Source organism: Bufo gargarizans, chromosome 4 (assembly GCF_014858855.1).
Source record: "Bufo gargarizans isolate SCDJY-AF-19 chromosome 4, ASM1485885v1, whole genome shotgun sequence".
Classification (NCBI taxonomy): Eukaryota; Metazoa; Chordata; class Amphibia; order Anura; family Bufonidae; genus Bufo; species Bufo gargarizans.
In genome coordinates this window covers 325,815,769-325,887,857 of record NC_058083.1, presented here as the reverse complement: position 1 = coordinate 325,887,857, position 72,089 = coordinate 325,815,769, and the positions used below count along the sequence as shown (strand labels likewise).

Here is a 72,089-nt window from a genome sequence, read left to right as displayed (position 1 = left end):
GGAAAAAAGAATTGCATTTATTGGGGAACTAATAGAACACATGGTGAACTCATTTTCATCTTTTTAAGTTGCAGATCTGCTAATTTTCGGGCTCCTTTTCTGCTATCCAAGATGGTAGGACCACTTCTCGGACTCCCTGATGCATACTGTGGATCAGTTGTCCAAGTCACTTCCTCTTTGCCCGACCCTGCTGTTGGATTGGCCAGCACTGTTCACGTGAGCAGTGCTGGTCAATTCAAAGGCATCCCGAAGTGTTTGAGCTATCAAATGAACAGTATGCATCAGGCAGTCTGAGAAGCTGTGTGGCCATTTTGTATGGCAGAAGAGGAGATAAGGAATTGATGGACCTGAAGCTAAAAAGATGTAAAGGAGGACATCATGTTCTACTGGTTCCCAAATGAATGTGAATTTTTTCTTCGACCAGAGGGACGACTTAACCCCAGACCAGTTTTAAAAAATTCCTTAGGGCATCTGTCAGCAGATTTGGACCTATGAAACTGTCTGACCTGTTACATGTGCACTTGGCAGCTGAAGGCATCTGTGTTGGTCCCAGGTTCATATGTGCCCTCATTGCTGAGAAAAATGATGTTTTAATATTTGCAAATTAACCTCTAGGGGCAATGGGGCGTTATGACGTTTTCACTGCCTGGCCCTGTTAATTAAAGTGGAGAGGATGTGGTAGTTGCAGAGAGAGCAGAGCCTCTAGGTCCATGATGGCTAACCTCTAGCACTCCAGCACTACAACTCCCAACATGCACACTTGCTTGGCTGTTTCTCAGAACTCTATAGAAATTAATAGAGCATGCTGGGATTCGTAGTTTCACCACAGCTGGAGTGCCGGAGGTTAGCCATCACTGCTCTAGGTGGTTATAACAGCTATGCCCCCATTGCTCCTAGAGGCTCATTTGCATGTATTAAAACATAATTTTTCTCAGCAATTTGGGCACATATGAACATGGGACCAACACAGATTCATTCAGCTGTTATGCTATGATTCATGTAAAAACTTAAAATCAGACATCATATAGTACATGACAATCTAAGGGTACATGCACACAACTGTTGTGTGTTTTGCGGTCCGCAAATCGCGGATCCGCAAAGCACGCATGGCGTCCGTGTGTGTTCCGCAATTTGCGGAACGGCACGGCCTTTAATATAACTGCCTATTCTTGTCCACAAAGCGCCACAGAACGGGGAAACGGATGCGGACAGCACACATTGAAGTGAATGGGTCCGCATCCGAGCCGCCAAAACTGCGGCTCGGATGCGGACTAAATCAACGGCCGTGTGCGTGAGGCCTAACAAAGCTAGAACCAGCCCTGTAAGGCTACTTTCACACCTGCGTTCGATCGGATCCGTTCTGAACGGATCCGCTCATATTAATGCAGACGGTGGCTCCGTTCAGAACGGATCCGTCTGCATTAGAACTTAGAAAAAATTTCTAAGTGTGAAAGTAGCCTGAGCGGATCCGTTCAGACTTTACATTGAAAGTCAATGGGGGACGGATCCGCTTGAAGATTGAGCCATATGGTGTCATCTTCAAGCGGATCCGTCCCCATTGACTTCCATTATAAGTCGGAACGGATCCGCACGCCTCCGCACGGCCAGGTGGACACCCGAACGCTGCTTGCAGCGTTCAGGTGTCCGCTCACTGAGCGGAGGCTGAGCGCTGGCAGACGGATGCATTCTCAGTGGATCCGCCTCCACTGAGAATGCATTAGGGCCAGACGGCTGCGTTCAGGGCCGCTCGTGAGCCCCTTCAAACGGAGCTCACGAGCGGACACCTGAACGCAGGTGTGAAAGGAGCCTAACTTACATGGAACCAGAGATCTGCCCATTCATTGTCCCAGTTAGGCCTCATGCACACAACAGTTTTTTTTCACGGTCCGCAAAAACGGGGTCCGTGGGTCCATGACCGTTTTTTCGTCCGTGGGTCTTCCTTGATTTTTGGAGGATCCACGGACATGAAAAAAAAGTCGTTTTGGTGTCCGCCTGGCCGTGCGGAGCCAAACAGATCCGTCCTGAATTACAATGCAAGTCAATGGGGACGGATCCGTTTGATGTTGACACAATATGGTGCCATTTCAAACGGATCCGTCCCCATTGACTTTCAATGTAAAGTCTGGAGTTCTTTTATACCATCGGATTGGAGTTTTCTCCAATCCGATGGTATATTTTAACTTGAAGCGTCCCCATCACCATGGGAACGCCTCTATGTTAGAATATACTGTCGGATATGAGCTACTTCGTGAACCTCAGATCCGACAGTATATTCTAACACAGAGGCGTTCCCATGGTGATGGGGACGCTTCAGGTTAGAATACACTACAAACTTTGTACAAGACTGCCCCCTGCTGCCTGGCAGCACCCGATCTCTTACAAGGGGATATGATAGCACAATTAACCCCTTCAGGTGCGGCACCTAAAGGGGTTAATTGTACTATCATATTCCCCTGTAAGAGATCAGGGCTGCCAGGCAGCAGGGGGCAGACCCCCCCCTCCCCAGTTTGAATATCGTTGGTGGCACAGTGTGCGCCCCCCATCGGGCCCCCCCTTCCTCCCTCTAATGTTAGAAATCGTTGGTGGCACAGTGTGCGCCCACCATCGCCCCCCCCATCCCTCCCTCTATTGTATTAAATCGTTGGTGGCACAGTGTGCCAACCACCATCGGCCCCCCCCCTCTATAGCAGTAACAACATTGGTGGCAGTGTGTGGCCTCCCATTCCCCCCCCCCCATCATTGGTGGCGGCGGAGTTCCGATCGGAGTCCCAGTTTAATCGCTGGGGCTCCGATCGGTAACCATGGCAACCAGGACGCTACTGCAGTCCTGGTTGCCATGGTTACTTAGCAATAGTACAACAGCTTGCTGCTGCGATGTCTGTGAACGGCCGGGAGCTCCTCCTACTGGTAAGTGAAAGGTCTGTGCGGCGCATTGCTAAAGAACTGTCACTTACCAGTAGGAGGAGCTCCCGGCCGTTCACAGACATCGCAGCAGCAAGCAGGTAAGTATGAATCTTATACTGTTGTACTATTGCTAAGTAACCATGGCAACCAGGGCTGCAGTAGCTTCCTGGTTGCCATGGTTACCGATCGGAGCCCCAGCGATTAAACTGGGACTCCGATTGGAACTCCGCTGCCACCAATGATGGGGGGGGGGGGAATGGGAGGCCGCACACTGCCACCAATGTTGTTACTGCTATAGAGGGAGGGGGGGGCCGATGGTGGTTGGCACACTGTGCCACCAACGATTTATTACAATAGAGGGAGGGAGGGGGGGGCGATAGTGGGGGCACACTGTGCCACCAACGATTTATTACAATAAAGGGAGGGAGGGGGGGGGCGATGGTGGACGCACACTGTGCCACCAACGATTTCTAACATTAGAGGGAGGAAGGGGGGGCCCGATGGGGGCGCACACTGTGCCACCAACGATATTCAAACTGGGGAGGGGGGGGGGTCTGCCCCCTGCTGCCTGGCAGCCCTGATCTCTTACAGGGGAATATGATAGTACAATTAACCCCTTTAGGTGCCGCACCTGAAGGGGTTAATTGTGCTATCATATCCCCCTGTAAGAGATCGGGTGCTGCCAGGCAGCAGGGGGCAGTCTTGTACAAAGTTTGCAGTGTATTCTAACTAGAAGCGTCCCCATCACCATGGGAACGCTTCTGTGTTAGAATATACTGTCGGATATGAGTTTTCACGAAGTGAAAACTTAGATCAGAAAAAGCTTTTATGCAGACGGATCTTCGGATCCGTCTGTATGAAAGCAACCTACGACCACGGATCACGGACACGGATGCCAATCTTGTGTGCATCCGTGTTCTTTCACGGACAGGTCATATTTTTTTGACGGACAGGATACACGGATCACGGCCTCGGCTGCAAAACGGTGCATTTTCCGATTTTTCCACGGACCCATTGAAAGTCAATGGGTCCGCGAAAAAAAACGGAAAACGGCACAACGGCCACGGATGCACACAACGGTCGTGTGCATGAGGCCTTAAATTTATTTTAGGCTGGCAGCTCAGGGTGCGTGTCTTTTCTGCTGTAACTCTTTCCCTGTAACTTCTACTACTTCTAACAGATATGGCTGGTGGCAATTGAAGATTTAAACTGAGCGCATGCAAGCGACTACCTCACTGAAGTGGACAGAGAAATAAGGAAAAGAACAAACAGCAGGTGGCTCTATATAGGTACATTTAATTGAACAGCCCAGTCAGTGGCTATACCAATTTTTTATTACATGCAATTACAAAAGTATTCAGATTCAGGTGCTGGTTTGAAAATCTAGAATATTCTTTGAGGCACACGCACTTTAAGATGGTTTCTCTTGTATTCCTAGTGCTTTACAGATTTTCTGAGGACCTTGGATGACCATAATATTTGATAGGCTGCTGAAAAAACATTCATCATGAACCGATAAGAACATCCTGGGTTTGAAATGTGATTTCAAATTTGAATAAATGTTATTTTTTTAATATGCTATATAAGCTGTGTATTTTTTTTAATATAATTTTCATTTAAACTGGAATCCATGAGCCCTAATAAAGAGATCTTCATCCTCCTTCAAGGTTTATATGCCTTTCTGAATATACAGTTGCAATAAAAAGTATGTGAACCAGGGGCTGACTGGCAACTTTTGGCCCAGGGGGCAAGTAACACCCAGAGGCCCACTGAGCCCCCCTCCTGCTTTCCCCTGCCTCCTCCTGACCCCCCCCCCCCCCTTGCCACTTTCGTCAGCCATGTAAATTCCAACACAGGAAAACAAAATAAACTAGGAATGCTCCGATATATCGGTCGCCGAAACATATCAGCCGAAAATGGAATTTTTGGTATAATGCCGAAAGTGTCATTTTCTGGCTGATACAGTGTTGCATCCGTGTATTCTCTCCTCCCCGCTGGGCGCTGCTCTGTGTCCCCCCCGCCATGACACTTGATGACTTTTGCAGGAGAAACTGTATATTGTGGGGCACAGTGTAGGCTATATGTGTATAACAAACATATTTCATATGAAAACTTACAATTCCCTTACGTCCTACCAGCAGCACAGATGGGGGTTAACTGCCCCCCGTGGACTGGTAGGACCGGCGGAATTTTTAATGAGCCCAAAGACTTAAACCAATAAAAGAACTCCGGCTCCCTTAAAGGGAGGGGTTCATCCCCCAGCCCACCGTGTTTTTTTCTGTCCTTTGGACAGGTGGACTGGCGAGTCTTCTCCCTAGTTTATTTATTTTAGACAGGGGGTTTGGGACGTTAGCGTGTGACCTGAGAAGGTCTCCTTTAGTCCCTTATTCAGATGCGCTTATTTTTGCGCCCCATTGCAGTGTGGTTTCCATGCTCACATGTCCTCCCTCCGTCTTCTCCCCTGCGATAGCCGGCAGCGCTCCGCTGAGAAAGTTTGCCTGGGTGCCGCCATGACCGGAAGTGACGCGGCCCTAGCCGCGACGTCACTTCCGATTTTCCCGGCGTCTGCCGAACGGTTTTTCGGCCGTTTTTTTCTAATGCGCAGGGGGGAATAGGTGATGTGGGGGACACTCTCACTTAGGCTTAGGCCTTCTTTCCCCTTTTTTTTTTTAACAAGGGAAGGCTGTCTTGTATAGCTGTTTTCAGGGGGAGGTTTATCCCTGAGCTTCACCACTCCCCTGGGCGGAGCTATTCTATTTAAGCTCCCTGATTCCCTCAGTCGGTCTCTGGTTGCGCTGCTTTAACAAGCTAGCTCCAGAGTCTCCTGTCATTTGTGAGACATTGCCTTCAGACCGGTCTTTTTTGCTTTAACAGCTATCTTTGTTCTCTCCTCTGGTTCGTGCTAAAATCTGGAGGTTTTTTTTCTTTATTTCCATTTTTATGATGTTTAAATTCCTCTCCTTTTGTTTCCTTGTAGCTATGGCCTCTCCTGCAGAGCCCGATCAGCCACGGAAATCAGCCACCAAGAGGAGACACCTGGCTTGCTATGACTGCAATACGCCTCTTGAGGACAGCTGCCCATTTTCCAGATGTAACAGCTGTCGTTCCGCCACTGCTACAGAGCCTTCAATGCAGGATATGTACCAGTGGGCTAAGACTTATGTCGACGACTCCATCAAGGGGGTCGTAAGTCTCCTTAACGAGAGACTACCCGTTCCTTCCCATATACCTATGGAGGTGCCCGCCCCCACCGATAGGCCTATGCCCCTTTCTGTGGGGTCATCTTCCTCGGATGAGGAAGAAGCGACTTCTGGCTTCTTTCCACCGGAAAAGACCCAGAAGCTTCTAAGGTCCATCAGGTCGGGGGACCATGATGTTGACGTAGGGGAGTCTTCCGATCCCGCCTGCCGGACCCAGCGGGTCTTTAGGGCAGATGAGATCCTTCTCTCTGTGATGCGCACGGAGTGGAAAAAGCCAGAAAAAGGCCCAGTCCTTACCAGGAAGTTTAAACTAATGTTTCCTATGGCTATACCCTTAGTGGAATCATGGGGTTCCATTCCTAAGGTGGACATGGCGATTGCCAAGTTGTCCAGGCGCACTCTGGTCCCTGCAGACGATGGGTCTAGCCTGCAGGACCCCCTAGATAGGAGGGCAGAGTGCACCCTCAGAAGAGGTTACTCGGCGGCCGCAGCCTCGGCCTCGACTTCTATTGCTGCCACAGAGGTCTCCTCCTTCCTCAGAACCAAGCTGAACCAGATCCAGACGGATGTTGACCAGAGTGTCTCTCGTGACGATATCCTCGCTGCCTTTAAGTCCGTCAACCTAGCCATGGATTTTCTCTGTGACACAGCCCAACTCCAATTAAAGTTGGCGGCCAAGACTATGGCTTTAGTGTCTGCCGCCAGGAGACCTCTGTGGCTCAAGCCTTGGAACGCGGATAACGCGTCCAAATACAACCTCTGTGGGCTCCCCTTTGAACCGAACCGTCTATTCGGATCTGAGCTAGACACCATTATGGAGGGTCTATCAGACAAAAAGGGGAAGAGCCTTCCCCAACAGCCCTTTCGAGGCAGGGGAAGACAAGCCCGCGGAGGCCGACCAGGACAGCAGGGACGTAAGGATTGGGGGGGGGCCGCCTAGAAAGTTTTCTAGGCGTTCCCGCAAACCCACCAGGGAGGCAAAGCCCTCCTGACTATGGGCCTCTCAGAGGCTCTTGGATAAACCCTGCTATCCCTGCCGTTACGCCTCTGGATTTTCCCGTACCCCTCCCCCACCTTTCTGTGGGGGGGCGTCTTCTCTTCTTCAGCCACGTATGGGCCCAGGAAATCCGGGACCCCTGGGTCCAAAATATAGTAGCCGTCGGCTATCTAATAGACCTTATTTCATCCCCCCCCCCCAGGAAGATTCATTGCCACACGCAGTTTTCTGCCAACCAGGCAAAGGGTCTTGGAAGCCTATATCCAAGACTACCTTTCCAAGGGAGCCCTGGAGGAGGTACCGGCAGGGGAGAAGGGTCTAGGGATTTATTCTCCAGTTTTCCTGGTACCCAAAAAGACAGGAGATCTTCGGATGATTATAGATTTGAGATTTCTCAATCGTTTCATAAGGAGGACCAGGTTCCGCATGGAAACCATAAGGTCAGTCAGCCACCTCCTCAACCCTGGGGATGTGATGGCTACTCTGGACCTCAAAGATGCTTACCTCCACATCCCGATCCATCCTTCCTCCCAGAAGTTTCTCAGGATCGCGGTCCAGATATCAGGAGTGTGCAAACATTTCCCTTCGGAATCTCGTCTGCCCCCCTGATCTTCACCAAGGTGGTAGTATCGGTTGTGGCAGCATTGAGACTCCAAGGTCTGACCATTGTCCCTTACCTGGACGACTGGCTTCTTCTAGCCCCTTCAGTCCCTCTACTTTCCCACCATCTTCATGTCGCAATTTCTTTTCTGCTCCGCCTAGGCTGGATGGTCAACTGGTCGAAGTCGAACGTGAGCCCTTCGACTTCTATCCATTATCTGGGATTCATAATCGACTCTCTGCAGATGTCCCTCCAGTTGACACCGGAAAGAAGAATGCGGATTCAGGACCTAGCAAGGTTCCTTTACGTACCACGACGAGTCTCCATACGGACCCTCATGAAGATGGTGGGGCTCATGTCAGCGGCTGCGGATGCAGTCCCTTGGGCTTTATGGCACCTCCGACCTCTTCAATCGGAGGTCTTAAGCAAATGGAACGGCAGCCCCAAGGGGCTAGATTCCCTGTGCTCCCTATCCAACCAATCCCGGAATTCCCTCAGATGGTGGTTCCATCTACCAGAAGGGAAGTCTATGACCCAACCAGTTTGGCTCATATTGACCACGGACGCGTCCCTTGTAGACTGGGGCGCTCATCTAGACGGGTCCCCAGTTCGGGGATCCTGGTCTCCTCAGGAGCGGCATCTTTCTTCAAACCTCCGCGAGATGCGGACAATATGACTGCCGTGCTTTATATAAACAAGCAGGGAGGCACAAGATCCGTACCCCTTCTTTTAGAGATTGGGGTAATTCTTCGGTGGGCAGAGCTGAACTTATCCCATCTATCCGCCACTCACATCAGAGGCTCCCTCAATGTCATCGCGGACCGCCTAAGTCGCGGCCTACCGACCATGGAATGGTCATTACATCCGGAGATCTTCAAACAATTAGTCCTCAGGTGGGGGATGCCAGAGGTGGATCTCATGGCAACCAAGTTCAACGCCAAGGTACAGAGGTTCTGTTCCCTTTACAGGGAGGACAACCCCCTGGCGATAGATGCTCTGACAATACCGTGGAGGTTCAGGCTGGCGTACATCTTCCCTCCCTTTTCCATGATCCCGAGGGTATTGATGAAAATCCGTCAGGATCAGGCCTCGGTAATAGCCATCATACCGTTTTGGCCCAGGAGATCCTGGTTTACCCAGCTCATTCAGATGAGTCGGGGACAATATTGGAGACTCCCCCCGGAGCAGACCCTGGTGTCGTGGGACACTCATCTCTGCCCAGATCTGCACAGATTCAACCTAACAGCCTGGAGGTTGACCAGTCCCTTCCCAGAGTAGAAGGGCTCTCTGAGTCGGTCCTGAGAACATTATCGCATTCCAGAGCAGAGTCTACCAGAAAGGCCTACTCCCGGATTATGAGGATCTTCACCTCTTGGTGTAGCTCCAATCAGGTGGCGTTTGCAGATCCGCCCCTCGCAGCGATCCTACAGTTCCTTCAGGATGGGGTAGACAGAGGTCTCTCCCCTTCTACCCTGAAGGTCCAAGTGTTTGCCATCTCGGCCTGTCTTAACAGACCATATTCTCGGGACCCGCTCATCAAGCGCTTCCTTAAAGGAGCGGAAAGATTGAAGCCTACAATACTGAGACCCGTTCCTCAATGGGATTTATCAGTTGTTCTTAGGGGGCTAGCATCTCCCCCCTTTGAACCCTTGGAGGAGGCAAGTTTTAAACTCTTAACACTTAAGATGGTTTTTCTTCTGGCCATAACTTCGGCCAAAAGAGTTTCGGAGCTTCAAGCTTTCTCCGCGTTATACCCTTATACCATGTTTTTACAAGATAGGGTCCTTTTGAAATTTCTACCTTACTTTAGACCTAAGGTTTCTACCTTTCAAAATATTAATCAGGTAGTCTCTCTTCCTGTATTACTCTCTGCCTCCTCCCCGGATGCTCCAGTTCGACATCCACTGGACATAGCTAGATGCCTTCAGATCTATGTGGATAGATCCAAAGAGTTCAGGATGGATGAAAATCTCTTTATCCTGTTTGCCGGTAAGTCAAAAGGCCGTAAAGCGTCTAAGACGACCATTAGTCGCTGGGTTAAGGAAGCCATTAGGGAAGCCTTCATTTCCCAAGCCTTAGATCCTCCGGAGTTTGTGAGGGCCCATTCTACAAGGGCCGTAGCTACCTCTGTTGCGGAGAGAAATCTTCTCCCCCTAGAGTTGATCTGTAAGGCAGCTTCCTGGAGCTCGGAGTCTACCTTCATCTCCCATTATAGGATCGATGCTAGGATATCTGAGTTCTCGGCCTTTGGGCAGACAGTCCTTACTTCTGCCGAGCATGAGGACCCTCCCTAGGGGATTCTTCTTGCTATCTCCCCATCTGTGCTGCTGGTAGGACGTAAGGGAATCGTTAATTTCTAACGATAATTTGTTTTCCCTTAGTCCTAACAGCAGCACACAAATTTCCCGCCCTAAAGTACTTTTTTTCTTGTCACATACACGGTGGGCTGGGGGATGAACCCCTCCCTTTAAGGGAGCCGGAGTTCTTTTATTGGTTTAAGTCTTTGGGCTCATTAAAAATTCCGCCGGTCCTACCAGTCCACGGGGGGCAGTTAACCCCCATCTGTGCTGCTGTTAGGACTAAGGGAAAACAAATTATCGTTAGAAATTAACGATTACTTGGCTTGGCCCTTGGGATCTCAGACACCTCCACACTTTGGCCGGGGATTCGGCGGAGCTGATGTGTTTTATCCTAATGAGAAAAATTTCATAATAAGGATTTGGAGAAGAGGCAGAGGGATAGCAGAGCAGAGAGAGGATGGTGCGGCTACTAGGGGACTCAGACCATGGGGGAGTAATAAAGCCCACCATAATGCCCCCCCCCCCCAGTAGAAATAATTCTCCTTATAATAGTGCAAAAAATACCACCTTGTAATGTCCCCAATTGAGCTAATGTCCCCATAGTGCCCCCTATAATGTGCCAGTAGCCAATAGCCCCCCTATAATGTGCCAGTAGCCATAGGCCCAGCACTATAATGTGCCAGTAGCCAGATAGTGCCCCCCTATAATGTGCCAGTAGCCAGATAGTGCCCCCCTATAATGTGCCAGTAGCCAGATAGTGCCCCCCTATAATGTGCCAGTAGCCATAGGCCCCCCATAATGTGCCAGTAGCCATAGGCCCCCCTATAATGTGCCAGTAGCCATAGCCCACCATATAATGTGCCAGTAGCCAGATAGTGCCCCCCTATAATCTGCCAGTAGCCATAGCCCCCCCCCTATAATCTGCCAGTAGCCATAGGTCCCCCATAATGTGCCAGTAGCCATAGGTCCCCCATAATGTGCCAGTAGCCATAGGCCCCCCTATAATCTGCCAGTAGCCATAGCCCCCCCTATAATCTGCCAGTAGCCATAGCCCCCCCTATAATCTGCCAGTAGCCATAGGTCCCCCATAATGTGCCAGTAGCCATAGGTCCCCCATAATGTGCCATAATGTACCAGTAGCCACTAGCCAGATTGTGCCCCCCTGCCCCCCACCCCCCTCATAAAGTGCCAGCCCAGTAGCCAGATAGGGGGGGGCCCCCCTATAATGTGCCAGGAGTAGCCACTAGCCAGATTGTGCCCCTGTGCCCCCCTGCCCCCACCCCCCTCATAAAGTGCCAGCCCAGTAGTAGCCAGATTAGGGGGGGGCCCTATAATGTGCCAGGAGTAGCCACTAGCCAGATTGTGCCCCCCACCCCCCTCATAAAGTGCCAGCCCAGTAGTAGCCAGATAGGGACAGAAATAAAGAAAAAAAAAGAAAAAATGTCAGTCAGACTTATACTTACCTCTCTGCTTCTCTGGAATACTCCGGTCCCGCCTCCAGCCAGCACAGATGCAATCACTTTACGGCAGCGCAGTGGCTCAGTTAGGCCGCAGGACCGGCGCAGGTGGCGCGATGACGTCATCGCGCCGATGACATCATCGCGCCGCCTGCGCCGGTCCGGCGGCCTGTCTGATAGGCTGCCGGCAACACGCCTCCCCTGCTCCCCGTCTCCCTGGCATAAAGTGGCTGTTTATTCCGGCCCGGCCGGCCGGGACAGCAAGCCAGGGAGGCCCGGGGGGCAATTGCCCCCCTGCACCCCGGCCCAGTCCGCCCCTGATGTGAACCCTTTGGAATGATTTGGATTTCTGTACAAATTGGTCATAAAATGTGATCTGATCTTCATCTAAGTCACAACAATAGACAATCACAGTCTGCTTAAACTAATAACACTCAAAGAATTAAATGTTGCCATGTTTTTATTGAACACACCATGTAAACATTCACAGTGCAGGTGGAAAAAGTATGTGAACCCCTAGACTAATGACATCTCCAAGAGCTAATTGAAGTGAGGTGTCAGCCAACTGGAGTCCAATTAATGAGATGAGATTGGAGGTGTTGGTTACATAAAGCTGGAAAGGGTTATAAAAGTATCTCCAAAAGCCTTGCTGTTCATCAGTCCACGGTAAGACAAATTGTCTATAAATGGAGAAAGTTCAGCACTGCTGCTACACTCCCTAGGAGTGGCCGTCCTGTAAAGATGACTGCAAGAGCACAGCGCAGACTGCTCAATGAGGTGAAGAAGAATCCTAGAGTGTCAGCTAAAGACTTACAAAGGGCTCTGGCATATGCTAACATCCCTGTTAGCGAATCTACGATACGTAAAACACTAAACAAGAATTGATTTCATGGGAGGATACCACAGAGGAAGCCACTGCTGACCAAAAAAAACATTGCTGCACATTTCCAGTTTGCACAAGAGCACCTGGATGTTCCACAGCAGTACTGGCAAAATATTCTGTGGACAGTTGAAACCAAAGTTGAGTTGTTTGGAAGAAACACACAACACTATGTGTGGAGAAAAAGAGGCACAGCACACCAACATCAAAACCTCATCCCAACTGTGAAGTGTGGTGGTGGGGGCATCATGGTTTGGGGCTGCTTTGCTGCGTCAGGGCCTGGACGGATTGCTATTATCGAAGGAAAAATGAATTCCCAAGTTTATCAAGACATTTTGCAGGAGAACTTAAGGCCATCTGTCCACCAGCAGAAGCTCAACAGAAGATGGGTGTTGCAACAGAACAAAGACCCAAAGCATAGAATAAATCAACAACAGAATGGCTTAAACAGAAGAAAATACGCCTTCTGGAGTGGCCCAGTCAGAGTCCTGACCTCAACCCGATTGAGATGCTGTGGCATGACCTCAACAAAGCAATTCACACCAGACATCCCAAGAATATTGCTGAACTGAAACAGTTCTGTAAAGAGGAATGGTCAAGAATTACTCCTGACCTTTGTGCACGTCTGATCTGCAACTACAGGAAACGTTTGGTTGAAGTTATTGCTGCCAAAGGAGGTTCAACCAGTTATTAAATCAAGGGGTTCACATACTTTTTCCACCTGCACTGTAAATGTTTACATGGTGTGTTCAATAAAAACATGGTAACATTTAATTCTTTGTGTGTTATTAGTTTAAGCAGACTGTGATTGTCTATTGTTGTGACTTAGGCTACTTTCACACCTGCGTTCAGGTGTCCGCTCGTGAGCTCCGTTTGAAGGGGCTCACGAGCGGCCCTGAACGCAGCCGTCTGGCCCTAATGCATTCTCAGTGGAGGCGGATCCACTGAGAATGCATCCGCCTGCCAGCGCTCAGCCTCCGCTCTGCTCAGTGAGCGGACACCTGAACGCTGCAAGCAGCGTTCGGGTGTCCGCCTGGCCGTACGGAGGCGAGCGGATCCGTTCCGACTTACAATGTAAGTCAATGGGGACGGATCCGCTTGAAGATGACACCATATGGCTCAATCTTCAAGCGGATCCGTCCCCCATTGTCTTTCAATGTAAAGTCTGAACGGATCCGCTCAGGCTACTTTCACACTTAGAAAATTTTTCTAAGTTATAATGCAGACGGATCCGTTCTGAACGGAGCCACCGTCTGCATTAATATGAGCGGATCCGTTCAGAACGGATCCGATCGAACGCTAGTGTGAAAGTAGCCTTAGATGAAGATCAGATCACATTTTATGACCAATTTGTGCAGAAATCCATATCATTCCAAAGGGTTCACATACTTTTTCTTGCAACTGTATATCAAAGGCCATGATTTTTTTTTTTTTTATGATTGCATTTTACTCATTTGGGGCTAAAGATCATATTTTTAATTAGTCTTTATCCCCGTTCTGTCACAAAGGGTTAACTGTTTTTCTAGCTGTGTGCATCCTACTTTCACTTTCAGTTTGTGCTGGCTATCTAATAAACCTTATCTCTAAACTACTAAGAGGTCATAAACACTTATATAAGGCTACTTTCACATTTGCGTTCGGGGCTCCGCTTGTGAGTTCCGTTTAAAGGCTCTCCCAAGCGGCCCCGAACGGATCCGTTCAGCCCTAATGCATTCTGAGTGGATGCGGATCCGCTCAGAATGCATCAGTCTGGCACCGTTTGTCCTCCGCTCCGCTCAGCAGGCGGACACCTGAACGCTGCTTGCAGCGTTCGGGTGTCCGCCTGGCTGTGCGGAGGCAAATGGATCCGTCCAGAGTTACAATGTAAGTCAATAGGGACGGATCAGTTTAAATTTGACACAATATGGCTCAATTTTCAAACGGATCCGTCCCCCATTGACTTTCAATGTAAAGTCTGGACGGATCCGTCTGCGGCTACTTTCACACTTAGAATTTTTTATACAATATAATGCATAACGTTCTGAACGGATCCATCGTCTGCATTATTTGAGTGGATCCGTCTCAGACGGATCCTCTCTGAACGCAAATGTGAAAGTAGCCTTAGCCACATTCTTATCAGTAAAAAATATGCCCCCAAAGGTGTACATAGTCTTTAAATACTTATGGGGACATTCAAATTTCGTTTTTTCTTCTGGGGTTTCTAGGCAGCTTTCTACTGTATCTGAGGTATCGATAGAAGCAGAGACAGAGCTTAAAGGGGTTCTGCGGAATTAAGAAAATTAAAATACTTAAATATTACTTTATAATAAATATATGCCCAAATACCTTTCATTAGTTAGGGTAGTTTCACACTAGAGTTAGAAAAATCCAGCAGGTAGTTCCGTTGCCGGAACTGCCTGCCGGATCCGGAAATCCGTATGCAAACAGATATCTTTTTTTTTCCGGATCCATTAGACTTATGCATTGAAATACCGGATCCGTCTTTCCGGTATCATCCCGAATAACGGATCCGATATTAAATATTTTCACAGCTAGAAAGAACTGCTCATGCGCAAACCGGAGAACCGGATCCGGCAATTTCCTGAACACTTGGTACCGGATCCGGCATTAATACATTTCAATGGAAATTAATGCCGGATCTGGCAAGTGCGATAGTGGTCCAGGATTTTGGCCGGAAAAATACTGTACAAAGGACGAAACGGAAAACATCCTGATGCATACTGAACGGATTGCTTTCCATTCAGAATGCATTGGGACAAAACTGATGTGTTTTTTTTCCGGTATTGAGACCCTTTACTGGATTTCAATACCACTGGATTTGAATACCGTAAAAGAATAAAGCTAGTGTAAAAGTACTCTTAGGCCTCTTTCAGATGGGCGTTGCGGGAAAAGGGTGCGGGTGCGTTGCGGGAACATGCACGATTTTTCCGCGCGAGTGCAAAACATTGTAATGCATTTTGCACGCGTGTGAGAATCGGCATTGTATGGCATGGTACCCAAACCTTGGGATCGGTGTTCTGTAGATTGTATTATTTTCCCTTATAACATGGTTATGAGAGAAAATAATAGCATCCATGTTATAAGGGAAAATAATAATGATCGGGTCTCCATCCCGATCGTCTCCTAGCAACCGTGCGTGAAAATTGCCCTGCATCCGCACTTGCTTGCGGATGCTTGCGATTTTCACGCAGCCCCATTCACTTCTATGGGGCCTGCGTTGCGTGAAAAACGCACAAAATAGAGCTTGCTGCTTTTTTTTCCGTCCGTTTTTTTTCCTATCCTTTGCATGGCAAACTAAACTTAGATTATTTTTTACTTTCCTTCATGTTTGGAGATCCTCCAAAAATAAAGGAAGACACACGGAAACAAAAACGGACACGGATCACGGAACAATGGGGCCTGCGTTGCATGCTATTCTAACATTGACCAGCAGGCTGCGCCTCTCTGCTGGAAATGACTGAAGGCTAGTCTGGGGCCTACATCAGACCCCAGGCAGCCTTCACACACATTGGCACCCCGGGATCACATTTGCGGGGTGCCGATGGGAGACAGGGAGTCCGCTCCCTCTGTTAGCACTTGCCCGCGGCATGTAAAGTGTTAAACAGCCCGGATTGGCACTCCTGCCAGTCCGGGCTGTAAGAGCAGGGCCGCGGCTCTCACGTGAAAGCCGGGTCCCCACTCCCCGCTGCGCAGGGGACTCGTGCAGCGCTTCCACTGCGCTGCCGTAAAAACAGCGGCGGCCCAGCCTAAGGACCCTTAGTGACCGCCGTAAAAACGCGTATGGTGGTCACTAAGGGGTTAATGGACCACATTTACTACTGTGAGTGCCTTTTGGCATAATTTGTTTCTGTGTCTAGTTTGAAAAAGGGTTGAGGCTTACTGGGAAAAGGACGTGGCTTCAGAGGCCTAAGATTGAGTCAAAATTATGGCACAATTCTGATGTCAAATTCTGTTTTGAAGTAAGCTAACCAATAGTTGGAATAAATTGTGACAGTGTGAAGTATCTATCCAGGTACCAAATACAGCATATCATCTAGATCCACTGTGATAAATCTAGTGCAGGTCTAGACGTTTCGTCCATCTATAGGATTTTCCTTTATTATTTGTGCATACATATGTCTATCGTACATAACTACCCGTCAAGAAGTAATGAAAGACCTCTGCAGGACATTTACACTTAATTTTTTGCTGTTTTCCACTGTGGTAGCACTTGTGACTGACAGCTGATCTGGGGTCTACCAACATTTGAATTTCTCCATCTTGATTTGACCTCAGCAAATTGCAAACAACTACTGACATCTAAGGATACGACCACCACTAATTAGGATCTCGCCATTTGGTCAATCTATATTGTTAAAGGCCGCGCAGCACCCGCAAATACTGAGTGACCATTGACATTACGGATTGACTAAACTGCGTCCTATTTAGGGTGGGTTCACATCACGTTTTATGCCTCCGTTTGACGTATACGTTGGAGAAAAAAAAGGATACAAAAACGCAGCACACTACGTTCTTGTATCCTGCACAGTCCAGTAAAAAGTATACTTTTTTTTTTTTTTTTACCATGGAACTCTATGGTGAACGGTCGCCACTGTATGGCATCAGTCTGAGGCATCCGTTTAAAGTATAGGTTTTTTGTATGCATTAAACGGATGGGAAAAAACGTAATGTGAACCCAGACTTAGCTTGATTAGAGTCCACTGCGGCTTGCACAGCCATGCAGTACTCAACCACAGTCTGGCTGCGTCGCAACCGTGACATGACCACTCCATGTGGTCGTACACAAACAATGGAACTCCTGCTCCTTAGGTCATTTAGGGGCGTCACAAAAAGAAGTAAGTGCAATCTTATCTGGGAGTGTGGAAATGTTTAGAATGTCAACTCTGCCTAGCTCCCATCCTTGGTTTAGACTTCTTACTTCCCCAGTGGGTCAGGATGCCATAGCAACTTACATTCACCTAAAGAATTATTAGGAACACCATACTAATACGGTGTTGGACCCTCTTTTGCCTTCAGAACTGCCTTAATTCTACGTGGCATTGATTCAACAAGGTGCTGATAGCATTCTTTAGAAATGGTGGCCCATATTGATAGGATAGCATCTTGCAGTTGATGGAGATTTGAGGAATGCACATCCAGGGCATGAAGCTCCCGTTCCACCACATCCCAAAGATGCTCTATTGGGTTGAGATCTGGTGACTGTGGGGGCCATTTTAGTACAGTGAACTCATTGTCATGTTCAAGAAACCAATTTGAAATGATTCGAGCTTTGTGACATGGTGCATTATCCTGCTGGAAGTAGCCATCAGAGGATGGGTACATGGTGGTCATGAAGGGATGGACATGGTCAGAAACAATGCTCAGGTAGTCCGTGGCATTTAAACGATGGCCAATTGGCACTAAGGGGCCTAAAGTGTGCCCAGAAAACATCCCCCACACCATTACACCACCAGCCTGCACAGTGGTAACAAGGCATGATGGATACATGTTCTCATTCTGTTTACGCCAAATTCGGACTCTACCATTTGAATGTCTCAACAGAAATCGAGACTCATCAGACCAGGCAACATTTTTCCAGTCTTCAACAGTCAAATTTTGGTGAGCTCGTGCAAATTGTAGCCTCTTTTTCCTATTTGTAGTGGAGATGAGTGGTACCCGGTGGGGTCTTCTGCTGTTGTAGCCCACCTTTCTTTCCCATTCTGACATTTAGTTTGGAGTTCAGGAGATTGTCTTCACCAGGACCACAACCCTACATGCATTGAAGCAACTGCCATGTGATTTGTTGACTAGATAATCGCATTAATGAGAAATAGAACAGGTGTTCCTAATAATTCTTTAGGTGAGTGTAGAAGGAAGTGATGATGTCAGCTGGGTTATGTAAACCTGGTCCAGGTAAAAGATAATGCCCAACTATTCAGATGGTATATGGCATCCCCGCTGCATGTTCAACTCACAGCCACTACAGCTCTGCTACACTAGAGTGTTCTTCAGCTCTCCTTAAATCACTACACTTCTACAGCTCAGCATCAGTGCAGCACAACAACAATTCTGCTACATCAAGTGGTCTTCAACTCTGCTTCATCACTGCAATTTCACAGCCTGTCATGAGTGTACCATTGCCACAGCCCTACTACATAATTTACACCTTCACTGCTCCAGCTCTGCTGCATCAGTTCAGCTCCACTACTTCAGCTCTGCTGCATTAGTATTACGGCTCCACTACTCCAGCTAAGCTATACCAGTTTATAACTCCACTACTGCAGCTCTGCAAAGTTGATTTATGGCTCTACTCCAGGTTTGTTACTTCAGCTATCAAGCTCCACTAGTCTACTAGTCTGCAACTGCTTCTACACTGATATTCCCCCAAATCTGCAACATTTTCAGCACTTCTGTACATATGACTATACATTATCTACCGGTACTTCGCTGTATCTACAGTCCTGCTACGTCACCACCTCAACTACATCTGAAGTTCTGCCACACCACTGTTCTGCTGAACCAACACCACCTGTCTGTGCTGGAAAAGACCTGCTCAACCAGTTCAAAGGCTTGATAGGTGAGACATAACATGCGACCTTTAACATGCAAAATTACCTTGTCTTCCAGTATTGTGGTGAAACAACTGAAACGTCCTGTGATTCACGAATACTTTGAGCAGAGGTTAACACTATCAAAAGGATGGTTTTGAAGGTCAAAATTAATAGGCCTGGATACAAATGAAGCCTTGATGAAGTAATCTATTCATGGAGTCACACAAGCCTGTGACCCTAAGTTCACACCTGAGCGTTTTACAGCGCGTTCAAACGCGCTGTAAAACGCTCAACACATGAAAACCAATGCTTCCCTATGGGAATGGTTCTCACCTGGGCGTTTTACAGCGCGTACGATCGCGCTGTAAAACGCCCGACGCATAATCAAGTACTTGAGCTTCTTTGGAGCGTTTTGACGCGCGTTTGTGGCCATAGGACACTGCAGTCAATCACACAAACGCGCGTCAAACGCGCGTTTGAGAAACGCTCAGGTGTGAAAGCAGGGTTAGGGCTATAATTCTGCACTTAGAGTGGATCATTTATGATGAGAAGTACGCCAGTTTTTGGTGCACTTTTGTCGCAGATTCATTCGCAAAGGGGATTTGTGGCAGAATCTGCAACTTTTCCCCAATCACGCCACTTCTCTGAAGTGGCGGAAAATGGGGGTGTGGGCAGGGAAGGGGTGGCCGGCCAGCCCATCTCTTTTACTGTATCATTTTCTATACCTGTATTTTGGTGTGGAAGATGACTTAAATCTACACCAGCAAGGGAGCGGGCGTAGATTTAAGCAAGTCACACGGCCAGTGCCCAAGTTATGTAGAGGCTGGCGCCTCTATATAACTTAGGCACATCAAGCGTCAGCGCAGGGTTATTAAGTTTGGCGTCTAAAACGCCGGTTTTAAATAATGACCCCAAGAGAGTATTGGTCTATGCGGGCTATCCTTTGAGGGTGGAAGCATTTGTACTATTGAGATACTATCTAACGTAAAAGGACCTATCCTAGACAAACTAAATCTAAATGACACATTTATTAAGACTGGCGTTTTAGACGTCGGTCTTAATAAAGGCCCATAGCTGGCGGAGGATCTGCCAGAGTTATGTAAAGGCGCAGGCCTCTCCATAACTTCGGTGCATCCAGTGCCAGTTCTAAATGTAAGACAGCTTCTGAGTGGTCTTACATTTAGACCATTTTCTATGCGTAAAACAGGCGTAGAAAATAATGAAAGACGGGCCTGCCGTCCCATCCACTTGCCCGCCCACAATTTTAGACCTGACACGAGCAGGGAAAAGTCAAAGATAGTGGCGCAACTAACCTTTGCTCCCCCATCTACATCTGAAATACGCCTAATTAACATCTAAATCTTTTCCAAACTCTGGTATAAATTTTTAAGCAGGATAAAACCTTTTAACGGATACATATTCCAGACTGAAAAGTGAAGGTTGGACACTTAGGAGCAGAAAAGAGCTCCAAGAAGGTAGTTCTGGGATTGCCTGAATCATCCATGATTGGTCACAGACATGATCCTCATCCAGGTCAATCAAGCCATTTTGAGGCAAATTGGTGTTTTCAACACTCTATTCCAGTGTTTCCCAACCAGTGTGCCTCCAGCTGTTGCAAAACTACAACTCCCAGCATGCCTGCACAACCAAAGGCTGTCCAGGCATGCTGGGAGTTGTAGTTTTGCAACAGCTGGAGGCACACTGGTTGGGAAACACTGCTCTATTCTACCCTTAGTAGTAATGGGGGAGAATCAGGTTCCACATCTAAAGAAGGGTGTCCAATCCATTTGGGGATTCCCAGGGGTTTAAAGAAAAGAAAGCTTTACATTTTTGGTTCTTCCTTGATGCAAATAAGTCTACGGAAGGCCTGCCTCACACATTCACAATTTTCTTGAAAATATCCCAATTTAGGCACCATTCACTATGGGCCGCAATTGGCAGGAAATGGACGATGCAACACTGTAAGCCAATTAATCGGTGGTATAAACGCAGACCATGTAAACAAGCCTCAAATTTTAAACTAAAGCTGTCTGAATGAGGCCTTACTCCCTGGGACCAGGAATGGGCACCACTTTTGTTAATACTAGAATTTCTGGAGGAATTTTCCTGGATTATGAGATAGGTATTCCAACTTTTGACCAAAATTCATATGCTTCCTGATCTGGAGCTTGGCATCAATGATCTCTTAGATGAATCGTCACAAATTAGTGCCTAGAGCCTATTTTACATGAGCAATCTGGAAGGTGTCAGGGTCTGTTCAGGGAAACACTGATGGTTTTGCAGGCAGGGTTAATCAGTTTTGTCTGTGATTGCATTCAGTGTTTGTTTTTTTAGATCTGGAGCTCACAGAACAGATAAGGAGGGGGGATTACACTTACAGACACACAGGACCTCCTGTGATCTCCAAAGGCTGTGTAGAAGCAGTTGTTCTATCAGGCTCAGGATCTCAGCTAGCTCTGACACAGCCATTTCCTGAGAGCCATCTTCTGAGTCTCCGTTACCAGGGATAGATCTTGCCTGACAACAGGCAATGGACTGCAAATTAGGTGGTCAGTGATTACACTAACCAATAATGGTCCAAATAATCAGTAACGACTGTTCCTGCAAACAGTCATTCCCAACAATCCGCCCATCTAAATGTGCTGCCGATCCGAGCAAAACGCTCGTTCATCTGGTGATCCTGTAGTTCGTGCAGGCAGCACCAATCGTTTCTGAGCAGCAGATCGTGCTGTCTAAACAGTAATCTGTTGCCCAAAAACAATGATTCTGTATGGGGATGAGGGATCCCTATAGCAAATTCTCATCTTTATACTGTAAAGGAAATCGCTGCATGTAAATACAGTGGTCTCCTTTAGTACGTGAGCAGCTGACTGTCCGGAAGGAACAATTTCTCTGCGACAATCAGCCGCTTCAACGGTTAATTTAAACCAGTCTTAAGGCCTAACAGGAACTCCTGTCTTGGTCCACCTATGGCTTGGATATGCTACACGTCTTCAACTTTTTGAGCACCTTCATGTCCTATTCTTGTCTGCATTATGGACAAGAATAGGACAGTTCTATTATGCACAGAATGCACACGGCCGGTATCAGTGTTTTACGGATCCACAATTTGCTACTGCCGTGTGCATGAGTCCTAACACTGAGGAGCTCAACCTTGTTCCCTAAAGTTTTTGCAGCTGCAATGGAAGAGAGCTCACTGTAGACTGCTTCTGAAAATAGCCTTGTCATTCAGGTAAAATGAATGATAGAATAAATATGAATACGATGCAAAGCATCTTGCCCTTTACTCAGTGCCCTGCAGGTCTCTCTCCAAGTGCAGGGAGAGGCCCTACCTATTTTTCTGTAGGTTTCTTATATTTGAAGGCAGATCCTCTCTCTCGGTGCGGTTATTGTTGATGGGAAAAATATCTTTCTTAGAGAATTTTCTTATTTGCATTGGTGAGCTTTATGGAAAAAATGTCTGCTGACAGTGCAGATGGACAGAAGTGGATATTGCCATGGTCATGTTCTTCATTGCAAGAAAAAAGGAAATCATTAATATTTTAGCATATAAATAATTTATTAGATTAAAGTGAATGTCCAATATACAATTATGTGCAAATATAAAATTACCATAATGTGAGTAAATAAATAATCTCATAATGACACATTAAAAGAAACCCGAAAGCAAAAACTAAACTTGCTGAATTTACAGAGTCTCTCACAGAATGTCAATTAATAAGGTATTAGAGGCTTAACCCCTGCATAGCCCTTACATTATACAGCAGCTTCCCCTACTTGCTGATAGCTGTGATGTGACTTATATATTACACTGCTGACCAGCATTGATGGTGACTGGTCGAAGTCCACAATGAACAAATGTACAAGGTCCAGGGTTTAGACAAAAAAAAAAAAAAAAAAGGAAACCCATTAGAATAAATTACAGCTAATTACAATTTCTTATCATCAATGGGGTGCTAAAAAGTTACAATATCATTAAATTCAATACCCTGTATAAAATTCATTATATACTAAAAGGTGGAACGCTCATTCCTGATAATCTGCACCGTATAAAGGCGTCACAGATCACGTTCATTGGGCAAAATGATCATTGGTGCTGACACCTCATTTATCACTTCTTGGCAGCAGACTGTGCTGTGTGAACAGTAATCTGCAGTATCCATCACTTGTCCCCACACAGTGGAGGAGATCACTGCATGTAAATGCAGTGCTTCACCTCCACTGATAAGCAGGCAATTATTGCGAAGGAACTCTTCCTTCCTGATAATTGTCTCCACAGCTTGTGTAAATGAGCCTTAACACTGATTATAAGTGGTCTTTAAATTCAGACTAAATCTCCATGCCACAAGCACTCTGGAGGATCAGTGTCAATCTTGTGGGGTGGTGACATGGCTACGACAGTGCTGTAAGGGTGTTCTCTGCAGCCAGTTCTCTTTGTGCCAAAGTGGCTCAATATTAAAGAGGTAAATCATTTTTTTGTATATTTTTTTTATTTTAATGCACTCCCTGTGCTTTGAAAAAAATAAATAAAAATCCCTAGGCAATCCCTTTAAACATCATTCCTCTCAGTTATGTGACCCAACAGCTGAGCTTTACTGGGTAACTATCATTTTAGTTCACACAAAGCACTGCTCCCTTGAAACCGTAATATGTAAATTTATATTTTTTAAAATTATTAAGTGTTTCTAGAGAAGTAAAGCAAGTGATTTATAAAGTTGCTCAAATTTTGATACTATCTTATGGTGCGGGTATTACCAACAAGTTATCTATACTCTACAGATGGTTACAGTTTGCCAGTAACATGAATGCTAATGCACAGGGCTCAGTCTGCAGCAACTCCAGTGCCTTCTGTTATGTTTTGCACCCGTACCTTTTCCTAACCTGCATCTGTGTTTTTGACTTGGTGACTGCATGGATTTTATACTGATGGAATAATAAAGGCTATTTTATTTTTATTACGGAAGCTGGATTGACATTTTCCTTTTTCCTGTGGACTTCGGCTTGCTCCTGGCAGTATCCGTGCTTCCATAAATGGTGCAGATGAGCTTGGCCATTTTATTCTCTTTTACTTATCACAATGTAGAATGATACTTTTATCTTCTGGAAGATATGATCTGCTCGTAGCCTTGTGTTGTCTCAGAATCACAAAACATGCCGTTCCCACGGCTCTTTTCTAAAGACAGTGATTTCCACTATCAAGATAGTGAAGCTGGATAATACTCCTCAATGAAGCAAACTAGAGTAATATGAGGGGAGCATAAAACACACAATAATTATAGTCCTCTATAAAAATTCCCAGCTACACTACCTTTCCGATTTAGACAGCAAAAAAAAAGGAATTTATCGGAATTTTTTTTCAGATTATTAAAAATGTTATGGCCAAAAATCTTACTAACAGATTTGTCTATGGATGCTTTACAGTTTACACATCAGTGTAATTACATAAAAGTCTGAGCAACTTTACAAATACCACATCTTGTTTTAGTTATCTTGTTAATACCAATTGTGCAAGCGTTCCAGCATTTCTGAATGCGGGGGTCTTCATAAGTCTTGCCCTTGTGAATAACCGTATGGGAAGTGTAGCCTGTGCACAGCAACTCCCAGAATGAAATGCGGTAGCACATTATAGAGGCTAACAACTGCTGCCAGGAAACAACCAGACAGTATGAGAAAGAGCGATGGCACTAGCGATCACTCCTCCCCATACTCATAGACGGATCCGTTCAGATAATACAACCATCTGCATCCGTTCAGAACTGATCCGTTTGTATTATCTGTAACATAGCCAAGACGGATCCGTCTTGAACACCATTGAAAGTCAATGGAGGACGGATCCGTTTTCTATTGTGCCAGAGAAAACTGATCCGTCCCCATTGACTTACATTGTGTGCCAGGACGGATCCGTTTGGCTCAGTTTCATCAGACGGACACCAAAACACTGCAAGCAGCGTTTTGGTGTCCGTCTCCAAAGCGGAATGGAGACTGAACTGATGCAAACTTATGCATTCTGAGCGGAACCTTTTCCATTCAGAATGCATTAGAATGCAAACTGATCCATTTTGGACCACTTCTGAGAACCCTGGATGGATCTCACAAACGGAAAGCCAAAACACGAGTGTGAAAGTAGACTAAACCCCAGCTGCGTAACGGCACAATCCCAAAGCTAGTGATAGGTTCCCTTTAAGCACTATAATCATTAGGCCTCATGCACACGGACGTTTTTTTTCACGGTCCGCAAAACGGGGTTCCGTTGGTCCGTGATCCGTGACCATTTTTCCGTCCGTGGGTCTTCCTTGATTTTTGGAGGATCCACGGACATGAAAAAAAAGTCATTTTGGTGTCCGCCTGGCCCTGCGGAGCCAAACGGATCCGTCCTGAATTACAATGCAAGTCAATGGGGACGGATCCGTTTGATGTTGACACAATATGGTGCCATTTCAAACGGATCCGTCCCCATTGACTTTCAATGTAAAGTCTGGAGTTCTGTTATACCATCGGATTGGAGTTTTCTCCAATCCGATGGTATATTTTAACTTGTAGCGTCCCCATCACCATGGGAACGCCTCTATGTTAGAATATACTGTCGGATATGAGCTACATCGTGAAACTCATTTCCGACAGTATATTCTAACACAGAGGCGTTCCCATGGTGATGGAGACGCTTCAGGTTAGAATATACAAAAAAACTGTGTACATGACTGCCCCCTGCTGCCTGGCAGGTGCTGCCAGGCAGCAGGGGGCAGACCCCCCCCCCCTGTTTTTAACTCATTGGTGGCCAGTGGGCCCCCCCTCCCCTGTTGTTAACTCGTTGGTGGCCAGTGTGCGCACCCCCCTCCCTCCCTCCCTCTATTGTTTTAATACATTGGGGCCAGTGTGCGCGCGCCCCCCAACCCCCCCTCCCTCCCTCTCTTGTTTTAATACATTGGGGCCAGTGTGCGCGCGCCCCCCCAACCCCCCTCCCTCCCTCTATTGTTTTAATACATTGGGGCCAGTGTGCGCGCGCCCCCCCAACCCCCCCTCCCTCCCTCTATTGTTTTAATATATTGGGGCCAGTGTGCGCACCCCCCCACCCCCCTCCCTCCCCCCATTGTAATCATCATCGGTGGCAGCGGAGTAGAAGATTTTCATACTTACCTGCTTGCTGCTGCGATGTCTGCGTCCGGCCGGGAGCTCCTCCTACTGGTAAGTGACAGCAATGCGCCGCACAGACCTGTCACTTACCAGTAGGAGGAGCTCCCGGCCGGACGCAGACATCGCAGCAGCCAGCAGCCAGGTAAGTATGAAAATCTTCTACTCCGCTGCCACCGATGATGATTACAATAGAGGGAGGGGGGGGGGGGGTTGGGGGGGGTGCGCACACTGGCCCCAATGTATTAAAACAATAGAGGGAGGGAGGGCGCGCGCACACTGGCCCCAATGTATTAAAACAATAGAGGGAGGGAGGGGGGGTTGGGGGGGCGCGCGCACACTGGCCCCAATGTATTAAAACAATAGAGGGAGGGAGGGGGGGTTGGGGGGCGCGCGCACACTGGCCCCAATGTATTAAAACAATAGAGGGAGGGAGGGAGGGGGGTGCGCACACTGTGCCACCAACAGTTAACAACAGGGGAGGGGGGGGGCCGCACAATGATATTCAAACTGGGGAGGGGGGGGGGTCTGCCCCCTGCTGCCTGGCAGCCCTGATCTCTTACAGGGGGATATGATGGGGTTAATTGTACTATCATATCCCCCTGTAAGAGATCGGGTGCTGCCAAGCAGCAGGGGGCAGTCTTGTACACAGTTTGTAGTGTATTCTAACTAGAAGCGTCCCATCACCATGGGAACGCCTCTGTGTTAGAATATACTGTCGGATCTGAGTTTTCACGAAGTGAAAACTCAGCTCTGAAAAAGCTTTTATGCAGACGGATCTTCGGATCCGTCTGTATGAAACTAACCTACGGCCACGGATCACGGACACGGATGCCAATCTTGTGTGCATCCGTGTTCTTTCACGGACCCATTGACTTGAATGGGTCCGTGAACCGTTGGCCGTGAAAAAAATAGGACAGGTCATATTTTTTTCACGGCCAGGAAACACGGCTCACGGATGCGGCTGCCAAACGGTGCATTTTCCGATTTTTCCACGGACCCATTGAAAGTCAATGGGTCCGTGAAAAAAAACGGAAAACGGCACAACGGCCACGGATGCACACAACGGTCGTGTGCATGAGGCCTTATATGGCAGAAAAAGATCATATACTTTATACACAGTACGTACCATAACATCAACTGTCATTGGTGTAATCTGATTGTTATCTATTATCATTTACTACAATATTACAGAAGCATAAATATCCCAACAACACGTAACCAACCACTCTTACAAATGCATAAAAATAAATCTTTTAAAGAAACAGTAATGTTAAACATTGTTTGCAGCATAAGAACATTGATTTCACATGTTTATTTACATAGACGATAGTACTGAGATATATACAAAAGGAAATACCTTAAAAGCACACCTAAACTTTTAGTTTTCATAATTCAATAGCATTGGTGATAACAGTGAACTTTGTAATATATTTTATTTTAAAAAAGTGCCTGTTTCTACACATATTTCCCTTCCCCTGACCTGATCATTGTCTCTGAAATGACTGAGCAAATCCACACAGGGAAGTGTGTACACAGACGACTGAAGTCTATTGGGAGTGGGGAGGAGGATGACTGAGATGCAGCGACTACTGGTGATTTATGTCTCCCCAGAGCTGGATCATTGGGTGAAAAGCTCTGGGGTGAAAAAAATCTCTCACTTGATGATGCAGCTGCATCTAGTCTCTCTCCCGTCTGTCTGCTGTAGGATGATCTGTCCAGTGGACAGATTTGATTAGCCAATTCAGAGACACTGATTGAATTATGAAAAATTAAATTAAAGTTTAGGTATGCTCCAAAGGGGTTGTTAAAAAGCGATAAAAAGTCAGGCAGTATGCTCCATTCACTTCTGTGGGAGTTCTGAGAATAGCCAAGCAAATGTGCATGCTGGGAGTTGTAGTTTCACCACAGCTGGGGTGCCGAAGGTTGCTGATCTCTGCACTAGATTGTAGTCTGGCAGCACACATGGCATAAATGCTGAGGCCAGTAATTGGCTACGGCGGTGTCTTGTGTGCATGGAATATCACCTCTGCAGCCAGGAAAACAAACAGCAGCAGGGAGGACGACGCTGGCAGAAGTAGGGAAGAAAAGGAATCCCTTCTTTTATTATTTTAGACCATTTACAGTTTTTATTGTACTTGGACAACCCCTTTAACCAAAACCAAGTATAAAGTAGTCTCTTCCGCAATGTCCTGCTATAGAGTGTTTAGAAAGTAGCACCATTTTGTGGTAACGGGTATCCAGGCTTTTCCAAACTATCCATACATCTGTTTGAACTGGTAGCATTCATTACAATAACCATTGCACTTGTTGTTACCATAGTGATCACATCCTGGTGCCCTACAGCGCAGTTTAGGTGTATCTTCTCCAGATGAGTGATGCGCACCTCTATTCTTGCATTGTTCACAAAGTTCATCATTTTTGCTTGTCACCGGGTTTCTGCAGACATCCCTGGCACATAGTTTCATGTGATTACCAGCCCGATTTTGTCCAGATCTCTGAGGAAAAAATGATTTAGACTTTTAAACATGGACTACCTTAAACAATTTCCTAAAACATCTGCTACCATTTTAAAAAGGTAATCTGTCACCTATGACCTTCCTATCCAGCTGTTTGTATAGACACATAGCTGTGGTTCTCCTGATTAAAACACTGCTTTCCTTTTGTTGATCAGAGGCTCCGTTCCAGAACTGATGATACTTTTCTTAATATGCAAACTAGACTTTTGGTGCAATGAGGGGGGTCATCATTGCTCTTGTTGCACTCAAGCTCCACAAATTTCTGTGGCTAGCCCATCCCTGCCTGCTTTGCCACTGTCTGGCCCTGTCAATCAAAGCCGATAGGGAGGGGCTCCCCACAGAAAGGAGCGGAGCTTACGTGCCACAAGAGCAACAGTGATGCCCTCATTGCACCAAATATCTAAGTTATCTAAGCATATTAAGAAAAAGTATCATAACTCAGGAACAGAGCCTCAGATCAACAAAAGAAAAACAGTGTCTTAGGGTACTTTCACACTTGCGTTGTTTGATTCCGGCAGGCAGTTCCGTTGCCTGAACTGCCTGCCTGATCAGGCAAACTGTATGCAAATGCATGTAATTTTTCTGACTGATAAGGATCCTTATCAGTCAGAAAAATGCATTGCAATACCGGATCGGTTTTTCCGGTGTCATCAGGCAAAACGGATCCGGTATTTATTTTTTTCTCATTTTTAAAGGTATGCGCATATTTTGAATGCCGGATCCGGCACTAATACATTCCTATGGAAAAAAATGCCGGCATTCAGACAAGTCTTCAGTTTTTTTTCGCTGGAGATAAAACCGTAGCATGCTACGGTTTTCTCTTTTGCCTGATCAGTCAAAATGACTAAACTGAAGACATCCTGAACGGATTACTCTCCATTCAGAATGCCTGATCAGTTCTTTTCCGGTAATAGAGCCCCTGTGACGGAACTCTATGCCGGAAAAGGAAAACGCTAATGTGAAAGTAGCCTTAATCAGGTGAACCACAGCTGTGTGTCTGTACAAACAGCTGGATAGGGAGGTCCCTGGAGACAGAACCCCTTTTAGGGACCCTATTCTGAACGTACACAGCACTGAACAAACAGAGATCATCAACTTCAAACATCAATACAAAAAAAAATAATTATATATATATATATATATATATATATATATATATATATATATATAATCATTCGATGTAGTGCTCAATGATTTTTAATATTCAATATATTCTGACTATAGCTACCTCTGTTTGTCTTTTTATCCGCTCTTCTGTACTTCTTGCTTCATGGTATCTTTGGTTCTGGGCTTCAATAAAGCATTTCTGGCAGAACCCCTCAAACAACGTACTACCTAATGTGCTGCACTCGCGGCCCAAGCACCGGGTCATGTTCTTGAATGCAGCCACGCTGACATTGCTTTGTGATGTTCTGTTAGATCGACTGGAATTAACTCCTAGAAAATATAAACCAAAGTCTTAAATGAGTTACTAGTAACATCCAAGCTAGTCAGCATGAACAGACCAACTGGAAATACACAATCCTCAATACTGCATGACATACCGTATTTTTTGCCCCATAAGACGCACTCCCCCCCCCCCCCTTCGTCTTTTGGGGCAAATGCCATTTTGCATCGCAGACTGCGATGTATCAGCGGGGAGGGAGGAGGGGCTGGAGTTCAGGAATTTGATCCCCCACATAGCAGCGCCATCCACAGATCCCCTCCATAAACAGTGCGTCATCCACAGATTCCCCATAATAGTGTCATGCACAGACCACCATTAGTTCAAAACCCACCAAAGGGACACCATTTGGTTAAAAAAAAAAATCTTATTTTCCGCCTCAAAAACTTAGGTGCTTCTTATGGGGCGGTGCTTCTTATAGGGCGAAAAATAAGGTATGTGGCAACCAATACAAAAAAAAACTGGCAGAAAATTTAGCAGATGACAAATCACTTCTTTCCTGCATCAGTTTTAATACAGGAAGCTCAGTTTGTCCATCCCTCTCCTACAGGGAACATACTTTGATGAATTTCTGTAAAAGAAAATACCGCCCCAGCCGAACTAAGTACCATAGTGCAGCACAATATACTGCCGACCGCGCCATAGTATTCGACTGTACCACGATTCTGAGGACGGCAATACAGTTGAATGAGATCATATGGCACAGGTGCAAGATCTCCTGGAGAATCACGCATTAAGAAAAAAATAAATAAATAAAAAGACCATCAAACGCAAAGGCGTGGGAAGCTTGATTTCAAGTGTCAAGGTCGTTGCCCCCTTGACTTTAACTTGCATACCGTACAAGTGGCAAAATAAAAGTTGCTTTCCTGCAATCTTGCTCATTGGACAAATTAGACAAAGATATCATTAGAAACCAAATGACTTCAGCTGGCAGGTCCTGTGGGCAGTTTAGGGGGCGTTTTGGTGGTGACAGATTCCATTTAAGACAAAATACCCCTTTCTGATGGAAGTGTCCCTTTCACAACTACAGAATGCTGTCACAGACAAGGGCCTAAACAATACATTCCATTAATGCCATTCCTATCTATCCGATACTCAGACTCCCATTAAGTTTTCAGTTAGGTGAGAGCTGAAGCAGTCTGCAGTCCTGCTCATGGTGTCACAGATATGCATTTTTTTTGTGCCATTACCAGCTCTCTACCAATTAGTATTCATACGAGCTCCGTGTTTCTCATTCTCAGAGAGCAAGAAAAGAGGAACTCTAGGTTCTCCTTTACACTGCCCCATCCACATGGCTGTCCACATGTTTGAGTTAGTGGCATCAGCATTACTTATGCAGCTTGGAAGTTGAACACTCTTAGGGGACGTTTTGTGCGGAGACGTGCTGAAATTTCGCCGAAAACCCACCGGCGCCCGTGTCCTCTCTGCTTTCCATACTTAAAGGGGTTCTGCAGTTTGTTTAAACTGATGATCTATCCTCTGGATAGATCATCAGCATCTGATCGGCGGGGGTCCGAAACCCGGGACCCCCGCTGATCAGCTGTTTGAGAAGGCAGCGGGGCTCCAGCAGCGCTGCAGCCTTCTCACTGTTTACCGCCGGCCCAGTGACGGCACGACTAGTATCAACTGGCCTGGGCGCGGTTAAGCTCTGTTCACTTGAATGGAGCTTAGCCCAGAGGATAGATCATCAGTTTAAACAAACTGCAGAACCCCTTTAAAGCTGCGGCTGCGCCGAGAAAGGACGTGTCCAGATATGCAATTCTCAGCGCTGCCTGCCATTGAGCTGTATGAGAGGCAATGAGGACGTAGATGCTGGCGGCTCTACGTCTCTCTGCAACAAAATTCCGCTCAAAGAGCCGCCATAAGTTGCTACCAATAAGGAAAAAATATATTTCTGGTATTATTGAAATGACCATAAAAAAAAGATAAATAACCTACCTCTGTTTTCTTTATATTCAAAGAAGCATAAAGTGCAAAATCCTTGATTTTGTAGTGTACCAAAATACTGGCAGCCAGCTTTTCTACATTTTTGGTTAGGAGTCCTCTCTTCTACAGAAGGTGAACTAGTGGCTGATGTACAAGTCTCATTGCTTGTGGCCTCTTGACCTGATAGATTCACAATACTCCATGACCAATTGACAGGGTCAGAGACGGACCTCTGATGAAGCAAAGGGGGAATGCTTGAATTGTGGGAGAGTTCTGTAGTCCGTTTAAAGCAAGAGCTGCAAATGCCATTAAAAGTCCTAGTGGCATCCTGGAAACATATATTACACCTAATTATGTCAGAGGTCCTAGCTCTTTCAGTACTACTGCCTAGCTGAGAATGCCTGGCATTATGACAGCGTTCACAAAGTCCACTCAGCTCCACATTCAGTGTAAATGGACAGTCGCCTGTCTTACATTTCATTGCATTTGTTTCACTGAAAATAAAAATGCTGGGTGCTGTTGCTAGTGCAGGGTCTTCCAGCGACTGTCCTGTCATCTGACATGATGGTTCAGAATTTTCATGTTTGCCATGTACAGCTTCACCTTTCTGTATTTGGGTTTTAGTCCTGTCAACGGACTTCTGTTTCTTGTCAAAGCACTCGTGGCAGTAGGGTTGTGTGCTCACAGACATGAAGAAAGGACAATTTAATGTCTCACATTTCACTTCGACAAGAGACAGCTGAGGAAGGACCATCTCAAATCGGCTTTTCCCACCCTTGGTCTCCTGCCACCGCTTGTACTCATGCTGAACCAACTGAAAGTAATCTTCCACCAAATTAATTTCCTTGGGTAAATTGTTTTCATCAAGCCTGCAAAAAATAATAATAATTTATTTTGGAGCAGTAATTGGCATTTTTTTAATGTAAAAGCACAGTTGTCCCAAATAATATGTTCGGAGGACTAAGGAATTGCTCACACATGGTGGATACACTGTGGATTTTCCATACTGAATTTGCAGGCAGAAAATCTTCAACATATTGCAGTAGTAGCAAAGTGGATGAGATTAACAGCTCATACACAAGCTTTAGCGGAAAGTGACATACAGGTTGGATTTTAAATCTGCAACATTTAAATTTTTTGCAATGCAAAGGGTAAAATCTGTGGCAAATTCACACAAAATTTGTGACAAAATCTGCATGGAAAATCGATGGCAGAAAATCTGTCTTAATGTGCTTGCCCTTAAAATCTATGAACACCTTTGAGGGCAATTTTTTTAACCACAACCAAGACAACAACTGCAATATGGAGGTTCGTTAATGGGCCAAGGACAGCTGCCAGCACATGACAAGACCAAAGGCCAAGATCAAAGACCAAAGGTAATTAATAAAGCTAAGGGCACCAGAATTGTAGCTCAATTTGTGGCAAAAACTGGAGAACAGAAACAAAATCAGTGCATCCTGCATGGTAGGACAAAAACTCAGGTGCACAGTCAGAGTTTTATGGGTTCTGCTAAGAACCTCTAATTGTATATTAGATGAGGTATAAGTTTGTATATAGATCATGCACAGTTAGTTTGCTGCTATGCCTGTGTGACTTCCTCAACAACTGGAGAACACCAGTTTTGTTATGGGTCTTAGGCCTCTTGCACACAAAAGTTTTTTTTCTCCGTTTACGTTCCGTTTTTTTGCATTCGTACATGGAACCATTAATTTCAATGGATCCGCAAAAAAAACGGAATGTACTCCATATGCCTTCCATTTCCGTTCTGTTCAAAGATAGAACATGTCCTATTATTGTCCGCATAACAGACAAGGATAGTACTGTTCCGTTACGCAAAAAACAGAATGCACACGGACGTTATCCGTATTTTTTGCGGACCCTAATATACTGAAAAAGCCATACGGCAGTGTGCAAGAGGCCTTAGGCTGAGTTTACACTTCAGTTATTTGGTCAGTTATTTCCATCAGTTATTGTGAGCCAAAACCAGTAGTGAAGCCTAAGGTGTAATGATTTGATTTGCCCCTGTTCTGCGTTTTGACTCACAATAACAGTTTTAGATGGAAAGGGGACATGCCATAAATGCGTCATTTGCATCAAAACCTTGGTGCAAAAGTAAGCCAACCGAGAGGTTGTATAAACTTAAACAAAAGATGCGTCAAACTTATCATACAGCATGAGCCACTGTGATAAATATGGTACATCTAGTTCAGTTCTACATTTACAGACTTTATTAATAAATCAGTCCCATTATAAACACTAAACTCTGTACAGTATTGCCTGTGAAAATGAATGTACATGTATATATAAAGGCACCCACCTGGCAGCATTTACTAGGTGAGTGGTACCATACTCCCAGGAATGCACAGGTACCTCTAGCACATGCAAATACTCTTTAAGCAGCTTCTCCCTGGATTTCTCTTCATGGTCCGTTAAAAAGTGCACTTTCATATCTTCAAATCTGCCATTTTCACTGAACACCAATAGAACAGCTCGGATTTCTGTGTGGGTAGCAAGGTTTATCATCAGCAGCAGCAATGTGGGACAGTCTATGTTGACTACAAGGGCTAAGAAATCATACTATAGACAGGCTAGGAAATATATAGCATTAGTCAATCGCAGTGTGTTCATTACCAATCTATATGGTACTATATAAGATACACAGAAGTAATACCTGGTCCTGTGTCTTTCATAGTGACAAGAGGTGCAAAGTGCTGGCTGTCGTAGCCAAGGATAATGGGGTATTTATAGCATTCCTGTGCAGGCCAATGAAGAGGTAGGTAAATTCCACCAACATTAAGAGGTGAAAAACTGGAGCCAGACTCCAAGCTTCGAAACATGTTATCTGTTGAAAAAGGTTTATTTTTTTTATTTTAATATTGCATAATTACTACTTATTCATGTTCAAACATACAGTGCATTCAGAAAGTCTTCATACCCTTTCACATTTTCCCCCATCAATCTGCAGTCAAAACCCCATAATGAGAAGGTGAAAACAGAATTTTAGAAATGTTTGCAAATTTATTAAAAAGGAAAAAATAATAAATTTTATTCAGACCCTTTTACTATGACACTTGAAATCCGAGCACCTGAGGGGTTAATTGTGCGGATCACAGCCCCCTGTAAGGCCCCTTTCACACGAGCGACTATTCCGCGCGGGTGCGATGCGTGAGTTGAACGTATTGCACCCGCACTGAATCCTGACCCATTCATTTCTATGGGGCTGTTCACATGAGCGGTGATTTTCACGCATCACTTATGCGTTGCGTGAAAATCGCAGCATACTCCTCTTTGTGCGTTGCAGTGCGATAATCCACGCAATGCAGGCCCCATAGAAGTGAACGGGGTTGCGTGAAAATCGCAAGCATCCGCAAGCAAGTGCGGATGCGGTGCGATTTTCACGCATGGGTTCTAGGTGACAGTCTATTCACTGTATTATTTTCCCTTATAACATGGTTATAAGGGAAAATAATAGCATTCTGACTACAGAATGCATAGTATATTAGTGCTGGAAGGGTTAAAAAAAATTAAAAAGTTAACTCACCTTATCCTCTTGATCGCGTAGTTCCCGGTCTGTTCTTTGCTAGCTGTGGGCTAAAGGACCTGTGGTGATGTCAGATCACATGCTCAATCACCATGGTGATGGACCATATGATTGGAGCATGTGATCTGACGTCACCACAGGTCATTTAGCCCACAGCTAGTAAATAACAGACCGGGAACTACGCGATCAAGAGGATAAGGTGAGTAAACTCTTATTTTTTTAACCCTTCCAGCACTAATATACTATGCATTCTGTAGTCAGAATGCTATTATTTTCCCTTATAACCATGTTATAAGGGAAAATAATACAATCTTCAGAACATCAATCCCAAGCCCGAACTTCTGTGAAGAAGTTCGGGTTTGGGTACCAAACATGCGCGATTTTTCTCACGCGAGTGCAAAGCGCATTGCAATGTTTTGCACTCGCGCGGAAAAATAGCGCATTTTCCCGCAACGCACCCGCCTCTTATCCGGGCAAAAAACATGACGCCCGTGTGAAAGAGGCCAAAGAGATCGGATGCTGCCAGGCAGCAGGGGGCAGTCATGTACACAGTTCTTAGTATATTCTAACTTGAAGCGTTCCCATCACTATGGGAATGCCTCTGTGTTAGAAAATACTGTCGGATCTGAGTTTTCACGATCTAACTCAAATCCAATGGTATATTCTAACATAGAGGCGTTCCCATGGTGATGTGGACGCTTCAAGTTAAAATATACCATCGGATTGGAGAAAACTCAGATAGGGACTCCTAACTTTACATTGAAAGGGGACGGATCCGTTTGCAATTGCACCATATTGTGTCAACGTCAAATGGATCCGTCCCCATTGACGCATTGTAAGTCAGGACGGTTCCGTTTGGCTCCACACGGCCAGGCGGACACCAAAACAACTTTTTTTTTAACTTTCCTTCATGTCTGGTGATCCTCCAAAAATCAAGGAAGACACACGGAAGAAAAAACGGACACGGATCACGGAACAACGGAACCCCGTTTTGCGGACCGTGAAAAAATACTGTTGTGTGCATGAGGCCTTAATCATCTTTGTGATGATGTTTCTACGCCTTGATTTCAATCCATTTCTGGTAAATTCAGTTGACTGGACATGATTTGGAAAGAGACACCCATGTCTATATAAGGTCTCAGTCGAGAATGGCTATCAAGGCAAAAATCAAACCATAAAAAGGAAAGAACTGCATATGGGGCCCAGGAACATGATTTTGTGGAGGCACAGATCTCCTGAAAGTTCCCAAGAGCACAGTGTCCTCTATAATTCTTAAATGAAATAAGTCTGGAACAACCAGGACTCTTCATAGAGCTGGCTGCCCCACCAAACTAAGTAATCAGGGTAAAAGGTCCTTCGTAAGAGGTGACCAAAATCCCAATGGTTACTCTGGCTGAGCGTCAAAGATCCTGTGTGCAGATGCAAGAAACTTCTAGGAGGCCAACCATTACTGCAGCACTCCACCAATCTGGGCTTTATGGCAAAGTGGCCAAAATAAGCTTCTCCTCAGTAAAAGACACATGAAAGTCCACCTGGAATTTACAAAACAGCACCTAAAGGACTGTCATACTGTGAAAAAACTAAATTCTCTGGTCTGATGAAACCAAGATTGAACTTTCTGGCCTTAGGGTACTTTCACATTAGCGGCAGGGGAGTCCGGCAGGCTATTCCTGCGGGTGAACAGCCTGACAGACTCCCCTGCCGCTAGTGTAAAACTAGCCTTAATTCTAAGCATCATATCCTGGAAGGGGGGTGGGGGGCGCCACAAATGATTTTAACACTGGGGGGGTGGGGGGAAGGGCGCACTGCGCCACCACTGTTTTTAATACTGGGAGTGGGGCGCCACCAATGTTTTTAATACTGGGGAGGGCGCACTGCGCCACCAATGATAATTAACGTTTAATACAGGAGGTGGGTTTGTCGGCACAGAATCACATAGCCGGCACCCTGCCTCTGACAGGGAGCTGCGTTCAGCGGCGGCAGTTAACCCTTCAGTTGCGGCACCCGAGGGGTTAACTGCCGCCGATCGCAGCTCCCTCTCATTTAGGCTGGGCACCGCCTCCTGTATTTGTATTAGACATTGATTATCATTGGTGGCACGTCTCTCCTCATTGGCAGCGCGGCACAGGGGGGAGGGAGAGAGTGAATTCTTCTCCCCTGTGCTGCTAAAGAAACATGAGCGCGCTGACAGCAGTGCGCTCATGTTCTGTGATAGCGTGCTGGACGCATTATCGGCAAGGTTAGATGCCGATAACTTTGAAAATCATGAATATCGGCCAATAAGATCGGTAACTCCGATAATCGGTCGATCCCTAGCTAGTACGTGCACTTCAATTGCATTTACTTAAAGGGTTTGTCCAGGATTTAAATCTTCATGACAAATCCTCAGGATAGACTATCAATATTAGATGAGTGGTGGTCTGACTGCAGACCCCCCCTGCAGAATGACGGCCTCTTCATAGTATACCAAGCACAGGCTGTACATTGTATAGCTTATGTCCTTGATGTTCAGAGCTGTCCCTTTCACTTGAATAGGACTGAGCTGCACAAAGGCCATGTGACTGATGGACGTGACATCACACGCCTAAGAAGAGACTGTGGCACTCATCACTGAACGAGTCTTGTGGCATCACCTGAGCAGAGGAAGATTTTCCAGGTGACAATCATTTTTATGTTTTTATTGCATCCCCTTTCTTCTCCCTGGTATTTAGAATTCCAAGACAACCCTTTAAGGGTCCATTCACATGTCCGCATTATGGGTCCGCATCCGTTCCACAAAAAAATAGAACATGTCCTATTCTTGTCCGCAGCCACAGACAAGAAAAGGCATTTCTATTATAGTGGCGGCTATGTACGGTCCACAAAATGTGGAATGCACATGGCCGGTGTCCGTGTTTTGCGGATCCACAATTTGCGGACAGCAAAAACACTTGCGGACATGTGAATGAACCCTAAGTGCAATATTTTTCAGGTTAATATACCTTACCTGCAAGAACAATAATTGACCTCCGAAGGATGTTGGCCAACACAAATATGTGTATCTCTTCAAGGCAATTGTACTGGAGACCACTGTTGCCTACTGAGGTGTCTGTGGATGCCATATTGACAAGATGTTCCCATTCATCATCCCAGTTCTATAGGTAAAAGAAATTATACAATGAATTAGGGATTTCATTTTTGGCAAAATGTATTATTTGTCTAGTGCTGCCTTCTTGATTTGTATAATCTGATTAGCAACGAAGACATACTTTACAAAGGAAATCCAATAGGGATCGACCGATATTGATTTTTTAGGGCCGATACCGATACCGATAATTTGTGAGCTTTCGGGCCGATAGCCGATAATTTATACCGATATTCTGGGAATTTTCATTTTTGAAAAAAAATAAAAAATTCCCACAAATCTGCTGAAAATTAATGTTTATTGTTAATGTGTATTTTTATTTTTTCTTAAATCTTTCTTTTTCATTTATATTTAATATTTTGGTGTTTTTATTTTTGTAACTTTTTTTTTAACTAACTTTTAGCCCCCTTAGGGACTAGAACCCTTGTCCTATTCACCCTGATAGAGATCTATCAGGGTGAATAGGAGCTCACGCTGTCCCTGCTGCTGTGTGCTTTGTGCACACAGCAGCATGGAGCTTACTATGGCAGCCAGGGCTTCAATAGCGTCCTGGCTGCCATGGTAACCAATCGGAGCCCCAGCATTACACTGCTGGGGCTCCGATCGGAGGAGGAGGGGAGAGGGGATCCTGTGGGGGGGCGCACTGCGACTGGGGTGGGGGGCCCTATGCGCCACCCATGCTTAATACTGGGGGGGAGGGGGGGCGCACTGCGCCACCAATGCTTAATACTGGGGGGGCTTGGGGGGGGGGGGAGGCGCACTGCGCCACCAATGCTTAATACTGGTGGGGGAGGGGGGGCGCACTGCGCCACCAATGTCTAATACTGGGGGGCTTGGGGGGGCGCACTGCGCCACCAATGAAGCTTAATCTCTAATTTATTCATATACAGGAGGCGGGAGCTGGCTGCAGGATCACATAGCCGGCTCCCGACCTCTATGACAAGTAGCTGCGATCCGCGGCACCTGAGGAGTTAACTACCGCAGATCGCAGCTACAGCTCATAGAGGCCGGGAGCCGGCTATGTGATCCTGCAGCCAGCTCCCGCCTCCTGTATATGAATAAATGAGAGATTAAGCTTCATTGGTGGCGAGCAGGCCATAGCTCCTCCCCTCCTCTTGTCCCCTGTCCTCCCATTGGCGGCAGCAGCAGCAGCACAGGGGGAGGAGGCACTGCTCCTTCTCCCCTGTGCTGCTGCTGAGGGAACACGGAGAGCGCTGACAGCAGCGCGATCTGTGTTCCCCATACGCTATCGGAATATCGGCAAAATAAATGCCGATACCGATAGCGTTCAAAATCCTGAATATCGGCCGATAATATCGGTAAATCCGATAATCGGTCGATCCCTAAAATCCAATCAAAATAATCTTCAGATAAGCATTAGATACAGGAGGGATAATTACATTGGTGAAGTCTGCGATCTTAGGCTACTTTCACACGTGCGTTTTGAATTCCGTTTGTGAGATCCGTTTCAGGGATCTCACAAACGGTTCAAAACGGATCAGTTCAGCCCCAATGCATTCTGAATAGATAAGGATCCGTTCAGAATGCATTAGTTTGGCTCCGTTCCGCCTCTATTCTGCTCTGGATGCGGACACCAAAACACTGCTTGCAGCGTTTTGGTGTCGGTCTGGCGATGCGGAGCCAAATGGATCCGTCCTGACTTACAATGTAAGTCAATAGGAGCGGATCCGTTTTCACTGACACAATATGGTGCAATTGAAAACGGATACGTCCCCTATTGACTTTCAATGTAAGTCAGGACGGATCCGTTTTGACTTTGTTCTTCATAATGCAAACTGATCTGTTCTGAACGGATACAATCATTTGCATTATAGGTGCGGATCCGTCTGTGCAGATACCAGACGGATCCGCACCTAACGCAGGTGTGAAAGTAGCCTTAGACCGATACAATTTTAGAGATCTGGCCTGGAGTCTAACTCATTTTGGGGATTAGCTATAGGGCCTAATTAGTTTTAAGCAGTAGTCTTGGATCTGAATAATTTTAGAGTCTGATCTGGGGTCTGAATAAGTTTAGGAGTCTACGGTATTAATGCATTTATTGGTTTGGTCTGATTTTTCCATTAAGAAATAAAACATTTTAATGTATATATTTCTACAAAGCTTTTTGAAGTGTTAACAAAGCAACATCTTTACTGTTGGTTTTCAGCTCGGATCTTCACCTGACTGCAGATGTGCCCCTGCTCTATGTCCCATACATCCGTGAGGGTGCCAAATACAATCAGCTATTTTCTTCACATTATCACCACCTTCCGAGGTGGTGTATCGTGTAAGCCACTTGTGACTGCAGGAATAACTAGTGGCATTTCTTACCCGGGTGTCATATCGCAGTTCCGTCTGTTGAAACACTGTGGATTTTACGCACTCCAGCTGCCAGCGGAATTTAAAGTTGCGCGTATCTGTTGTCTTCAGAACACTGTGCAGCGTCTTCCTGAGCACCAAGTCCGTGTCCTGAACACCCCACATATACATGGACACAGAATGCAATAAACAGTTTCCATCACCTACACAAAATGAACGAGGTAGAAAGAAATTGTATTAAAACTAGAGAAATATTTACAGCCTAGTCGTGAAATATTATACAAAAAGCTAAGGCCTTTTTGACATATATTATGTTGGATCATTCAAAATGGATACCATAAGCAAGATCTTCTCCAGAAGAATAAAAGTCACTGGCTGATTACGGCAGTCTTCTCATGCCACTCACATGGCGAGAATGCTAACCAATCGTGGCATGAAGGAGCTCGTAGTGCCATCTACCAGGACAGAACATCACCACTAATAACACTTGGAAATCAAACTAGCTACTCAGTAACGAAGCTGAATTTGGTTTGCAGCAGGGAGGTTAATAATTGCTGTTATACTGCTGTGTGCATGCGTGTCTCCTTGCCAATTATACTGCATATACAGATACAGCAGAGCCGACTTTGTCATTTGGTACAATATGCCGTATTCACACTATAAGGCTACTTTCACACTAGCGTTCATGGGTCCGTTCGTGAGCTCCGTTTGAAGGGGCTCACGAGCGGACCCAAACGCCTCCGTCCAGCCCTGATGCAGTCTGAATGGACGCGGATCCGCTCAGACTGCATCAGTCTGGCGGCGTTCAGCCTCCGCTCCGCTCGCCTCCGCACGGACAGGCGGACAGCTGAACGCTGCTTGCAGCGTTCGGGTGTCCGCCTGGCCGTGCGGAGGCGAGCGGATCCGTTCAGACTTACAATGTAAGTCAATGGGAACGGATCCGCTTGAAGATGTCACCATATGGCTCAATCTTCAAGCGGATCCGTCCCCCATTGACTTTACATTGAAAGTCTGAACGGATCCGCTCAGGCTGCTTTCACACTTAGAATTTTTTCTAAGTTATTAATGCAGACGGATCCGTACTGAACGGAGCCTCCGTCTGCATTAATATGATCGGATCCGTTCAGAACGGATCCGATCAAGCACAAGTGTGAAAGTAGCCTAAGTTAGATGTATCAACACTGATACAAAGAAAAAGTAAAGCTTTGCCTACAGCAGCCACTCAGGTCACTGCTTCATTTACCAAACGGCCTCTGAATAATAATTAGGAATCCGTTTTTCCTTTGCATACGTTTGATACATATTCCCCTATAGGTTAACTACAATTCCCCTTAAACCTTGAGTTGTTTCAAGTCAGTAAAATGTAGTCTATAGAAAGAGCGAGTTATAATAACAGATTTCGCTAAGAACTATGGGAGTCATTTATTAACCTGAAATACGCTTATATTAGGTGTAAAAGTGGATGTGGAAGGGTCGGCAGGCCGTCCCATTCATCATTTTCTATGCCTGTTTAAGATATAGAAAATGGTCTAAAATTAAGCCAGCAAGGAAGCTGTCTTAGGGTCCATTCACACGTCCGTATGTGTTTTGCATTTTGCGGACCGCACATCGCTGGCACTCTCATAGAAAATGCCTTTTCTTGTCCGCAACTGCAGACAAGAATAGGACATGTTCTATTTTTTTTTTATGGAACGGAAGTGCGGATCCGCAAATGCAGACAGCACATTTCGGCCCCATTGAAAATGAATAGGTCCGCACCTGTTCCGCAAAATTGCGGAAAGGATGCGGACCCATTTTGCAGACGCGAGAATGGACCCTTACATTTAGACTGGTGCTGGAGTTAATGCTACATAACTGCGCCTCTACATAACTTTTTCTATCCACAGCCAGCACAAGGGCTTATTCAATGGATAGGGGTTAAGCATTAGATCATGGACTGCTGGGACCCCCATGATGATGAGAAGGGATGGTCTCATGTCCCCCATTTGAAAGAAGCGAAGGTCAAGCATGCACGCTGGGACTGCTGGAGACAGCAGAGTACAGTGCTTGGCTATATCTGGAAGTCCCACAGATATGCATGAAGCATCACCCCCCCCCCCCCTGTGACCGGTTGGGGTCCCAGCAGTCGGACCCTCACATATCTGTTATACCATATTGAATGATAAGGGGATACCTTTAAATAATAGCACTATACTATGAACACTATCATATAGCCGGATACGAGAGACACTGAAGATAGCCTACAAATCCCACCATGTCCTCCGTCTAGAAGACCTTTGCACAGTCGATGGTAAATTCAGCAGTCAATTCAGGTGAAGAACAAAGATCTGACTTGTTTTGTCTGTAAACTTTATGCACACAGAACCGGCAGCAGAAATTTCCGCGTGACCTGGAATTTCCCAGGCCGTGTGAGAAGCAATTGGCTGAAGTCTATTGTACTTTTTTGCTCTTTCAACATTGTGGCAGACAGGACTTTCCAAGAGGGTGGGGACAAGGCAGGATTGTGTACTCATCAGGCGAGTGAAATCAGTGCAGGCAACTCATGGCGGAATTTTTCTGCCTTGTTCTTGAGTTTCATTTCTTATATGACCAACCATCTTCCTCATTTCCGTCATTCTTATATCCTAAATTACACTGGGGATGAATCACTCAGAAAGTAACCTTCCTGCGGGGTATTTCTGAGGCTGTCAGCTGCATGGCACATACTCAGGTACTGTTCCCAGTGCCACCCCGTGTAACCTGGCAATGCCAATGCTTGGCTCTGAACTGACGATAGCATAGCAAAAAACGTGTGTCAGTGGAAAGTTCATGGACGGATCCATATTTGGTCTTGTTACAGCCCCATGAACAGGAACTGCACGCACTCATTATCTCTTGTTTCTCACACCTATGCTTTGCATTTTTCATGTAAAACTTTATAGGAGTTACAGGGGGTTTTCTGGGAACAGAGCTGCAGTGCAAAGCATGAGGAAGGGAACGCACAATATCAAATCAGTGGGGGTCCTTCTCCCAGCACCCCTGCCGATCAGCTCATACAAATGATGTGGCCTCCTTACAGTTTATGAAGCACAGCGCCGTACATTGTGTAGTGGCTGTGCTAGGTATTGCAGACCAGGCCCTTTCATTTGAATGGGACTAAGCTGCACATAGGTCATGTGACCAAAGAATGTGACATCACTGACCTAGAAAGGGGCTGCAGCGCTCACTGCCTCTTCAAATAGCTGATCGGTGGGGTTGCTGGCAGTTGGTCCCCCACTGATCTGTTATTGGTAACCTATCCTGAGTGTTCTCCCTTCATGGAGGCTAACTTGACTTATCAGTTGTGCGGCAGTTACTCAATCCTTTTCTCACTGATGCTTTACTTGTGCTCGTACAGAACCAATCTGTAGAAGCAGAGCTGCAGTGCAAAGCACAAGGGAGGGACTGCACAATACCCTGAGCACTGAGCACCTATATAAACCATACAGATCAGAAGTACAGCCAAGGGGTCTGAGTAACCATCATATCACTAGCTACCTGAAAAGAAAGATTATATATATATATATATATATATATATAAAAATGGTGCATAATTCAAATAAAAGACAGCTGAAAGTCTTAGGCTTCGTTCACATCACCGTTCAGCCTTTCCGTTCTCCTGCTCAGTTTACGAGCAGGAGAACGGAAAGGACGAAGAAGGCACATAACTGAGCCAAATGGAGCCCTCAGGACCCCATAGACTATAATGGGGTCTGTTATGTTTCCGCTCAGAAGAGGATTTCGAAGCGGAGACAAAAGTCCTGCATGTCCAACTTTTGTCTCTGCTCCAAAATCATCTTTTGAGCGCAAACATAACGGACCCCATTATGGTCTACAACACTCCAGATGGCGACCAAAATGGTCGCCAAAGCGCCTTAAAATTTGCAGATGGCGACAAGACTTTTTAGCCTTGTTGCCATTTGCGACAAGGCTGCCGCGCTGTAGCTGAATATTGCAGCGGGGCATGGGAGCCAATAATCACTCACCCCGCTGCCCCAGCGCAGGCGTTTACTCAGCAGCATAGGGGAGAAGGAAGCAGTCCCTCCCTCCCTCCTGTGCTGCCACCAATGAAAAGACAAAGGGGAAGAGGAGGGGAGGGGCTGTGGCCACTGCGCCACCAATGACGTTAACTCACCCATTAATTCAAATACAGGATACAGGTGCTGGCTGCAGAATCATATAGCCGGCACCCGACCTCTATGACAGGGTGCCGCACCTCAGGGGTTAACTGCCACAGATCGCAGCTACCTGTCATAGAGGTCAGGTGCCGGCTATGTGATTCTGCAGCCAGCACCCGCCTCCTGTATTTGAATTAATGTTCTCATCATTGGTGGCACAGTGCGCCCCCCACCTTCCCCCATTATTAAAAACATTGGTGGTCCAGTGCGCCCCCCCCCCCAATCGCAGTATTAAAAACATTGGTGGCGCAGTGCACCCCCCCAAGTATTAAAGTCATTGGTGACAGTGGCCACAGGGTCCCCTCCCCTCCTCCTCAGTGGCAGTTCCCATCAGAGCCCCAGCAGTGTAAGGCTACTTTCACACTAGCGTTCTGCTGTCCGCTCGTGAGCTCCGTTTGAAGGAGCTCACGAGCGGAGCAGAACGCTTCCGTCCAGCCCTGATGCAGTCTGAATGGATGCGGATCCGCTCAGACTGCATCAGTCTGGCGGCGTTAAGCCTCCGCTCAGCAGGCGGACACCTGAACGCTGCTTGCAGCGTTCGGGTGTCCGCCTGGCCGTGCGGAGGCGTGCGGATCCGTCCAGACTTACAATGTAAGTCAATGGGAACGGATCCGCTTGAAGATGACACCATATGGCTCAATCTTCAAGCGGATCCGTCCCCCATTGACTTTACATTGAAAGTCTGAACGGATCCGCTCAGGCTACTTTCGCACTTCGAAATTTTTCTAAGTTATTAATGCAGACGGATCCGTACTGAACGGAGCCTCCGTCTGCATTAATATGATCGGATCCGTTCAGAACGGATCCGATCAAGCGCAAGTGTGAAAGTAGCCTAATCTCGGGGCTCCGATCCGTTACCATGGCAGACAGGACGCTACTCAAGCCCTGGCTGCCATGGTAAGCTCCCTGCTGCCGTGTGCACAAAGCACATGGCAGAAGGGAGAGTGTGAAGTCCTATTCACCCTAATAGAGCTCTATTAGGGTAAATAGAACAAGGGTTGTAACCCCTAAGGCTAATAGTAAAAAAAATTAAGTGTAAAAAAAATATTAAAAAAAACAAACACAAACACCGAAATATTAAGTATAAATTGCCCCCTTTCCCAATTTTACTATGTAAAATATATAAACATATTATATATGCAAAAATAAAAATAAAAATACCCGTGTCACCTTGTCTAAGGCACACCTGTGCAATATTCATGCTGTCTAATCAGCACCTTGATATGCCACATCTGTGAGGTAGGATGGATTATCTCGGCAAAGGAGAAGTGCTCACTAACACAGATTTAGGCCTCATGCACACGACAGTTGTTCTGGTCCGCATCCGATCCACTGTTTTTGCGGCTCGGATGCGGACCCATTCACTTCAATGGGGCCGCAAAAGATGCAGACAGCACTCTGTGTGCTGTCCACATCCGTTGTACCGTTCCGTGGCCACGCAAAAAAAATATAGCATGTCCTATTCTACAATGGGCCTCCCGTTCTGCTTCACAAATTGCGGAAGGCACACAGGCAGTTTCCGTGTTTTGCGGATCCGCAATTTGCGGACCTCAAAAAGTGGAACGGTCGTGTGCATGAGGCCTTAGGCTACATGCACATGAACGTTGTTTGTTTCAGTGTCCGTTCTTTTTGCGGACCCATTCATTTCAATGGGTTCTGCAAAAAATGAGGACAGCATACCGTGTCCTGTCCACATAAGTATGTCCGTTCCCCCGCAAAAAGAAATTGTGCATGTCCTATTTTTTTTCTAGTTTGCGGACAAGGATAGGCATTATTACAATGGATCCACAAAAAAAACGGATCCACAAAAACAAACAAAAAAAACACGGGTGCCATACGGAACGTCATCTTTTTTTTTTGCAGACCGCAAAACACATACGGTCGAGTGAATTCAGCCTCAATGCTGTCATTTTGGTCTTGGAATGCCATCTTTCAAACAATACAAAGCCCATATCTAGCTACTAGCAGTCAGGAGATATGAGCAGCTAAAACAGCCCCCTGCTGGGGCAGAACAGGTAGGCCCCTTTCACACGAGCAAGGTTTTCCGTGCGGGTGCAATGCATGACATGAACGCATAGCACCCACACTGAATCCTGAGCCATTCATTTCAATGGGTCTGTGCACATGAGCGTTGTTTTTCATGTATCACTTCTGCGTTGCGTAAAAAAAAAAAAAAAAAAACGCAGCATGTTCTATATTCTGTGCTTTTCACGCAGACCTGGCCCCATAGAAGTGATGGGACTGCATGAAAAACGCATTGCATCCGCAAGCAAGTGCAATGCGTTTTTCACTGATTGTTGCTAAGAGATGTTGTTTGTAGACCTTCAGTTTTTTATCACGTGCGTGAAAAACGCATCAAAACGCATTGCACCCGCGTGGACTGAACTGAACGCAATCGCAGACAAAACAGACTGAACTTGCTTGCAAAATGGTGCGAGTTGTTTACTGAACGCACCCTGAACGCATCCGAACCTAATCCGTCACGCTCGTGGTTAATGTACAGGGAAACGGGCTTGAGCTTAGTTGGACCTCTTTTTTCAAACCTATCTAGCAGAAAAACAAGCCTTGTTGTGACTGGTTGCTATGAGCAACAAGGCCAGATTTTCTACTAGAGAATTTGATAAATAGGCTTGGAAACATATTGTCAACATTCAGACAAGAGTAGAGACCTGATACTTCTCACAGCTGAAGAACTGCTACAATGGCTTCCAATGAAGGCAATTCATTTTCCTGCTACAATGGATCAGTATGGATAAAATGGTAAAATGTATCAGTCTGGAGTCTGGCCATTTAGCTCACAGAAGATTGTCTACATACATGACATAAATATGTTACCCTGAAACAGAAACAGAGATTCTGTCACCGGGTTTATGCCGCTCTATCAGTGACAGGCACCCTGATCCCAGCATTATGTCACAGCATGTCAATGCATCGCTTATCCGGGTCTCTGTCACTAAATCATGCTGCCCTCCGCATAAACCTGATGATTCAGGTTTGAGAGGGACCACTTATTAGGACACTGTAAAAATATTAACAGAAGATGTTCCCATCTCTTGATGCACTTACAGGACTATTACAGAATTTCCCCAATGGGGAAAAATTGTCCCAAAAATGTGTAAGACAACAACAACAACAACAAAAAGCCTAAAAGACACCGCAAGTCAGCAAGTCCAAGCTGATACGATAACACTCTGAAGTACCACTGTAGGCACTGCCCACTATTCCAAAAATCACAGTACAGCATGTTCAAGACATATTTAAGAAAGTAGTCACAAAATAAGATCATAGAGATAAAAAGAGTACACAGAGAGAAATCAGCCATACGGTACCTACTTAGCAGATCAGTAGAAAGTGGTTCTTACCATTTGTCCGTAGGGGGGCGAGTTTTTTTACTTCTTTACATGCATTTAGCTTCTTGTGGCTTTCCAGGGCAACTTGCAGGGATCTATCAAAAAGAGTCTTTTGCAGAATCTCCCGGAATCTTGTACAAAACTGACAGACCATAAAGAGTTCAATAGTGTATCGGTGCATGGATCGCAAGTGGTGGATGATTCCGTTGCTGGGCTTCACTATGTCCTGCAGGGTTCTCTCTCGGATTTTCACCGCCTTCAGCATGTTGCTCATGTATAAGTCCTGGGGAAGGACCTGCTGCGTTGCCATCTTTCTGTTGAATGAGCAAGAATAGAAATGGGTTGTCATTCTGTGGAGATCACAAACCTAGGGTCTGTAAAAATGTTTTTCCTTAAAGCATAGCTAAAAAAAATAAAAATAAACTCCACAGTTACAAAAGAGCTATAATAACTTTCCGAGACTTCACAAATAAAAAAGAGAGTTAGTCATTCAGGTCTGATGTCATTCAGATAAGACAGACCTCTATAGGGAAGGGTTACACATAAGTCCATGAATAGTCTTCCACTTCATTGATTTACAGCCATAATTATACTGTACAAGTTCCCCTTACCACCCAGAGTGATGGCGGACATACCAGATGCACGGTCATGTGTACTGTATGTACAGTGACTTACTGTATATGAAGCCGGGATAATATACCATAACTATACTGGGATTTTCCACCCTCACTGAGCACGTTTTAACATGCCTTAGGCACCAATGGTTTGGTCCATCCCCGGGGAATTAGCCATTTACTCCCTCAAAATATCAAAAAAGGGAAGGGTGGGGGATTTTGGAAACACAAAATAGGTGGAAAAACCCTTTGCAGAAGAATACCGTAAAAGGAAAAACATAGGCTGATGGCTGTTTGTAGAAAGCTGTATGTCCAGAGGCAGGAAAGTCCATACCACAGGCCTGGAAAATCCCAGGAGTCAGGTAGCCAATACACCTACACATGTGCTGCAGGCATATAACACTTTGGGGGAGATTTATCAAAACTGATGTAAAGGAGAACTGGCTTAGTTGTCCTTAGCAACCAATCAAACTACACCTTTCATTTTCAAAAGAAGCTCTGAAAAATGAAAGGTGGAATCTGACTGGTTGCTATAGGCCAGTTCTACTTTGCACCAGTTTTGATAAATCTCTCCCTTTTAGTTTATCATTATTCCAACACTTTGACTACTAGTTGTCCAACTGGCTCCAAAAGCCTGGAGTAATTGGTGCACCCCTGACCCCGGTACAGTGAGGACATACAACTACAATGCTGTTACACCCAAGGTAGAAAAGCTAGCCAGTCTACCTTCACCTATGTCCAATTTTTCAGCTTAAGTTCACATATCCCAGAAATGGCTCACCCCTTACTTGGAGAACTTCAAAACCTCATCTGTGGTACTGTATGCTGAACTGTTATGATCCTCACGCTCCAGTGAAGACAACATGGGCATGTGACTGCTGCTACCAATCATTGGCTGCAGAGGTGACCTCAGCGTTGTTGATCCATCATCACTACAGTCAGTGATTGGCTGCTGTAGTCACATGTCTGTGTCGACGCGTCATCGCTGGAGCAAGAATTATAGAGAGTGAAGTAATGGAATGGGATCAGCGGGGAATCGGTAAGGTGTTAATTTTTTTTTTTTTACATTTTATAACTTTCTAAGTGTTTTTTAATAGGTGGCTACAAAACCTCTTAAAAAAAAAAACTATGTATGAATTAAATTTGTACAAATATTTTACAGTAGTACCTAAATTGGCTTGGCTTGTACATGTGAACGAATCTTTTCGTACTCCGCTCTGTGAAAAGTCTAACTAGCACCTTGTCTGTATAACTTTGTGACTCGAAGCTGGTTACAGTTTCAGGACTTCCCACATTTGTACTTTTCCTTTTACAATACATGTTGCTATTTATGATGGTTTACAGCAAGAAGTGGAACTTGTCACCCAGGTTCCCTATACTGTATAGTTTGAGTCAATAAGAACCTGTTTGTGTGGACGGAAGACATTTTGCCCTCTTTTATTAAAGGGGGGATCTGTGGGTGCCCCATAATATGCCTTACCCCATCCCGTGTGCGGATGAAAACATCCGGTGTCGCGGGGGAGCAGCCAATGGCAGGCGGGGATGGGGACAAGCCTCCCTAGCATCACCCACGATGATAGGGAGGTTCGTCCCTGCCTGTCATTGGCTGCTCCTCCCTGACACCGGATGTTTTCATCTGCGCACGAGGAGAAGCAGCAGCGGCGGTATGGGGACCAGGAGCGGAGCGGGGTAAGTATATTCCGTGTGAGGGGCCCGGCATATTGGGGGGAACTTTATAGTATTGGATAACCCATTTAACTGTCCTATAGGAATACTGCCATAGTTTCCCAATCACAGAGCAGTTTAAAGGGTTTCTGTCACCAGATTTAACCCTATTAAGCTTGCTGACATTAGCGATTTCTACAGGGGCATAGATACAAGTAGGAATAGGCTAGTTATGTTTAGCTGACATTAGCACATCGCTAATGTCAGCTAGCCTAATAGGGTTAAATCTGGTGACAGATACCCTTTAAGACATAAAATCTGGCCTATGGATCCTGTGGCCAATTTTTCTATTTACACTTTTGATAAATACAACTTAGGACGAGTTTACACCCGCAATTTAGATTTTCGTTGTTCGGAGCGGGGGAGCAGTATACTTACCGTCCGTGCGGCTCCCGGGGGGCTCCAGAGTGACGTCAGGGCGCCCCACGTGCATGGATGACGTGATCGCATGGCACGTCATCCATGCGCATGGGGCGCTCTTACGTCACTCTGGAGCTCCCCGGGAGCCGCACGGACTGTAAGTATACTGCTCCCCCGCTCCCCACTACTACTATGGCACCCAGGACTTTAATAGCGTCCTGGCTGCCATAGTAACACTGAACGCATTTTGAAGACTGATCCGTCTTCAAATGCTTTCAGTTCACTTGCGTTTTTCCGGATCCGGCGTGTAATTCCGGCAAATGGAGTACACGACAAGTGTGAAAGAGCACTAAGGCAGTCTTAACCTGAGCCAGACTTATCACAGTGGCTGATGCTGGATGCTAAATCTGTCACATTTTTAGACTGTCTGTTTTGAGTTTATAACACCTTTACGTTGGCTGAATTTTTCTCTAAAAATGCAGGAAAACGTTGGTGCATTTTTAGGCACATGGAGGCACATTTAAACCACTCCCCTTTCAGTTAAGCCACACCCACTGTTGGACGAGGCGTAAAAAGGTTAGAAAAGTATCTAAAACACTTGATAAATGCAGTAAAAAGTATAGTAAACCTGTTTCTCCAAATACTAGCACATTTTCAATTGCAAATCTACCTATGTCTATAATATAAATATACACACACACACACACACACTTTCAACTTCCTTCCAGTACTGTGGAACGGAAAAAAATAAAAAAACTAGGCCAAAATGACTCAGTAAAGTTTACTGCAGTAGATTACAGGACCAACTGTGTGGATAAGATCTGAACAAATCTCATCCACATGCTGCAGAATTTTTTTTTTTAATCTTCAATTTATGAAATTGTGCAGCAGATTTTCGTGCGGAATTCATCCCTTCCACAGCAGTGGGGTAAAATCCTGCATTTAGCAGGTGGAGATTTTACAGCAGATTAGTGGAGTACGCCAGTTTTACAAGCATACCTTTGGACAGAGGTCCAATTACAGAGAAAGTGAATTGGGATGCAATAAGCTAAATGAGTGTCCAGAGTCTGACAAGTGATTAGGCTCCTGTCAATACACCCTGCACCGCTCCACCCACTTGGTCTTGACTGATAGTGCCAGCGCTGGATGTAGCGCACGTGCAGCACAGTCACTGCGCATGTACAGTACTGGGGTTACACCATGCATGCATGAATCTTCAGTGCTAATATTAGACATTGAAATAAGATAATAATGCACTTAATAAAGTAGATGCAAGCATTATATATGGACAAAGTCCTCACTCTGATATGATAAAAATCTGAGACACTTAGCCAATATATTTTGATCAAAACACATCTGTGCCCACCTACCAAGCGCCAAGGTGGTCACAGGTCAGGCGGGTCCTATGCTAAACCTACCTAAGCCATTGGGCTTCTATGTTCAGGAGCACAGACCCTGTACATATGGTGTGCTGCTCCTTGTCACCTCCATGTGCATCAAGCAACCGATGGTAGGAGGAGCAAGCACACCCATATGTACCACCCAATCAAGCCGCTCTATTGAATAGGAAGGGCAAAAGTGCAGAGGAATGCTACTCCCAAGATAATAGGTGCGCATTCACACTTGAAGGTGCCACTCCCTTGAGGAGCCTTTAAAACTATTTTATTAAAAACTATTGTAAAGGTCATAATGAATTTTTATTATATATACCGTATTTTTCGCCCCATAAGACGCACTTTTCCCCCCAAAAAAATCGGGGGGAAATGCCCCTGCGTCTTATGAGGCGAATGCTGACAATTTAACATCGCTGGATGCGATGTAGCGTGAGCTGGGGCCGGGGGAGGGACTGGAGGAGGAGCTGGGGGCCGGGAATAGCGGCGGGGCGGTGCAATCAATGTACTATAGCCCCGCCGCTCTGGTATACTAATATTAAATGTCTTATTCAATTAAATTGTATTATATATGCCCCCTCACTCCTATATTGCTAATCGTACCTTAAATCCTATTCCTAGGTGCTGTAATGCAGGCTGGGCGGGCGGCAGCGTAACTCCTTGATGTCACGTGCCTGCGCCGCCTACTTTATGAATGAAGCAGGCGGCGCAGGCAAGTGACGTCAGCGAGTGACGCGCCGGCCGCCCGGCCTGCATTGCAGCACCTAGGAATAGGATTTAAGGTTCGATTAGCAATATAGGAGTGAGGGGGCATATATAATACAATTTAATTGAATAAGACATTTAATATTAGTATACTGGGGGCGGCGGCGGCGGGGGGGGGGGGGGCGAGTGGTTGATCAAGCTGATCCGTGGATGGCACAGTTAAGGGGGGGTCTGTGGATGCCACTGTTATGGGCTGGGGGGCTGTGGATGGCACTGTTATGGGCTGGGGGGCTGTGGATGGCACTGTTATGGGCTGGGGGTCTGTGGATGGCACATATATAACAGTGCCACCCACAGATCCCCCCTGTAACAGTGCCACCCACAGATCCCCCCTGTAACAGTGCCATCCACAGATCCCCCCTGTAACAGTGCCATCCACAGATCCCCCCTGTAACAGTGCCATCCACAGATCCCCCCCCCCCCTGTAACAGTGCCATCCACAGATCCCCCCCCCTGTAACAGTGTGTCAGTCATCCACAGATCCCCCCCATAATAGTGTCCGTCATCCACAGATCCCCCCATAACAGTGTCCGTCATCCACAGATCCCCCCCATAACAGTGTCCGTCATCCACAGATCCCCCCATAACAGTGTCCGTCATCAACAGATCCCCCCATAACAGTGTCAGTCATCCACAGATCCCCCCCATAACAGTGTCCGTCATCCACAGATCCCCCCCATAACAGTGTCCGTCATCCACAGATCCCCCCATAACAGTGTCTGTCATCCACAGATCCCCCCATAACAGTGTCTGTCATCCACAGATCCCCCCATAACAGTGTCTGTCATCCACAGATCCCCCAATAACAGTGTCCTTCACAGATCCCCAGTAATAGTGCCACCCACAGACCACCATTAGTTCCAAACCCACCAAAAGCACACCTTTTGGTTAAAAATATTATTTTTCTTATTTTCCTCCCCAAAAACCTAGGTGCGTCTTATGGGCCTTTATTTATGTTTCTGTTTTACCTACCAAATATAAATGGGAAGTTTAGATGCTTAGCGAGATTTACGGTACATGGCCAACATGTCAGCAGTGTACTGGTATACCGATCCCTCTGCGGGGCCACAGTGAAGCGATGTACTGGCACACACATCTCTGCTACTACCTGTACCAGCAATGTGCTGTGCAGAGTTCCTGCCTCCGCTCTGCCAAAACCTTCCATAGCACAGCAAGCGGCAACCTTTATGGTATGTGGCACAATGTAGCACAAATGTAGTGGAATTGCAATTTCTGTGATAGATCTATGACTGGCAATCCAACTGTTGTGAAACTACAACCCCCAGCATGCACATTTGCTTGGCAGTTCTCAGAATTCTGACAGAACTGAATGGAGCATTCTGGGAGTTGTAGTTTAACAATAGCTGGAGTGCTGGACGATGCTGATCTCTGATCTAGATACCGTACTCATCATATAGCAATAACTATGGCACAATCCTATTACTCATGCCTGTCACTACACTGACCGCATAGCCTGCAAACCGGTGATTCACAGCTTGCCCCAAAATATCAAGTATGTAAAATTATCCACTATTTATAGGAAGAAGTAAAACACATCTCAGCCTAAGGGTCCATTCACACGTCCGCAAAATGGGTCCGCATCCGTTCCGCAATTTTGTGGAACAGGTGCGGACCCATTCATTTTTAATGGGGATGGAATGTGCTGTCCGCATCCGCATTTGCGGATCCGCACTTCCGTTCTGCAATTGTGGACAAGAAAATGCATTTTCTATGAGAGTGCCGGCGATGTGCGGTCCACAAAGTGTGGAACGCACATTGCCGGTGTCCGTGTTTTGCGGATCCGCAAAACACATACGGACATGTGAATGGACCCCAACAGAAAATATGCCAGCCTTGTAACACTCACCTGATATACCCAACATAAAGTCTATATACCACACAGGCCATACAGTCAGAACCAGACCCAATAGTGGCTACCAGTATAGGAATGTGCTTTAATAAACAGGGCTGATAATTAAAATAAATAGCAAGAATGCTGCGTCCACAACTGCCTTGGAGGCTCCTCTAGAAGATGTGATCGTGGATTGCATCATAAATGTCATGTTGGGCTATTTTGGTCAGCACAATAGAAACCAAAGGACCCCATCAATGGGGTCCATTTGGTGCCACTAGTGAAAGATCCGACTCTGACTTGTCTTCTGTTTTTCCTACAGTATGATGGAACAGAAGAATGGGATGCCGACTGCAGATGTGAACGAGGCCTAATGTGTGCATGTATGTATGCATATCTGGCAATATATGAAAAGCTAATCGTAAACTAAAGATACAAATAAAAAGTAGAACTAAAATACTACATAAAAACTAATACCACATAACTCAGATTCTAGTCCATTCTTCCAAAGACAATGGAAAACCTAATGCACCACTTTATTTAGGGAGTGACCCTCCAGTTCAAGTACAAAAACACTTCTATGGCGCCCCCTTGTCATCTTTTCAGATGCAGATACACTAATTTTTGGCCTCCTGGGGGCCGCAAGGCTTCTCAGACTACCTGATGTATATTGTGCATTTGGTAGTCCAAGACACTTCCTGCTGGCCAATCCAAGAGCAGGGCTGGGCAAGGAGGAAGTTGGACTACATTGTGCTCCAGGTAGTCTAAGAAACGATGCGGCCAACTCGGATGACAGAAACGGAGCCTAGGAATCAGCTGGACAGATGAAGAGTAGGGCACCAGGTAAGTGTTCTGTTTGTTCACCAGTTATAGATTTTTTTCTTGAACTGGAGGGTTCCTTTAAATTAAAAGCCTTCAAAGGGGTTGTATCACCATGATAGCCCCGTTCCATATGCCGTATAAAAGGCACCTGGTTGTCATGAAGAGGGGTCCTACATTCAGGCACCGCTCCATGAGCCAGAGCCTGTAATATAGGAGCTCTCGCTGGCGGAATAGATGTAGCCATGCAATACTACAGTACAGTTCCTCCATACTGCTGCTTCAGACCTATTTCTTGCAGCACGTCATTTGTGGAATCTGCACTGAATATTAGCATTACAGCAGCTTGTAAGTGAATGGGATCATGACAAACCTCACTCGCTCAAAGTGTTAAAAAAAATCTGATTCTGGATGGTCACTGTGGATTTTATTCAGTGCAATGCATGTAACCTGCGGCAGTCACACAGACGGACTAACAAAATCCACACATCTGGATATCACTGCAGATCTGTGGACCGGTCCAACCGTGTAATATTCACTCCGTGGGTAAACCAGCCCTCAGTCTCTTACTACTTAGGGCTCTTTCACATCTGCGTTATTTTCTTCCGGCATAGAGTTCCGTCGTCGGGGCTCTATGCCGGAAGAATACTGATCAGGATTATCCTAATGCATTCTGAATGGACAGTCCGTCCTTCAGGATGCATCAGGATGTCTTCCATTCCGGAACGGAAAGTTTTTTGGCCGCAGCAAATAGCGCAGCATGCTGCGCTTTTTGCTCCGGCCAAAAATCCGGAACACTTGCCGCAAGGCCGGATCCGGAATGAATGCCCATTGAAAGGCATTGATCCAGATCCGGCCTTAAGCTAAATGTCGTTTCGGCGCATTGCCGGATGCGACGTTTAGCTTTTTCTCAATGGTTACCATGGCTGCCGGGACGCTAAAGTCCTGGCAGCCATGGTAAAGTGTAGTGGGGAGTGGGGGAGCAGCATACTTACCATCCGTGCGGCTCCCGGGGCGCTCCAGAGTGACGTCAGGGCGCCCCAAGCGCATGGATGACGTGATCGCATGGATCACATGATCCATGCGCATGGGGCGCTCTGACGTCATTCTGGAGCTCCCCGGGAGCCGCACGGACTGTAAGTATACCGCTCCCCCGCTCCCCGCTACTACTATGGCAACCAGGACTTTAATAGCGTCCTGGGTGCCATAGTAACACTGAAAGCATTTTGAAGACGGATCCGTCTCCAAATGCTTTCAGTACACTTGCGTTTTTCCGGATCCGGCGTGTAATTCCGGCAAGTGGAGTACACGCCGGATCCGGACAACGCAAGTGTGAAAGAGGCCTTAAGTCCACTTATAACAACCAAAAGGCCAGGTTCACACACAAACAGCAAAGCCTGCGTATAATAAATTAACCAAAGCATCTTGTGATACCAAGACTGACACTTGGCACCTGAGAAATACAAGAGCGCTGCTGGTTCGAATGCTAGGATCCCCACAAATACAACAGGAGAGGTGGTCAGGCATGGGCACAGCCATTCAATCTCTATGGCAGAGTGCAATAATAAAGAGGTATTCCGAAACTAATGGCACTCGGTTTGGCGGTTTTCCTAACCCCTATATATTATAATTTCATGTGCTGCGTACATACACACACGGCTGCTTCATCTCAACCTGACAACCAGAATCTAAGGGTATGGCTACACCAGTCGTGGCCTAGATTGCAGGGGTATTGCAGTGTAGAGGAGATTCCAAAGAAATTAATGGGGTCGCAGGAGTCGTATTTGTGCTGTGACCCACAAAAAAAATACAACCCTGCTAGATTTTTTCAGATTCAGGTCACAGTAGCGGCACACGTGCAACCCGACTAATTTCTATGAATCACCGCTACACTGCGATCCCCCTGCGGTCAAGCAGCGCGACCAGTGTGGCCGTGTAGCCATGCCCAAAGGTACAATGGGGACCAGGACCTCCACCTATTAGACATTTTATGGGATATACGAGGCATATGAGTCTAATCGGCAGAACACCTAGACATGATTTTTTGTATTTGTGAAAATCTCACGCACTTCATTGCTGCTGATCAACCAGGTAAATCCGCAGCGCTTACGCAGCGTAAAGCTACAAGTCATGGATCATCAGTATACAATGAAGTCTGCTATCTCCATCAGTCCCACTGACTAGAGCAAGGGGTCAGCAACCTCTGAAACTACTACACCCAGAATCCTCCTTTTATGGGAGTGACAAGAACAGTGAAGTGTGCATGCTGGGAGTTGTAGTTTGACAGCAGCTGGTGTGCCAGAGGTTGCTGGTCCCTGGACTAGAGTTAATTGGCGCACATTGGACCACCACTGCAACCAAACGCCTCAGAATGGGGGCCCACAACCCTGTTCTAGTAATCAGTGGACATCACCTTAAAATGTGGATAGGCAATAAATGTTTGTCATCATAAAAGTGAAAAACTAGAGGAGAAAAAAAACAGTTTTTAACTTAAATTATAGCTTATTAGAGATGTAATGTCCGCTACTAGCATGTAAACAGATTCCATATACAAGTCATCCCCACAGACTTGTATCCTGGCCGCGCATGCGCACAAGCTGCCGGACGAGAACCCGGTAGAAGAATACTATTCACCATCTACTTCTCGCGCTCAGTACAGCTTCAGACTTTAGTAATTCAGCACAGGATGCTCGTCCAATCTTACCTCCACTGTAAACTGGTTGTAGGGCTGACAGGACACCGGCAGTGCTCACATTACTTCCCGCGGATACAGACAGTGCGGTCCTGCTCTCCGCTCCTTGTGGGGATAATACTGCAGCCTGTCCCCTCACATCAGAAGAATTTGCACTCGCAGAACTGTTGCACTTCGGGTTTACTCGCTCCTCCCATTGGGGATTTCCAAGGCCTGGGGACTTTCCAGAACACGCCACTTATGTAATGGAGGCGAATGGCCAGCAGAGGGCGCAGCAGCAGGCAGAGCCTTGCTGGTACATACTGTATGGGGGGAAGCTGTGCTCTGCTGCCGTCTTCATGTGTCTGGATCTCCATTCACTAGAGATGGCTTTGTAATAAATTTATTACTATTAGCTGGCACTAGAGGTGCTTTACGAACATGGTGACTGACATTCGTTAGCCTTGTTGAAATGCGACAATCACACCAGAGTAGTGTTGAGCGAACTTGAGTTTTAAGTTCGGCGTCTAACGTTCGGGTTATGGAAGAATCCTGTTATGGATTACGCTACCACGGACCATAACGGAATTTAGACTCCATAACGGGATTCTTCGATAACCCGAAGCCGAACTTTAGACGCCGAACTTAAAGCACAAGTTCGCTCAACACTACACCAGAGTCCCAAAAAAATAATAAAACAGTCAGTTTTTAACAGCTTTTTATTAATTTATACCTGGATAACTGATGTTAAATGGACTTTAAAATTGTTCCCCTTTAATTGTATGGGGGCAGTCGGTCAATGAAAACGGACAGAATAGAACATGTTGTTTTTTGACGTTCGTGAATAACCCCATAGACTGCCATTGTTCTTATAACGAATGTGTGACGGCCATTAAAAAAAAACATCCCTCAGACGTCAGTGTGAATATATAGCCTTATAGGTGTTATCATGGATTTTCAGTGTGATGTCACATGAAGAAAAAACCCTGCCCTTATGGTCTGTCAGGGCCTGTTCACATCGCGTTTTGAGCCTTCTGTCAGAAGTGTATGTCTGAACTAAAACCATATAGGGACAGAAGGCTGAAACGTATCCCACTATACACACAGTCTCTCTATAGCACTCTCCATTTTGCCGGACATGCCGTGTCACAGGCTCTTTCTCTGTCCCCTTCCACAGAATTTTTTTTGCAGAATTTTACCCCTTCAACCATAGGTGGCCCAGCCTCAGTGGATGCTCTAGAAAGGGTTAAAACAACATACTAAGGCCTTATGCAAACAACTGGATGTATTTTGTGTTCTGCAAAGCGCAGATCCGCAAAATACAGATGACGTCCATGTTGTATCCGTTTTTCTTGGAGAGCCATTGACTTTAATGAGTCTATGGTCCAAATTTTGTGGCCAAGATTAGGACATGTTCTAGCCTTTGCGGAAAGGACATATGGATGCAGAAAGCACACTATGATCTGAAGTGTGTGTGTCTTTATGATCACTTTTTATTAAATTTTCTTTGGCAGGTGAAGAGACGAAAAAACTGTGAATCGGCCATTTTTACTTTTTTTCCCCTTTACAGTGTTCACCTTACGGGATAAATACATTGATATTTTAATAGTCCATCAATTTTCGGACACAGTGGTATGTATTATCTTTATTTTTTTTATTATTATAGGGAAAGCGGAGGATTGTATATATTTTTAAAAACTTTTTTTAATTTTATATTTTACTTTTCTTTAGCTTCCCTTGGGGACCTAAATGTCCAGTCATTAGACTGATTCTTCAATATACTACTGTGATTTAAAACATTAGTGTCGGGGAAATTCTGTATATTCCAATGCAGTACTGCCACCTGCAAGCCAACATTGGAATATACCTGTGATAGGCATGGAAAGCTCTTACAGGCTCCGGCCCGTCACCATCAACAAACAAATTTGTGGAGTTCCTTTGACAATTGTCCATATATAGGCAAGATTCGCAAAAGTTAGACAACTGCAGAGGCGCAAGTGCCTCCAAACCAGGTTCACTTTCAGTAGTAAATGCGCCTAAAAAAATAGACTGTCTAAGGCCTCTTTCACACTTGCGTTGTCCGGATCCGGCGTGTACTCCATTTGCCGGAATTACACGCCGGATCCAGAAAAACGCAAGTGAACTGAAAGCATTTGAAGACGGATCCGTCTTCAAAATGCGTTCAGTGTTACTATGGCAGCCAGGACGCTATTAAAGTCCTGGTTGCCATAGTAGTAGTGGGGAGCGAGGGAGCGGTATACTTACCGTCCGTGCGGCTCCCGGGTTGCTCCAGAATGACGTCAGAGTGCCCCATGCGCATGGATGACGTGCCATACGATCACGTGATCCATGCGCTTGGGGCGCCCTGACATCACTCTGGAGCGCCCCGGGAGCCGCACGGACGGTAAGTATGCTGCTCCCCTGCTCCCCACTACACTTTACCATGGCTGCCAGGACTTTAGCGTCCCGGCAGCCATGGTAACCATTCAGAAAAAGCTAAACGTCGGATCCGGCAATGCGCCGTAACGACATTTAGCTTAAGGCCGGACCCGGATCAATGCCTTTCAATGGGCATTAATTCCGGATCCGGCCTTGCGGCAAGTCTTCAGGATTTTGGGCCGGAGCAAAAAGCGCAGCATGCTGCGGTATTTTCTCCGGCCAATAAACGTTCCGGTCCGGAACTGAAGACATCCTGATGCATCCTGAACGGATTTCACTCCATTCAGAATGCATGGGGATAATCCTGATCAGGATTCTTCCGGCATAGAGCCCCGACGACGGAACTCTATGCCGGAAGAAAAGAACGCAGGTGTGAAAGAGCCCTTAAACAGCATTCATTGGTCCAAAAACAGGCGCAGACATTATAAGAAATGTGCCCCACTGTTTTTAACATGAAAACTAACAAAGTTATGTTATCATGAGGCACATTTTTGTTTTTCTGGTGAAATTCTCTACCAGTTTGATGTGTCATACACCTACTTTTCCATGTAAAAAACTAAAGCCAAGACAGAGGTATTCAAGATGTTAACAGCCTGACAGGTTTTTCCATTCCCCTACAGCTTGTATCTTGCATCATTTTTTGCCAAACCATTTTCATTTTAAATGGGACAGTAGAGCTAAATGGAGAAATCCACATGTAGTCTTTGCATTTATATACACTCACCTAAAGAATTATTAGGAACACTATACTAATACGGTGTTGGACCCTCTTTTGCCTTCAGAACTGCCTTAATTCTACGTGGCATTGATTCAACAAGGTGCTAATAGCATTCTTTAGAAATGTTGGCCCATATTGATAGGATAGCATCTTGCAGTTGACGGAGATTTGAGGGATGCACATGCAGGGCACAATCCTCCCGTTCCACCACATCCCAAAGATACTCTATTGGGTTGAGATCTGGTGACTGTGGGGGCCATTTTAGTACAGTGAACTCATTGTCATGTTCAAGAAACCAATTTGAAATGATTCGAGCTTTGTGACATGGTGCATTATCCTGCTGGAAGTAGCCAACAGAGGATGGGTACATGGTGGTCATGAAGAGATGGACATGGTCAGAAACAATGCTCAGGTAGCCCGTGGCATTTAAACGATGGCCAATTGGCACTAAGGGGCCTAAAGTGTGCCCAGAAAACATCCCCCACTCCATTACACCACCACCACCAGCCTGCACAGTGGTAACAAGGCATGATGGATACATGTTCTCATTCTGTTTATGCCAAATTCGGACTCTACCATTTGAATGTCTCAACAGAAATCGAGACTCATCAGACCAGGCAACATTTTTCCAGTCTTCAACAGTCCAATTTTGGTGAGTTTGTGCAAATTGTAGCCTCTTTTTCCTATTTGTAGTGGAGATGAGTGGTACCCGGAGGGGTCTTCTGCTGTTGTAGCCCACCTTTCTTTCCCATTCTGACATTCAGTTTGGAGTTCAGGAGATTGTCTTGACCAGGACCACAACCCTACATGCATTTAGGCAACTGCCATGTGATTGGTTGACTAGATAATCACATTAATGAGAAATAGAACAGGTGTTCCTAATAATTCTTTAGGTGAGTGTATAAGCTGTATACTGTAGTGTCAAGGAAGAGATAACTTTTATGGGCCATTCACACGTCCGTATGTGTTTTGCAGATCCGCAAAATATGGACACCGGCAATGTGCGTTCCGCATTTTGCGGACCGCACATCGCCGGCACTCTTATAGAAAATGCCTAGGACATGTTCTATTTTTTTGCGCAACGGAAGTGCGGATCTGCAAATACGGATGCGGACAGCACATTCCGGCCCCATTGAAAATGAATGGGTCCACACCTGTTCCGCAAAACGGATGCGGACCCATTTTGCGGACATGTAAATGGACCCTTAGGCTGAATTCACACACAGTTTTTAAACAACTTTTTTGGTCAAAAGACTGTTACCAGACGTTATGGGAAACTATTAAAATGTCTTCATAGACAGAATAGTTACATAGTTGGTAAAGTTGGGAAAAGATACAGGTTGATCCAGCCCAATTTATAATCCCACCACGTTGATCCAGAAGAAGGCAATAACCCCTTTGAGGCAGATGCCAATTGTGCCAGAATTTCTTCTCAACTCCAAATCTGGCAATCAAAATAAATCCCTGGATCAGCCTCAGGATAGATAAAATCAGATTGGTGGGGGTCTGACACCCAGCACAGATACCTTTCAACTGTTTTGGACAGAAGTTTTATCCTCTGTTTTGCACCAAACACTTTCACCAGTGGCCAGGGCTTGACCTACAGTATACAACTGCTTGAAGAAGCTGACTGACTGGACCTATTGTAAGGAAAGTGATTGAGATCTGTCCTGCCTTCAGCATGTGTTATCTGCTGTGCAAACCATACCCTCTAGACCAGGGATGCTCAACCTGCGGCCCTCCAGCTGTTGTAAATCTACAACTCCCACCATGCCCTTCTGTAGGCTGATAGCTGTAGGCTGTTCGGGAATGATGGGAGTTGTAGTTTTGCAACAGCTGGAGGGCCGCAGGTTGAGCATGCCTGCTCTAGACCTCCGTCACTCCAGCTATGGTAAAACTACGACTCCCAGCATGCTCCATTCATTTCTATGGAGTTCTGAAAACAGCCAAGTTTTACCATAGCTGGTGTGCCGGAGGTTAGCCATCACAGCTCTAGTTATCTGCGCCATATGATCCTATTGACAAGGGAATATAGCCAAGCCAAATATTTTTCGTGGAACGGTCCCTTTAATTCTTTGACACCTGAAACTGATGACTTGTTTATTTTAGTGTTTTTTTGGGAGGCTTTGTATTTCATTCTGGGTTAAGCAGGGGAAAAAATTGAAAATTTTTGAGATTATTGCTCATGTGATCTGTCAGTGTCTTGTGTCAAGAAATTTTATAGAATGGTCTTTTTTTCCCTCCTCCTCCACCACTACACTCAGGAAATTGTAAAGGGCTTACACTTTCAGTTTGAAGTTTATTATTATCTCTGTAAATTGAAGAATATTTTTGGATATTTTTTTACTTTCTCTGACAAGGATCCTTTCTGTGTCATTCTATGCTGTCTTTTACGCAATTTCTTTTTTCTTATAGTTCTTTAATGGCTAGTTACTGCTGTCTTGTTTTAGTAGTTAAAATGCTTTCTTTTTATCAGATACTAGCAGAAGGACCCGGCTTTGCACGGGTATATTTTATCTATTTCTTTTAATGTGTGTGTTGTTAAAAGATAGACAGTATCCCCCATAACAGTGACCTCTACAGCACCCCGCTCCTTTAACAGTGAACTCCACAGTCCCCTACGCCTTAACACTGACCCCCCCCCAATGGGACCTCCACAGCAGCCCATCCCCTTAACTTTGACTTTCACAGCAGCCCGCCCCTCTAACAGTGAGTTTCACAGCACCCCACTCCCTTGACAGTGACCTCCTCAGGGGCCCGCCCCCTTAACAGTGACCTCCACAGCGCTCCGCTCCCTTAACAGTGACTTCATAGTACCCTGCTGCCTTAACAGTGACTTCCATAGCAGTTGCCCCTTTAAAGGGATTCTGTCACCTCCCCTCAGCCAAAAAACGATTTAAAAGCAGCCATGCAGCACAGCTTACCTGGATTAGGCTGTGCTGTTTTATCTTGAAATCCGTCCAGCAGTTACTTCAAAAAACGACTTTGATCAATAAGGAAATGCGTCCTGAAGGTGCCCAGAGGGGCGTTTTTTTCTTCCTAGTGAGCCCAGTACCGCCCCTCTTTCAGTGCCCAGCCCGCCTTCCTTGTATTTTCTAACCGCCGCCCCCAGCCTGCCACAGCCTCCCCTCCCTCTCCTCCCCCTCCCTCACGCCGAACGAAGTCTCGCACAGGCGCAGTACCCACTGAGGGCTGCGCCTGTGCGATCAGCAGGAGACTGAGGGCGGCAGCTTCATCTTCGTCACTGGGCATGCGCCGAGCCCAGTGACGTCCGATGCTCGCTCTTCCCTCAGTCAGCAGGGAAGAGCGAGTATGTCTCCTGATGATCGCACAGGCGCAGCCCTCAGTGGGTACTGCGCCTGTGCGAGACTTCGTTCGGCGTGAGGGAGGGGGAGGAGAGGGAGGGGAGGCTGTGGCAGGCTGGGGGCGGCGGTTAGAAAATACAAGGAAGGCGGGCTGGGCACTGAAAGAGGGGCGGTAACGGGATCACTAGGAAGAAAAAAACGCCCCTCTGGGCACCTTCAGGACGCATTTCCTTATTGATCAAAGTCGTTTTTTGAAGTAACTGCTGGACGGATTTCAAGATAAAACAGCACAGCCTAATCCAGGTAAGCTGTGCTGCATGGCTGCTTTTAAATCGTTTTTTGGCTGAGGGGAGGTGACAGAATCCCTTTAATAGTGGCCCCTGCCCCCTAACAGTGACCTCCACAGTGTCTGCCCCTTTACCAGTGACCTCCACAGCGCCCTGCCCCTTTAATGCTAGGGCTACACGACGACATGTGTCACGCGACATTTTGTCTCAACAATTTTTAGAATGATAGCCTATGGTGTCTCACTGCGACATGTGACATACTGCGACACAACAGTTGCAAAAAATCCATCCAAGATGGATTTTTCTGCGACTGTCGCAGTCACAGCATGTCACATGTCGCAGTGCAACACCATAGGCTATCATTCTAAAAATTGTCACATGTAGCAGTGTAGTTGTGCCCTATGTGTTGTGCGACTTATTGTCGTCGTTTAGCCCTAGCCTGAAGCTGACCTACAGCAGTGAAGAAAAATGGCAGGGTTGTTATAGAAACCTGGAGTAAAACTGTGTGTATGTGGAGACTAAGTGCCTGCAAGCTTCTATTGGCTGATAAGGGACATGTGACCGTGTGTATGGCAGTTGGAATATGAAGAGAAAGACTTTCAGGCTTGTATTGGCTTATGCATTTTTTGGGAATATCTCAGGAACGGTATGTCCTAGAGAGCTGTAAACCCTACAAGATTTTTTTCCAGGTAGCAAGGGATGTGTATATACCAAGTTTTGTTGAAATCGATGGTTGCGTTTTTGAGTGATTGCGGAACATACATACATACATATATACGTCCTTCTTTATATACAGGTTAAACTCGAAAAATTTGAATATGGTGCAAAAGTCCATTTATTTCAGTAATGCAAATTAAAAGGAATTGCATTAATGCAGCTTACAATTAGAAAAGTTTGTGAAAAGGTTCAATATTCTAGGCTCAAAGTGTCGCACTCTAGTCAGCTAATTAATCCATATCCCCTGAGCAAAGGGTACCTCAAAATTGTGACTTTGGGGTTTCATAAGCTGTAAGCCATAATCATGCAAATGCTTGAAATATCTCTCTTTGCATGTAATTAGTCTATCTCATATGTCACCTTTTAAGTTGCATCACTGAAATAAATGAACTTTGCACGATTTAAAATTTTTTCGAGTTTCAACTGTATATACCGTAGATTGGTACATTTACAGTTTTATTTAACCATATTGGTTCTTAGATAGCTAGACTGCAACTGGTCGACGGTCACTACGCTATATAAGTGCAGAGATGGACTACAAAGACAGACAAAAACAATACAGAGTAGTATGTCAAAACCAGTCGGGCCACGCAGTAACAAATGAGAGACAAAAAGTGGTAGACAATAAGCCAAGATCCGAACCAGATGGACTACGCAGTATCAAATTAGAGACAGAAAGTGGTCAGAAGACAAGCCAGGGTCAGAAGCACGAGCAATCGAAATAAGCACAGGAACAAGAACCAGGAATATAGCTAGTGAGGCAAAGACTATCACTGGTACTAGCGTATGGCCAGGAAGGGGTTTAAATAGAGCACCGAGTCCCAGGATCAGAACCTGATAGGTCCATGACACGTCGCTCCATTAGGGTCCATTCACATGTCCGTATGAATGGTCCAGATCTGTTCCGCAATTATGCGGAACGGGTGCGGACCCATTCATTTGCAATAGGGCTGGAAAAGATGCGGACAGCACACAGTGTGCTGTCCGCATCCAGATTTCCGATACGCGGCCCTGAACTTCCAGTCCATGGCTAATCAAAAAAATAGAGCATGTCCTATTCTTGTAGGCAGCTGCGGACAAGAATAGGAATCCTCTATGTAGTGCCGGCCATGTGCGGTGTCAGTGTTTTGTGGTCCGTGTTTTGCGGATGTCTGAATGGACCCTTAGTCAGAAACACTAACACACATTAATAGTGCATCTGAGCAAACAGCCCACTGCTAATCTCAGCACACGCCTGCGGCACAGAAAAACAGAGCACTGCATCCTGTTGCTAATGATGCGGTCGCTTCACCAGGGGGCGTGGCTCAGCAGCGCTTCTCTCCCGGTGCGGTCATGCTGAGGCTGAGGATCGCGTGGCTGGAGCCTGGATAGGTACGTTTGTTAGATGTTTATTTCTATAAGGTATATATCTTTCACAGGACCTATTTAAGATATTTATGCTCGACCTGCTGCTCCATCAGATCGGGAAACAGGACCTCCATTTTCAGGATCAGTGGGAGTCCCAGAGGCAGGGTGGATTGGCCATAGACCTCACAGGGAAATTTCCCGGTGGCCTGATGCCCAGGGGGCTGCCTGAGCCCTCTTCACAGCCGATCAGTGGAAGTTTTTGGGGATGTATTTTGTGATGGACTGTGGTATTTAGCTCTGTTGGGGTGGTATAATGTGCCACAATATGGTATTAGTTGCCCTGCCTACTTGTGTTGGTCCTACCTTCCATCAGTTTGGACCCGACTACAAAATGGGGCCACTTTAAGTTCCCAATCCTCTCTTGCCCAGATGTCAGACCCCAGCAATCCTTTATCCCTTACCCTGTAGGGTAAGGGATAGGGGGTAACTACAAAACTTGACACAACTCCTTAAAGGTCTTCTCTAAGCTGAACTTCCTTGGTTTAGTGTTTTAATAGCTCCTCTGCTAAATGTCTTAAAGGGGTTGTTTATTATGTAGACAACATGAATATAAGGCACCTACTAGTATATTGTGATTGTCCATATTGCTTCCTTTGCTGGCTTGATTCATTTTTCCATCACATTATACACCCCTATTAAAGTGACCCCAACCTTTTCTTTTGATATTCTGACCGTTCTATTGGTTATAACTAGGTCAACACTTGTAGGGTTCTGCCTCAGTTGGGAAATGTAATTCTGTTTTATTATTTGAAAAATAATGTTTGAAATTCACCATAAGGGTCCATTCACACATCCGCAAAATGGGTCCACATCCGTTTTGCAATTTTGCGGAAGAGGTGCGGACCCATTTATTTTCAATGGGGCCGGAATGTGCTGTCCGCATCTGCATTTGCGGATCCGCACTTCCGGATCCGCACTTCTGTTCCGCAAAAAAATAGTGCGGGTGCGATTCGTTTTTCACTGATGGTTGCTAAGAGATGTTGTTTGTAAACCTTCAGTTTTTCATCACACGCGTGAAAAACACATCAAAACGCATTGCACCCGCACTGAAAAAACTGAACAACTGAATGTAATCGCAGACAAAACTGACTGAACTTAAGGCTCTTTCACACCTGCGTTCTTTTCTTCCGGCATAGAGTTCCGTCGTGGGGGCTCTATGCCGGAAGAATCCTGATCAGTTGTATCCTAATGCATTCTGAATGGAGAGAAATCCGTTCAGGATGCATCAGGATGTCTTCAGTTCAGGACTGGAACGTTTTTTGGCCGGAGAAAATACCGCAGCATACTGCGCTTTTTGCTCCGGCCAAAAATCCTGAAGACTTGCCGCAAGGCCGGATCTGGAATTAATGCCCATTGAAAGGCATTGATCCGGATCCGGCCTTAAGCTAAACGTCGTTTCGGCGCATTGCCGGATCCGATGTTTAGCTTTTTCTGAATGGTTACCATGGCTGCTGGGACGCTAAAGTCCTGGCAGCCATGGTAAAGTGTAATGGGGAGCGGGGGAGCAGTATACTTACTGTCCGTGCGGCTCCCCGGGGCGCTCCAGAGTGACGTCAGGGCGCCCCACGCGCATGGATGATGTGATCACATGGCACGTCAACCATGCGCATGGGGCGCTCTGATGTCATTCTGGAGCGCCCCGGAAGCCGCGCGGACGGTAAGTATACTGCTCCCCCGCTCCCCACTACTACTATGGCAACCAGGACTTTAATAGCGTCCTGGCTGCCATAGTAACACTGAACGCATTTTGAAGACGGATCTGTCTTCAAATGCTTTCAGTACACTTGCGTTTTTCCGGATCCGGCGTGTAATTCCGGCAAGTTGAGTACACGCCGGATCCGGACAACGCGAGTGTGAAAGAGGCCTTACTTACAAAGTGGTGCGAGTTTCACTGAATGCACCCTGAACGCATCCAGCCCCAATCCGCAACGCCCATGTGAAAGGGGCCTTAGAGGACTGTATATCAGGCAGCTAATCAGTAAACATCAACACTCACAGCAGGAAAACTAGGGATTGTGGGGGTTGTAGTCTTGAGAGGGAAGATTAGGCGCCATGATACTCTCATTGTGTTGCAGGCTCACACAGGAGCTAGACAAATGGATTGCAAGGTAAAATGAAGCTCTGGTTATATGTATAGGTATGGGTTCTGGTTGGGTCACAGCTTGCAGCCTTAATGCAGTTTTTCAAAAATTAAGTTACTTTACCGGAATAACCCTTTAAAGAGGAATCCCATTTTTCTTTTTTTCCTCCCCACATTCCACGAGCCATAACTCTTTTATAACATTTTCCATTCACATAACCATTTATGGGCTTTTTTTTTTTACGGGACAAGTTGTATTTTTTATTGGCACCATTTAATTTACCAAGTCTTATATTGGAGAATGGCAAAAAAATCTTTGTAGGGTGAAATTGAAAAAAATCCGAATTCCACCAAGGTTTTTGGTTTTAATATTACGCTGTTCACTGTGCAATAAAAAAAGCATGGCATCCTTATTCTGTGGGTGAATACAATTATGGCGATAAAAGATTTGTATAATTTTTATTTTATTTTACTACTTAAAGGGAACCTGTCACCGGGATTTTGTGTATAGAGCTGAGGACATGGGTTGCTAGATGGCCGCTAGCACATCCGCAATACCCAGTCCCCATAGCATATGCAAATTAACCTGAGATGAGTCCTGTCCCTGAGATGAGTCATGTTACTTAGGTTCATTTGCATATGTATCAAATCGGTTTTATTGCACAATAAAAGCACACAGAGCTATGGGGACTGGGTATTGCGGATGTGCTAGCGGCCATCTAGCAACCCATGTCCTCAGTTCTATACAAAAAATCCCGGTGACAGGTTCCCTTGAAATAAAAATAAAAAAAAAATTGAAATATCAAAATTTTCTTTGCATCACCATTTTCTGACAGCCGTAACTTTTTAAATTTCTGTCCACAGAGCTGTCTGAGAGCTTCTTTTTTTGCAGAACAAACTGTAGTTTTCTTGGTGTCATTTTTTCAGTCTGATATTGATGGCCTATCTTGAGGATAGGCTCTGGACAAACCCTTTAAGATGTAATTTAGACAGGTAGAGCTGAGGAAATAAGATTGGAAATATGCCAGGGGCACTCCCATGAAGAAGGTTGGGAAACACTGGACTAATGTATGACAATTGTGTGTCTTTCCTCTTTCAAATGTCTTGACTCCTGTGGGAAAGTATAATGTTTGTTTTTTTTCACACAGTTTTATACTTTGATATGCTTCTCACATTTCTTGCCCTTTTGGATTGTCCAAAAATGCACTAATTTGGGGCACCACAGCAACATATCACACAGACAGGTGCATTCACGCCAGAACACAGAGGGATATTGCAGAATCTAAATATATGTACATATTGTACGTGACCATATGACATAATGCATCTGCAATTTCACAATTGCAAAAAGTCCTGTAGTGTTGAACTTATATAACACATGATATTCATCACTTAGGATTCCAAAATTGCAATCTACATTTTGGCTTATAGAGAGGGTCCATGAACGAGCCGTCACGTGTTGTCACTGAGGTGCGATGACATGTTTAATGCCAATTGCTGGCCATATTGGAAAAAATCACAATGAATGATGCATAACATGACATGGCACCACATAAAACATCATCAAGCATTGATGACAAGAGAGGCGAGGGACCCTAAAGCTATGCTGTTACCATAAGAAACAATTTTTAGGGGAAAAAATAAAATCTGAACACATCTTGTGCTGATTTCGATATAGGTCATTCTTTTCATCACTCATACTTTACTACATTGTACACCAGTGTCCAACTCAGAGCCTTGGAATAAAACTAGGCATATTAGCCAGACCAGACACCCATCTGTAGACAGCTGTCCTTTGAGGTACCTTTGACGCAGCAGAAAACGACTCCGATTTAGCATGGATAGTACAAAAAAAGAAAAACACATTTTTTTATAAGGCTGATTAGCAGAGACAAGGTTTCATGACATAACTACTGACACTGAGTGTTCCTGAAAAGGGACGGGGCTTGGTGCCTATTGTCTAGAAGGGTGAGTTTACCGTACATTTAGAATTTTTTGTCATGACAAAAAACGGGGTTGCAGTTTTTACAGGTGAATAAATGAAACGCCATGGTTTCAAATTGGCTCTTTCCAACAAGCAAAGACAGCTGAGCCAGTGATACTGCCAAATATAAGATAGCTGTCCTATAAGTCACTGTTCATCCTTTTTAGCAGGCCTCGAGACATAATTCAGAAATATAGCTCAGCTTTGTTTGCTTTTTGGAAAGAGAGACAATTTGCATACTTTTTACAAAGAGAAGCATTGCATAGCATCTTTGACTCCTTATTCCTACTAGGTGCTCTCTACATGGAGAAATAGTACCCTCTGGATCCTCTATAAAGGCCTGTCACATAGTTTATGTAATCACAGAGTACCTTCACCAGTGTAAAACGTAAGCTTTACTGATAATCATTAAAAATCACCCAATTTGTGCCCTTAAAAAGCAATTAACAATAAGGCTGGGTAGGACAAGGAAAGGAGCAAAACAAAATCATAGCGGGAGAGGCAAGGGACCATTTACCCTCTGAGGAATAAAAATAGAA

The 72,089-nt window shown here is 45.8% G+C and overlaps 1 protein-coding gene across 1 annotated transcript; it reads right to left on the bottom strand.

Moving 5' to 3' along the window:
• Positions 1-27,085: 27,085 nt before the first annotated feature.
• On the bottom strand, positions 27,086-58,799 carry TNFAIP3 (TNF alpha induced protein 3). Its single transcript, XM_044289453.1, has 9 exons — positions 58,647-58,799; positions 48,429-48,730; positions 40,883-41,073; positions 38,414-38,561; positions 34,558-34,728; positions 34,204-34,384; positions 31,899-32,755; positions 29,745-29,953; positions 27,086-28,495 (listed from the first exon to the last, which is right to left on the bottom strand). Exons 2-9 carry the CDS (start codon positions 48,724-48,726, stop codon positions 28,253-28,255), a joined length of 2,298 nt encoding a protein of 765 aa, XP_044145388.1. The 5' UTR covers positions 48,727-48,730; positions 58,647-58,799; the 3' UTR covers positions 27,086-28,252.
• Between the last annotated feature and the right edge of the window lie 13,290 nt (positions 58,800-72,089).

Bases quoted from the DNA above. Each gene is read 5' to 3' on its own strand.
- TNFAIP3 (XM_044289453.1), bottom strand. From the start codon at position 48,726: ATGGCAACGCAGCAGGTCCTTCCCCAGGACTTATACATGAGCAACATG. The intron at 41,074-48,428 runs GTAAGAACCACT...CATTTTGTGTAG, and splicing joins CGCCCCCCTACGGACAAATG to GTGATGGAAACTGTTTATTG. The intron at 29,954-31,898 runs GTAGGTTATTTA...TATATTTTCTAG, and splicing joins TGAATATAAAGAAAACAGAG to GAGTTAATTCCAGTCGATCT.